General features: G+C 41.3%; 4 protein-coding genes across 14 annotated transcripts; 2 read left to right on the top strand and 2 right to left on the bottom strand.

Annotated features, from left to right (window-relative positions):
* The first annotated feature begins 5,814 nt into the window (after window positions 1-5,814).
* Window positions 5,815-13,878, top strand: LOC115776244 (uncharacterized). 8 transcript variants are annotated; one of them, XR_004019430.1, is made up of 8 exons: window positions 5,826-6,046; window positions 7,160-7,209; window positions 7,601-10,073; window positions 10,197-10,311; window positions 10,898-11,160; window positions 11,444-11,661; window positions 12,427-12,585; window positions 13,083-13,878. XR_004019430.1 is itself a non-coding variant. In XM_030723852.1 (6 exons), exons 3-6 carry the CDS (start codon window positions 8,582-8,584, stop codon window positions 10,667-10,669), a joined length of 423 nt encoding a protein of 140 aa, XP_030579712.1. In that variant the 5' UTR covers window positions 5,815-6,046; window positions 7,160-7,209; window positions 7,601-8,581; the 3' UTR covers window positions 10,670-10,694. The 8 variants fall into 8 exon arrangements, 1 of the variants encoding a protein (XP_030579712.1); XR_004019429.1 differs by having other exon boundaries at window positions 10,874-11,160; window positions 13,083-13,876; XR_004019433.1 differs by having other exon boundaries at window positions 5,873-6,046; window positions 9,887-10,073; window positions 10,874-11,160; window positions 13,083-13,872.
* Window positions 13,879-23,140: 9,262 nt separating this feature from the next.
* On the bottom strand, window positions 23,141-67,143 carry LOC115776227 (calcium-dependent secretion activator 1-like). The gene is made up of 3 exons (XM_030723835.1): window positions 67,064-67,143; window positions 42,644-43,039; window positions 23,141-23,179 (listed from the first exon to the last, which is right to left on the bottom strand). The coding sequence occupies exons 2-3, from the start codon at window positions 42,992-42,994 to the stop codon at window positions 23,141-23,143; spliced, it is 390 nt and encodes a 129-aa protein (XP_030579695.1). The 5' UTR covers window positions 42,995-43,039; window positions 67,064-67,143.
* On the top strand, window positions 56,800-59,415 carry LOC115776246 (uncharacterized). 3 transcript variants are annotated; one of them, XM_030723856.1, is made up of 6 exons: window positions 56,800-56,908; window positions 57,498-57,626; window positions 57,845-57,913; window positions 58,072-58,219; window positions 58,311-58,515; window positions 58,957-59,415. In XM_030723856.1, the coding sequence occupies exons 2-6, from the start codon at window positions 57,610-57,612 to the stop codon at window positions 59,256-59,258; spliced, it is 741 nt and encodes a 246-aa protein (XP_030579716.1). In that variant the 5' UTR covers window positions 56,800-56,908; window positions 57,498-57,609; the 3' UTR covers window positions 59,259-59,415. The 3 variants fall into 3 exon arrangements, with proteins under 3 accessions (XP_030579716.1, XP_030579717.1, XP_030579715.1); XM_030723857.1 differs by having other exon boundaries at window positions 56,802-56,908; window positions 57,550-57,626; XM_030723855.1 differs by lacking the exons at window positions 56,800-56,908; window positions 57,498-57,626 and having other exon boundaries at window positions 57,776-57,913.
* On the bottom strand, window positions 59,604-61,746 carry LOC115776245 (uncharacterized). 2 transcript variants are annotated; one of them, XM_030723853.1, is made up of 6 exons: window positions 61,517-61,746; window positions 60,956-61,236; window positions 60,669-60,859; window positions 60,493-60,586; window positions 60,131-60,327; window positions 59,604-60,019 (listed from the first exon to the last, which is right to left on the bottom strand). In XM_030723853.1, exons 1-6 carry the CDS (start codon window positions 61,610-61,612, stop codon window positions 59,838-59,840), a joined length of 1,041 nt encoding a protein of 346 aa, XP_030579713.1. In that variant the 5' UTR covers window positions 61,613-61,746; the 3' UTR covers window positions 59,604-59,837. The 2 variants fall into 2 exon arrangements, with proteins under 2 accessions (XP_030579713.1, XP_030579714.1); XM_030723854.1 differs by having other exon boundaries at window positions 60,956-61,138.
* Window positions 67,144-70,924: the final 3,781 nt, after the last annotated feature.

The following is a 70,924-nucleotide window of genomic DNA, read 5'->3' as shown; positions in this document are numbered from 1 at the left end:
CCGTGACCTGGATGGATGGATGGATGGATGGATGGAATTTTTATGCTTAAATACTTTTTTGCTGATTTTTGGTTTGTTTTTTGGTGGTCTGGTAGCAGACACTGTCTCAGTTGGGATGGGGTTTTGGGGGATGGCAGGATGGCAAGAGAGAAACCACAGAGAGGGGTGTAAGACTAGAACCCTGCTTCCTGGTCTCAACCCTAGATAGTTACATTTTGTAGGGTTTAATAAATTCAGCCAGATTTCTAGAAATGAGAGCTGCTCCAGTTGGACATATTTTTATTATTCCAATGCTGATATTTAAAGTTATTATTCCTACATCTGTTTATTTGCAACTAAACTGCTTTCTAACAGTAATAAAATGCATGCTGTGTGTCTAAAAGTAGTAGGAAGATTTGAGGCCTGTTTGAATTGCTCTTATTTGTGTTCAGGGCCCCAGAAGCTCTGCTACCCCTCCCTAGTAGTCTGCTGTGGCCAAGCAGGCCCTCTCAGATCACTCTCAAAGCATAGTCATCTTTTGCTCTGGCCCAGTGTTGAACCTGTTGCTCATTCAAATTCATGCTTAGGGGTCTCAGCTCATAAAACTGCCCTTATTGGGTTCATGTATGGGACACCAGTCATCCTATTTGCCCATTTTTTGATTTATACTGGTAATAGGGATAAATCTGTCCAGTAGACCTAGCCATAGGCTACCTTGCCTGTGTAGCACAGCCGAAGATTTTGGAAATTGTAATGTCATGGTTATTGTAATGCTGTGTACTGCCACATGGTGGCACCCCTTGCTTACTGTGACTATTAAGTTACCGTTTTACTTCATGTTGTGTAGAGAGAGAGAGAGAGAGAGTGTGTGAGATCTAACCTCTGTGTGCATGCAGAATGGTGTTTCTCAGTAGCGTGTGGCTTAGCCAGTGTTTTATTTTGTTTTGGCATTTCGAATAAACCACCATTTTGTGGATTATTACCAGTCGTTGTTCTTTTAGCTATCCACCTGCACACCTCCGTGGCTGTCTTCACCTTGCCTCACGTTACAACTGGCGCCCGAATTTTATTTTTTTTCCTTGGCTATCAGATGATATTCGGATCCCGCTGAGGATTCGTCAGAGTTACGCGAGTTCTGGCTCGTCCCCTTGCGGCGGGCGTCCGAACGGTTTTCCATCTGCCGTCACAGACTCTGCTCAAGTGGGACCCGACTAAATCCTGGATACCTCAGTGAGTGCAACACGGCTCTGCTTGGATAAAGAAAGAAAGAAGGGCTTCCGGTGGCGCGTGGAGTAAGATGGCAGCCTAGAACCTTTGCTCCCGACCGAACTACCCGTAAATCCCCCCATCTGTACTCCAGGTGAAATATTTTACGGCTTATTTAAAAGAAAACAATGCCGGGGGGTGAGGAAAATGGCCCCAGTAAGGGATTAAGAAGCAAGAGGAAAGATATTGACACTGAAGATGCGGGCCGTGACGAAGAGGCCATGACGCAGCCAGAAGCAGTTTCGCTAGCCTCCATCCGCGACGCTATTAAAGACACCATGTCCAAGGCAATGTCTGAGCTGGAAAGTAAACTCTCTCGACAGCTGCAGGACTTTCAGAGCCACTTTCAAGGTGACGTTAAACAGCAACTTGGCGAAATACGAGCTGAATTTAGACAGATGATCGAGGAAACTGTGGGGAAAATGGAGGCCACATCACAGTGCCTCGACGAGGTGGAAACATTGGGGATGGAGACGGAGAAGCTCCTGACACACATGTACAAAACTCAAGAAGAACTTAAGTCAAAGGTTAGTGAGCTTGAAGGACACTCACGGCGAAATAATATCCGGATTTACGGTGTTAAGGAGGGAGCCGAGGGGTCTTCCATGATCACCTTTGTGGAAAACCTTCTAAAAAACGAGCTGACCGAGAATATGGGCATGACTGAGCTGGGCATTGAACGCGCCCACAGAGCACTGGGTCCCAGACCTGATGAGAACGCCACCCCGCAATCAATAATAGTCAGATTTCTGAAATACTCCATCAAAGAGAAGATTATCAGCGCAGCGTGGAGGAAAATAATCACAGTAGATGGGAGAAGGATTTATTTCGATCATGACTTCGCAACAGAAGTGATGAATAAAAGGAGAGAATACTTGCCAATCAAGAGGTTTCTGAAGGAAAATGGAATCAGATTCCACACGCCAATGTCTAAAATGCACGTGTTTTTGGATTCGGGGACCGTAACATACGAGAGCGCCAACCAAGCCGCTAAGGATCTACGTGCAAAGGGCCTCCCGATCCCACCAATACCAGCGGGAAAACGAGGTGGAGTGGCGCTGCCAAATTTTCCCTGGGAAAGGGCAAAGGAGAAGAGGCGCGAGGACGAAGGACAGCACCGGAAGAGAGCCAGAGATAAGCTCCGAGAGTCCGACTGATCAGCTGAGATCGCCGCTGAGGACAACTTGCCCTCACCCTTCAACAACTCCACCGTGGCTGGCATGTCTTTAACTGTGTTGTACTGATAACAGGACAGGTATGGAGAGCACTGCTCATTAAAAACTCTTGTTCCATCTACCTCTTATGGTAAAAGGTTTGTAAATTATAGAAATCTATAAAAAAATTTAAAAATTTTAAAAAAGGAGTTAAAATTGCCCATAAACACTCTATGAACATATGGAGGACAGCTGACTTGTGCTGGCCTACTTCAGCTATCAGGTTTGGTAGTCGGTCATTTTTTCTCAGATGACAGCCACCAACTGAAGCACTCAGAGGGAGCCCTGCCACCTGTTGGTTGGAATATTTCCCTACTCGAGAGGTCCAGGGTTAACCTCTATGTTGGGAGCCCACTTATTACTTTCACTTCCTTTTTGTTCAGTGTGTTCCAGTTGTTCAATAATTCCTAACTATCATTTGTTGTTTTGGGGATTTGCATTTGTAGACAGGCGATGGTTTTCTTTTTCCCTTCATGAGTTACAAGCAATATAAAGTTGTAACACTTAATGTAAACGGCCTGACAAGCCCTGTCAAGAGAGCCAAATTAATATCAAAGGCAAGAAAAGAAAATGCACAAATTATATTCTGGCAGGAAACTAATTTAAGTAATCAAGAACATGAGAAGATAAAGAAGATGGGTTTTAGACATACTTATTACTCTTCATTTAAATCAGGCCGTAAAAGGGGAGTGGCCATTATGATATCAAACTCTGTCCATTTTGAGTTTCAGACAGAAATTAGGGAAAGACAGGGCAGGTTTATCATGGTGAAAGGTAAAATAGATGGCAAAGAGGCAACCCTACTAAACGTTTATGCACCTCCAGGTAGCAAAAAGGCTTTTTTTAGGAAAATACTTGACCTGATCACATCCAACCCAGGTGGTATAATGATCTGTGCTGGTGACCTTAATGTGATCTTAGATCCCAAATTGGACACAACAAACCAGAAAAGAAGACTAACAAATATTGAGAGATGGCTGAAGAGGAGAATCCAGGACTTGGGTATATTAGATGTCTGGAGAGAGTTACATAAGCAAGATAAACAATATACATTTTACTCAAATCGACACAATGTCTATTCCAGGATAGACTACCTGCTAATGTATAAATCGGAAAGACATAGATTAAAGGAATGTGAAATAAGTCAAAGAGACTTATCAGACCATTCCACTATCCATTTAAAATTGCACCTGGAAAGTAGCCCTAAAACAACATCATGGAGACTCAATGTTAGCCTGCTAAATAATCCTGCCTTTAAGCAAAAAATTAAGGAAGAGTTGGCAACATATCTCAAGAATAATGATGACGGCTATGTAAACCCAGCGATTTTATGGGATGCAGCAAAGGCAGTTCTGAGCTCTTAGATCTCCAAAAACAACTGCTGGCTCTGGAACAGCAACACAGTAAATGTAGGAATCCACAACTTCTTGTACAGATAAAAACACTCAAACAGGAAATTGACAAAATTTATAGTGAAGAGGTGGAGAAAAAGCTTAAGTTTACAAGACAGAAATATTACGAGGCAGGCTCTAAAGCTTCAAAAATCCTAGCCTGGAGGTTGCGCAAACAGCAATCCGATGCTACAATTTTCAAAATTAAAGACCCCTCCACTAAAAACATTACAACTGAATTAGCAGAAATACAAAAAGCTTTTGGAAAATTTTATCAGACCCTATATAGCCAACAAAAACAATTTGATGCTGGTACAGCTGATGGTTTCTTGAGCCCCCTAGACCTGCCTTCCCTAGGTAAACTGCACAACGAAAAATTAACACAAGCAATCACAGCCGAAGAAATAGACAAGGTTATCTCTGCTTTGAAACCAAGCAAATCCCCGGGTCCTGACGGATTCCTGGGGGAATGGTATAAGTCAATGAGAGAAGATTTAATTCCATTAATGGTAAGGAGCTTTAACTTTATCCTTAAAGAGAGGGTTCTCCCCCCTTCATGGAGCGAGGCCACCATTTCAGTTATCCCTAAACAGGGGAAAGACCTGACAGAATGTGGTTCATATAGACCTATCAGTGTTCTGAATCAGGACTACAAAATTTTTGCAGCTATTTTAGCCAAAAGGATGGAGGAAGTGCTGCCCTTCCTGATAGATGAAGACCAGACAGGTTTTATCCGTGGAAGGCAGACTTAGGACAATATAAGGAGGACTCTCCATATAATAGAACACATAAAAAAGGAAAGACTAAAAGCTATTCTACTAAGTATGGATGCGAAGAAAGCGTTTGACCCCATGAGTTGGGAGTTCCTCTATAAAGTCATGGAAAAATTTGGCTTCCACGAGAACTACATTCAGTGTATCAAAACACTATATACAGGCCCTACAGCCCGAATTAAAGTGAATGGGAGCCTCTCTGAGCCTATATCTTTATTACGTGGATGTCGTCAAGGCTGTCCAGCCAGCCCAGGGCTCTTCAGTCTATTTATTGAGCCACTTGCTCAAGCCATTAGGCAAGATCCAGATTTACAAGGTATATTAATAAAGGGATCAGAATACAAGATATGCCTTCATGCAGACGATGTTCTAGTCAGCCTCATGAACCCAGAGACTGGGATCCCCAGGCTAATGAACTTGGTAAAACTGTACGGCAACTTATCAGGTTATACTTTGAATATTGGAAAAACACAAGTATTAGCCTTTAACTTTAACCCTGCATCTGATTTTGAAGCAAATTATACATTTAATTGGCACTCTAACTCTTAAATATTTAGGGGTAAGATTAACAAAGGAGGTATCTGAACTTTATGCTGAAAATTATCTGCCCATTAATAGACGCATAAAAGCAGACCTAGATAGATTGACCCCTCTGTCATTACACTTAGGTGATAGAACAATGGTGATAAAAACAAATATCTTACCCAGACTGCTCTACCTGTTTCTATCATTACCCATTCAGATTCCCGATTGCCAATTTAGAGAATGGGACAGGGCCATCTCTCGCTTTATTTGGAATGGTAAAGCCCCCAGAATAAGATTCAAAACTTTACAACTACCCAAATCGAGCGGGGGAATGGGCTTGCCATGTCTCAAAGACTACTACATAGCAGCACAGATAAGACCAGCCATGCTCTGGTGTAACAACGACTATACGGCAAAATGGAAAGCTATAGAGCTGTCACAGTCAAACAAGCCATTACAGAGCTTATTAGGCAGCCCAGTGACTGCCAAACATAATATCCAGAATCACTTGATCAAACTCACAATAAATACCTGGTTAGACATCGTGAAACAGCTTAACCTCCAAAATGAAATTTGTGTATTGAGGTGGCCAGCACATGATCCTGACTTTGAGCCAGCTCGAATGGACAGAAGTTTCATCCAGTGGGAGAAGCAACCCAGATAGCAAAACACTTCGGGGCGGATCCGCCTTCAAGTCAGCCGATCCGCCCCACCCTTCTTGCTCTCCGGACTGGGCCCGCCCCACCTACTGACAGCGGATTATCAAAACGCGGCTCCGCCACGGCTCCACGGCGGAGCCCTTCAGCGAACTCGCGCCTTTCCCCACCCCCCTCTTTTTTTCTTTTTCAAAAGTCAACGACTGCTGTCATAAGGAGCGCAGGAGCAGAGCTTCTCTAAGGTAAGAACTGTAAGCTGTTCTGTTAAATATTCTTCATTCATGGCTTTACCTGTACAGTAAAGTTATCCTGGTAGGAGATAATTAAGGTTTTATTTATTTTTTATTCAGAAATGTGAGATTGTGGCAGCGGAGTTAGCTTATAGCACATTAGCTACTGGCCTATTAGCTAACACAGCGGGAAGCTGTGAGGTTAAAAGAAAAAAAAAAGCTCCTCCGGGATTTATTTCGGTGGGGAAGGCGATGTGATTTGGTTAACTGTCCAGGTAGCTGATGTTACAGCAGACTGAGCACATGAAGGATTTTATTGAGCCTCTCCAGGACTGACTGCAGGTAAAGTTAAGCTAACACAGCCTATTGTTCTCCAAATTTAATCTGAGAGCATCCATCAGGTTAAAGTGGGTCTCACGATTTCAGGTGTTGCTGTAAAGTATTTAATAAGCTTTAGAAATGGATTTAGTTATGTCTCTGCTAAGACTTTTTGATTCAAATTTAATTCTTTTTTTCTTATCCTTGAAAATGCTTCCATTTTAAAATTGTCCTTTCAAGGATTGAAAAGTGCTTGATTTTTGGGCACAGTGCTTGAAATTGCTTAAAACTGTAACTGCCTTAAAAAATATCTGAATAGTTAACTTATGAGATGGAAACGAACCTGCACGTCTGCATATGAGCATCTCCCCAGAAGACAGTCTGTGAGAGAGTGAGCGGACCTTTAGGAGGTCACATTTTTTTAACCGGCCAGAGTGGGGCTTTAATTATTGTTGGCTGGTTGGCTAGAAAACCGCAAATTCCAGTAATGGATAAGACCAGTATGGAATTATAATTAAGTCAGAAGAAAACAATCCTTGCAAATTCCCCAAGCGTAGGTATTAACTTCTCGCGAGTAAATTCAACAACTCCTGTGCGTTGAAAGTGTATGAACCCTATTTATTGTCTTTGCTTGACCTTAAACTTTTCCACAATGCATATTTGGACTCTGACTTACTGAAAGTCCCTATTGATACAATTAAAATACTTTAAATTACCAAAGTTTAATATCCAACATGCCACAAAAAGAAAGATTTTCTGTAGTTTCATCATTATAATCATTAATTTTATTTATGTCTTCTGTTACAGATCAATTCAGCCTGCCTTCCCCCCTCCACCTTGTCTGCTACCTCACTGAAGTAAGCCAAAATTCAATCTTAGAGTTCATTTAGACACTTTTTCTAAAACTGCAAATAATTTCTGCCAGAAATATTATGTGTGTGTTACAAGGGGAGGGAAACCTGAGCTTGTAATATGCTATCAGAAATCTTGCACACGCACATCTGTACTTAAAAAGCAACTGTAATGGACGTTAAGCTTTGACTGTTATAATATATTCTTCATTTAAAAAAAATAGCTGTTATTGCCAGTATAAGTGGCTATAACAGCTTCTTCTCTGTTATAATGTGTAAGTTCTGTCATTTCAATGTTTTGTCCTGTGGTCTAGGTTGAGGCTTGTTTGCCTGCTTTAAAATCCTGTCTGGTCTCAGAATAATAACAAAAATGTGTTTCTAAAATTTTTATTTTTAGATAAAATGAATAGAAAGACTCTACCTGTCTCCAACTCCACCTTAAGAAGGAGGGCCCGTGTAGACGTAGAAAACCGACTTAAACAAATGCGGGATGACGCCACAAATTTAATTGACTTTCAGATGACAACAGAGAGGAACCTTGACCATGGACACATCAGTGAAGAGCATTTTCATGAAAGTCACACTGGAACTGATAATCCACACTGTCTAGACACTGAAACCGGTGCTGGTTTTAGTGAGCAAGATGGCATGGAGATAGATCTAGGCCTGTCTGAGGATTTTGAGGATGCTGCTTGTGATGTTCAGACTCAGACATCTGAGTCTGATCATTTTGATGATGAACTCCAAGACTCGGTTTCACTCTCTGACAGTTTATCCCACTGGGCCATACAATTTCGTATTTCCTTGGTCGCTTTGACAGCATTATTGGCCATACTTCGCATTTACCATTCTGATATTCCAAAGGATGCTAGGACACTCCTCAGAACTGAGACAGAATACTCAATTCTTGAAAGGGCTGGAGGACAGTACCACTATTTTGGCATTCTGGCTTCTCTTAGAAATACATTGTTAAAGTTCAAACACACGTTAGCAGACAGTTTCACTTTGAAGTTACAAATCAACATAGATGGACTTCCTTTGTTCAAGAGTTCTTGTCTGCAGTTGTGGCCCATCCTTGGTCTACTATTAAGTGTTCCCATGAAGGAACCTGTAGTTATAGGTTTGTTCTGTGGACCAAAGAAACCAAGTTCAGCAAAAGACTTCCTTGAAGACTTTGTTACAGAGTTACAATAGCTTGAAAATGGTTTTGATTTAGAAGGTAAACAGTTAAATCTCAAGCTGCATACAGTCATCTGTGACACACCAGCCAGGTCCTTTATTAAAAACACAAAGAACCACAATGCCTACCATGGATGTGACAAATGTGTGCAGCCTGGAAACTATATTAACAGACGCATGACATACCCATGTGCAGACTATGCCCTACGGACAGATGAATCATTCACAAACATGGCCGATGAGAGTCGTCATCATGAAGGACCACATCCATTTATTGGCAGTAGTGTGGGTATGGTTTCACAGTTCCCTCTAGATTACATGCATTTAGTTTGTTTAGGAGTTGTTAGAAGAATGCTACACATCTGGCTCAGGGGTCCTCTGAATTTTCGATTGCCTGCGAGCATAGTGGAAAGAATGTCAGCAAAACTGTTAGAAATGCGTTCCTTTATTCCTGTAGAGTTTGCACGGAAGCCCAGATCTCTGAGGGAATTGGATCGTTGGAAGGCCACAGAATTTAGACAGTTTCTCCTGTACACAGGACCTGTAATGCTAGGCACATTTCTGGATCAAAATATGTACTATAATTTCATGCTACTCTTCTCTGGTGTTGCTATTTTAGTTAGTCCTAGACTGTCCTGCCACACACAGTATGCCCGTACTTTGCTGAAATGTTTTGTTAGTCACTTTGGTGAAATATATGGAAAAGATCAAATTGTTTATAATGTACATGGTTTGGTCCATCTAGCAGGTGATGTGCAACTACATGGTTGTCTGGACTCATTTTCTGCATTTCCTTATGAAAATTATCTGCATAAGCTTAAAAAGCTCATCAGGAAACCAGAGTTCCCCCTTGCCCAAATAATCCGTCGATTGTCTGAAATTAGAATTATGGAAGCTCCTTTAAGTTGTATGTCTTTTAAAAAGCCACATTATGTTGGACCAATTATAGGTGGACTGTCAGTGAAAGCACAGTATGGTGAAATGACCTGTGATAAGTGGACTGTTAAAGTTTCAACTGGGGATAATGTTTTTGTTATTGGAAATGATATTTGTTGTATACATAACATTGTAGAGTGCAGTGATGGAGTCTATGTGGTATACAAGGAATTCTCAGATAAATCTTTGTTCTTTGATTATCCATTTAACTCTGACTATCTGAATATTTATAAAATTTCACAAACATCAGATTCATTCAAGTGTGTTAAAGTGTCAGAGCTTGTTGTAAAATGTACTGTTTTGCCTCATAGAGATGGTTTTGTGGCCATACCAATGTTCCATGCCTTTTAGGGACACATCAGATTTTTCTCTGTACCTGTCTATTGTCCTTGCTGGCAGTATAACTTAATAGCTATTAAGGCTGTTTTTTTCTAACAGGCATTTAAAATGTCGAGGATGATACCATTTTGTTATATTATTTTCTAAGCAAAGCAATTGTGGTAGTGTTGCTGGTTGCAGCTCTTTTTTTTGTTATTTGTTGTTGTTTGATTTCTTTTTCCACTTCAAGATGTTCCATTTGGTCGAGTTCCAGAGCAACAAAGCAGTAGCAGTAGTACCAGAAAACTGGTGCTGTGATGTTGCTACCTACTGGCCCAACTATAGAAATGATGAAAGAGTGGATAAGGCAGTAAAAAATGTAGAGGAACCAGGACCAGACTGGAAGACATACAATATCAGAATTATCAAATCATGTGGTATGCAATTTCTAATACACCTCTGCCTATTTTAATTAAATACTGAAATATATTTCCTATTATATTTTATGTGTTTAAAGACAACTGTGTTATCTGTTGTAAACTCAAGTTTGTAATTTGTAGATCAGTACTTTGAGGCACGACAGCTTCTGAAGAAATCGCTTACATGCAGCACATCAGACCTTCAGTCAGAAGAGGAAGAGGAGGAAATACGACCAAAAAGGAAGCCAAAGGCAATGTTAGTATATACATTTTTTTTTTCTTTCTAGATTTGCTTTTTTTGGTCATCATTATTCAAAACACAGGCAGCACAGTAGTGTGGTGGTTAGCACTAACATAACAGAATAACATCTAGAAGGCCTGGGTTTGATTCCCCCTTGGCCCGGGCCTCTCTCTCTCTCTCTCTCCCTCTCTCTGTGTGGAGTTTGCATGTTCTCTCTGTGTCTGTGTGGGTTTCCTCCCACAGTCCAAAGGCATGCACTTACTGGGGTTAGGTTCATTAGTCACTCTAAATTGCCCATAGGTGTGAATGGCTGTCTGTCTCTCTGTGTTGGCCCTATGACAGGCTGGTGACCTGTACAGGGTGTACCCTGTGACAGGTCACCCTATGACAGCTGGGATAGGCTCCAGCCCCCCCCATGACCCTGAACAGGATAAGCAGAAGAGAATGGATGGTATTCAAATCACAGAATTCGAAAGCAATTAGAGTAGTGTACAGCTTGAGTAAAGTAAAAAAATACATGTTTTAATAATGACAAATGAAGTATTAAGTATTTTTATTTTTCTATTCTGCTTGACAGTCATTTCTTTGGGGACTCTGACAGTGACACAGAAGAAGTTTACCTGAAAAGGAAAGCCAGAGCTGCAGTAAGACGCCCACTACAACCACCTGCTCCAGTTATCCAACCACCACCTTTCACTGGAGCTAGCATCCACACAATTGCTTCTTCTACAAAAACTCCATCACCACCACTGCTTGCCCAGATGGAAAATAGACCAAGAGATGAGCCAACTCCTTCTTCAAGCCATGTCTACAGGCCTACTTGGAAAGGGGGACGGTATGGCTCAGACACAATTACCTGCTCTGGTAAGCAATCTCTTAAACAGCTAGTATTCACCTTTCAGTGACTGATAATTACATCACAAATTCAGTTATTCTCAGTGTAACATGTGAAAATAAACTCGTCGAATGCAACAATGCATTTCTTCCTGAATGTACACGGATTTTTCCAAAAGTGTATACAGTAAAGCTTGAATAATCGGTATATTGTATTCTTTGTAAATATGAATACTACACTATAGCCATTTGCCATGTAATCCAGTTATTGGAAAAGATTACAGCAAATTTGTCTCATTTCTTCTTCCAACAGCTGCAGAAGTTCAAATATTGAGCTTACTGGAGTACATTAAACACCAACAAGACCAATTAACCACCAAAGTAAACTATCTGACCAACAAGCTGAACTCAACTGTCCAAGAAAGAGAAATACCTGACCCTGTACAGTTTCCACTACAATCAATGGAGGAAGTGGAGAATTTTGAGAAATGGCTCAAAGATCCTGCTAACTCTCACCTGAAGTAGAGTGTGGTGAGTTTTCATCTGATTACCATTCTACTTGACATTCAACACAAAGAAATCCCACTTTTGTCAATGTCATGGTTTTGTATAATACAAATGATGCTGTTTATAATGAAAAGCTGAATGTTAAATATTACGAACAGCCAGATCCAGGTTTTTACAGTCCGGATAAGATGTGGTTATTTGCCAATACCCGTGTTCAATTGATAATCTGTATCTCTCACTGAAAGACTGGAAATGCTTCTTTGTGAATAAGGAAATGTTCCACTTAACTCAAATGGCATTCCTAACTTTTTAAAATGAAATGTGAGAAATACGTGTAAATAAATTTACAAAGTATGTTTGCATTTATGTGTGTTGGCTGTGCAGCTGAAGTGAATTTATATTTAATCACACTGACAACAATCAGTTATGTTTAATAAAAGTATTAAACTGTTTTATGTGCACTGGTAAAATTAATTAAAGCACCTGTCATAAAAGTGAGGAAGACCATCCAGCAGCACAAAGTGCTTTTATGCAGACTCTGTACTTTCATATTACCATTTTGACCAGGGATAAGTAGTAAGAATTGCAAAATGAATAGCCCTTTCAGGAAAAATGTAAAATGATTATTTTTTAATTTTTCTATATACCCACATTTGAGCTGGCACACAGGACCTTTTTGATAACTCAAATACAAATGAAGCTGTCTTTTGTTGTTGTGTTTAATTGCCTGCAACTTATTTTTTGTGAAATGTGTTTAAACTTTTCCCATTATTTCCTCTCCATTTTTAGATTTCTTCACTGGCAGCCATCGGGGGGCTGATGCAAGAAGTATCACATGGAACATTCTTTCCCGCATGTTCCACAGTGACATTGGACAGAAGATAAATTGGACAGGGGCCAATGGAAAGGGAGGTTTCTCCCAGATGGCATCAAAAACAGTACTCTTGGGTAAGTAATTGTAATAGATTTTGCAAATGATTTGATTGTCATGGTTTAATGAAGCACAAATCTTTTAACTCTGAGAGTCGTATTGTATCATTTCATTGATAATGCCAGTTATGGGCTTTGGAGGACAGTTTTCAGGTGTACCTTTATTCCACTCACTGATCACAGCACTCTTTCAAATGAAAAACTCCCCTTTGAGATCTGTGATGTTCCTCTGTGGTACATAGTTGGATACCCGGACATGACTGCATTGATTGGCAATAACTGATGCTGTTAAATATTAAAGATGAGTTGTAAATTTTTGGAGTTTTTTCCCCACTATGTCCAAAGCTTACAATCAACATGCTACACTTGCTGGCCACTTTATTAGGTACATGATGCCAGCACTAGGTTGAGCCCCCTTTTGCCTTCTGAACTGCCTTAATTCTTCATGGTATAGATTCAACAAGCTGCTGGAAAGATTTCAAAGCTTTCATATAACATATACCTTGTGTGTATAGATGCAGTAAGAAAGACCCACGTGTCCCGTGCTGCCACAGAAGAGGAGATTCGGAAACATGCCATACGATGGTTCAATCTGGCAGCAGACAGAGGAAGAAGGCGGCGTCCTCCTGTTACCATCCCGAATCAATGCTGAGGACTTCAGTTTGTTATTGTTACTGTTATTGTTCCAAAAATGGTTATCTTTCAGTTATTTGTCTGTTAATGTTTTAATGAAGTACAGTAATGAATCAATGCATCACCTGCTTAATTAATTTGTGATAGTATTTCCTTTCTTTGCCATTTTACTTTTTCCTTTACTGCATTTTGTTAAAGAATAAAGAAGTGTTAAAGGATTTATAGTAAATAAACAGTATTCTTGATACATTTATGATCCCATTATTTTTGTAATACTCATATGCTCATCTTGTTATTCAAATGGAAAATTAGGCTTTAGATAAGGATGCCGTAATTGTTAAAGATTTTTCATTTTCCCTAAAATCAGTCTTTATGTCCAAATAGATATTTTAGCTTTAACTGTAGCTAGCATGGCTACAGCAATTTTTAATAAGGGATCCTGAAAATATTCTGGCCAAAATAAGCTGTTATATGAACGGATTCAAAACGGATCCGTGTCGGATCAGTTTTTCCACAGACGGCTCCGTAAAGGATCCGTTTTGGATAACCTGAAACGTGGACGGGTCCGATTTGTATCCGGTCCTGATCTGTTCCTCAACCGTGATCCTGATCCGTTACTGATCCGTCCCGCTGTGCAAGTGGACTCCGATACGGACCGGTTTTGCGGGTCCGTTACGGAGTCAGTGGCACATCCGGGGCGGATCGGGGGCGGAGTCATTTTGCTATCTGGGAAGGGATCACTACGATATGCCTCCTAATTGATAATCTTGAGCTTATTGATTTTAAAACCATGTGTGAAAAATATACTCTAAATTGTCAGGATTTCTATAGATACCTCCAGCTTCGTCATTACTACACTAAAAATATCAAAGGCTCTCTTAAAGGGAATATCTCAACCCTCACACAAATGTTTATTAAGGCTTATAAATCAAAACTGAACAAGAAAATAATTGGAGGACTTTACCGGAACATTACTGAGTTACGAGGCCACTCAACAAGTTATATTAAGGAGAAATGGGAGAAAGTATTGGACATTATAATCACACATGAGGATTGGGCCATTATAATTGACACACAAAACACTACAACAAACTCACAAGTGTGGAGAGACTTCTCCTGGAAAAATACTGTCAGATATTTTATAACCCCAATACAAAAATCTAAACAGACTGGCATTCCACCTGTATGTTGGCGGGAATGTGGCTACTGCCCGGCTGGCCACTCACACCTCTTCTGGAGTTGCCCTGTTCTTAAATATTTCTGGGAAGGCATTCACAGCTCAGTTAAGGAAATCCTGGGCTATAATATTGAATTCACCTGCCTGTCCTTCTGCCTGGGAAGCATAGATCCGTCATTATCAAAAAGTGATAGATACCTACTAAAAATCTTTATGACGGCAAGCAAAAAAGCCATAACAAAGCGGTGGCTTAGTAGGGACCCACCCACCTTTAGCCAATGGATTTCAATTGTTAATAACATTCGATGCATGGAACGTCTCCCCTTTCTTTCTCTTTTTTTTTTTTTTTTTTTTTTTTTTCTTTCCCATTTCCTTTTCGCTCTCCTAACCCTTGCTGAATGGACATTGATATTTTCTTGTACCTCTGATCTTTTGTTTAAAACCCCAAAACACTCTGTTCTGTTTGCATTCATGTAAGATTCCCCATATTATATAAAACTCTGAACGAAAAAATAAAGTACAAAAAAAAAAAAAGAAAGAAAGAAAGAAAGAAAAGCTAAATCCACGATGCAAATGACCACCGTGGATCTGTTATTTAGACATAATATTGGATCCGTTTTCTACTAATAACTTCTGCCGTGGAAAGTCTGGAACTGAACATTTATGCCGACTTTCCCTTTTCTTCTCCTTTTTCCCTGTGCTGAGACTGAACTAATTACAACCTATGTGAGTAGTGACTTAACCAACTACAGTTGTTAGTGCAGCTCATATACTCAGTATAAATATAAACTATACTGACCACCTTTTACATTAAGCACTAGTTGTAGCTGACATGCTTTTTGTAAGATATACTTTATGAGTTTGATCACTCCAGTCTCATTTTAGTCACAGTGACATTTTGAAGTATTCTTTTCAAATTTAGTCTTGACTAGCACTTTGACGGTTTTTTCTCTGTGTCAGTCTAATGTAGTCTGACTGACTATTTTTACTACTGTATAAGGACTATACTGTGTACTGGGGGTGACTTAAAGATTTGGAAAACACAATGGCGCATTACCCAGATGACTTTGACTCAAATACTGAGCTTACCTCATCACCAATGTTCAGGATAGTTGAGGATGCACCTGCAGACCTTAGTCAACAGGTGGTGGAGTTGAGAACAGAAGTGGCTTAGTGACTGTGTACGTGACTCATTGACTATACAGCAGAGTTTACTCAAACAGCGGGACCACCTCTTGACAGGGAACCCTTTCCCTCCTGCAGTCCAACAGTCCCCCGTGTTCCCAATGGCCACGTCAACACCTCATGTTGCTGCAAAGGACAGAACTGAACCTGCCATTGCTACCAACAATACTAATCCATTCCTATCCACCAACCCATTTCTACCTACAAACCCTTTCCTTCCATCTAACACGCTTGAACACAACAACACTTCGAGAGTGATCGCAGCAGCTTTACATCACACTAAGCTTGAGCCTCCTGTGTATAATGGAGACAACGATGTACGACCTGAGGACTGGTTGCATGCAGTTGGCACATATAAATCCTCTTTGAACCTGACTGATGGACAATTACTAAACGAACTGTCTCACTTCCTCGCAAAAGAGCCTGGAAAATGGTTCAAACCCCTGAGATCCCACATCACATCGTGGGCTCAGTTCTGTCAGCTGTTCGCGACAGTTTTTCTGCCCTCCGATAATCAAGAACGCATTTTGAGAGGACTTCTGGATCATGTTCAGGCTGAAGACGAACCACTCCCAACTTTTATGGCCCACATGTTGACTGAGTTTGGCAAACTGAAAAGCCCTCCACCTGAAAAAGACCAAATTGACCTGATTAGCAAACACACTCTTGAAAAATACAGAGTTGCACTGTATGGTGCTAACATCACTTCTGTAATGGACCTTTTGCTACGAGCTCATGAGCTCCACTCAGTGCTCGGCCCAAGTGGACTACAGCCTCCCCGACGTCACCGAGAACCCCATAAGCCTGAACCCTTCTGCTTCAAATGCTCTCAGCCAGGGGTCGCTGCATGCACCTGCCCAGTCTGTAACAGACAACCTTATTTGACAAAAAGAACTGCAGATAACGCAGGCCCTAACTTGGTCCAAACCTTGCCGCCATTAGGCCCCACTGATTCAAACTGACAAAAGGCTGAATTTGGCAGTGCCACGGCCCAGTCACAACACAGACAGTCGGGAAACTACAGAGGGTGAAGGATGTTTTGCAGAGGCCAACCTTCCCCCAGTTTGTAACGGAGCCTCACTCACCCCTTTTGCCGCAAGGTGGGCATATTCTTGGACACTTAGAAGACAATTTTTCAACAGTCCACTGGAATACCCCCCTAGAAACTAAAGTGAACTTTAATGCCACATCACTGGAGGCCACTCTCGACACAGGTGCTTCCCTCTCAGCTGTCAGAGCAGACCTCATTCAAGTCAAATATTCCTATCCAAAAAACACAAGTAAGCGGAATGGCCCACCGGTTAACCTTGCAGATAACGCCACCTGCATCCCCGAAGGTGTCATTTGGCTCAATATTGGATTCATGACCAAAAACTTTTACCAACGTTTTGCAATAATACCAAAATTGACTTCCCTTTTCATTCTGGGCATGGATTTTATGACAAGAGCTTCGGTGTCCATTGATATTCCCACAAGAACAGTCTACATGGACGACATACCCTGCCCTTTTGCGGAGGAGGATGAGGACCTTCAGAACAATTACTCGCACCCAGCAGACATGTCATTGGATGTACTTTACTCAGACATCACAGCTAAAGTGTCTGAAGCAAACCTCTCCGAGGACCACAAAGACGCTTTACTCAGGCTACTCACCAAGTTTAGCTCCATGTTCGATGGTCACCTTGGTCGAACTGCTCTCACTGAACATTTCATAGAGACTGGCGATGCAAAACCAGTTAATCTCCCACCCTATCGCATGTCGCCTGCTAAGAAACAAATAATTGAAGAAGAGGTGCAACAAATATTAAATGATGGCATCATAGAGCCCTCCACAAGCCCTTGGGCTGCCCTGTAGTCATTGTCAATAGAGCAGCCACTGACCCAAGGTTTTGTGTAGACTTCCATGGCCTCAACCAGGTGACTCGAAAAGACTCTTATCCCCTGCCTCGTTTTGATGAGTCATTAGACTTTCTGGCAAGAGGGAAATTTGTGTCAACTTTGGACCCAGCATGGGGCTACTGGCAAGTCGCTGTAGCGGAGGACTCTAAACCTAAGTCTGCATTCATCTCTCACTGCGGTCTCTTCCAGTTTTGGGTGCTGCCTTTTGGACTTTGCAACGCACCCCCAACTTTTCAGAGGCTCATGAACTCAGTGCTTGCTGGCCTCATTTACAAGACATGTGCAGTCTACAGTAATCCGTCACTTATCACGGGTGTTACATTCCAGGACCACCTGCGATAAGTGGAAATCCACAAAGTAGGGACGCTATATTTATTTTAATACTTATACAACAAATATATACATTACTGTAGAACACGTACTACGCATGTGAAGAATGAGTACTGCAAATATCCACGAAACAGCGAAAATACCGCAATAAATATTTTACACTAATATTGATTGAAAACCCACGAAACAGCGAGTCCGCGAAAAGCGAACCGCGAAGTAGCAAGGGATTACTGTATTTGGATGACATTGTCATTGTCTCATCTACCTTTGAACAGCACTTAGCAGATCTTAAAGAAGTGCTGGTCAGACTGCAAGCTGCTGGCTTGTCCCTGAAGCTCAAAAAATGCCAGTTCTGCCTCAATGAATTCACCTTCCTTGGATACCGGTGTTAGGGATTATTTTTTACTCAGTGAATAAAGGACAAATGTTTAAAGATACACTCCAGTAAATGAATCAATAAACAGTGGATCAACAACATAATAAACAATTAAATAATACATTAGACAGAGAGCAACTGATCAGAAAGTAGTAGACTAAGTTCTCTGTTCCAGTACATCTTATCTTGAGGACCGGCCACAAGGAAGCATAATTAAAACATCAGGAAGATGATGTGCTTATGACTCCACAGCTGAGGAATTGTGAGTCATGACAACCAGCTTGTGATGAAGGTCAACTCATAGCGCCCAGAGATTGTTTATGTTTAAGATAAGAGGAGACTGTCAGTATAAAAATGTTTTGGTTAGACAAGAACACGGGCTCAGAGAGCGAGAGAGCACACACAGGCCTGTCTCTTCTGAGTCCCCGCATGCATGTGTGTATTTTTCCTGATTCTTTAATATATTAAATGTTTTACTTTTTTAATTAAAGTGTTTCAGGTGTCTTCCTTCACAAAAAACCTGTTTACCTGACACCGGATTACATCATCAGGCGTTAAACCTGATCCAAAGTCAAAGCAGTTAGGGAGTTTAGTACTCCCACCTCAGTGAAAAATGTCCGTCAGTTCCTTGGCCTGACTGGTTATTATCGACGCTTCATTAGGGATTATGCCCGCCATGCCGAACCTCTTCATTACCTTACAAGAAAGGACAATGCTTTCCACTGGGACGACAACTGCCAAAGAGCCATGGACACTTTAAAAGACCATGTCACATCGGCTCCGGTCCTGTCATTCCCAGACTTCGAGCACCCCTTTTCCATTCACACAGATGCATGTGAGATTGGTCTGGGTGCAGCTTTAATGAAAAAGGATGACAAGGGTTGTGAGTATGTTATGGCCTTTGCTAGTCGCTTCCTTCACAAAACTGAACTCCCCTACTGCACTTCAGAAAAGGAGTGTCTTGCTGTAATATGGACCCTAGAACACTTTCGTCCATGTGTTGAAGGTGTTCATGTCACCATCTTCACTGACCACAATAGCCTTAAATGGCTCATGTCTCGTCAAAACCCTACTGGCTGGTTTGCCCGCTGGTCACTTCGTCTACAGGACTTCAATTTCACGGTAGTGCACAAACCTGGCATGCACAACAAGGTGCCGGATGCACTGTCCCAAAATCCCTTACCCCTGCCCGATGACAAGCCGACGGATCTATTGCCTGCGCATGCTATCATCGGCAGTTTGGACATTCGTGCCCTGCTCCCCATCATGCTGACTGATCGTTCACAACTGAGACAGTTGCAGTTGGATGATCATGTCACAGGTCCTCTCCTAAGAGACATTGAAGCGGACTCTCAGTCCACCTTGTCGCTGTATGTTGTGTATGACTCTCTCTTGTATTACAGGAATTCTAAGTCCACATGTGCTTTACACCCTTTGAAAGAGTTGAAACTGTTTGTTCCTACTTCAATGAAAGGTGCCTTGTTAGACTATTATGACGACCACCCCACAGCAGGTCACCTGGGTGTTTCTAAGACCTTAGCTAGATTGCATTTCAGGTTTCTCTGGCCCAAAATGGCTGCTGAGGTGAAACGTTATGTAACTTCATGCCCAGTCTGCCAGTTCATTAAGCCGAGTCAGAAGAAGCCTGCAGGTTTTATGGTAACTATTGTGCCTCAAAAGCCCTGGAGTACGTGGGTGTTGATTTTGTTGGGCCACTTCCTCGTACCCCTACTGGTTTCTACTAGTGTTTGTTGACTACTTCACTAACTGGGTCGAAATAACTGCAGTCAAGGAGGCCACATCTCAAGTGGCAGCTGGTAAATTTGTTACCAATGTTTTTGCTAGACACGTACCCCGACTTACCTGATTTCCGACAGGGGGATTCCTTTTGTGAGTGAGCTGTTTGAACATGTCGTTTCTGCCCTAGGCTCTGTGCACAGGCTCACTACAGTGTATCACCCCCAGACAAACGCCACTGAGCGTGTCAACCGAACTTTGAAGACTGCAATTCGCGCATACGTGGGGGACAAACATACTTCTTGGGACAAATTTATCCCTCAGTTTTGTTTTGCTCTCCGTACTGCTCCCCATGACAGTACTGGTTTGAGTCCGGCCATGATGCTTTATGGTCGCGAATTGGACACCCCCCTTGACCTCATCGCGCAGCCTTCTGGGACAGGCGTTGATGAACCGGGTGTACCGTACCCTGAGACTCTTAGGGCCTCCCTAAGAGAAGCTCATGATCATGCTTGAGAAGCGCTTGACTATAGTCATGACAGACAAAAACGCTATTATGACCTCAGACGACGAAACGCCACGTTTCGTGTTGGCGATCTCATTAGGATTAAGACCCACCCTAAGTCTGACTCAATCTAATTTTACCGCCAAGCTCGCATCCGTGTTTGAGGGACCATCTGAGAGGCTTGGTGATATTTACTATAGGTTCACTTGGGTGGACTCAGGCATGAATGCTGGAGTCTTTCATGTTGTGAATATGCAACGTCTCACACTTGGGACTCCCTCACTTTGAATGGAGATTCTGCATCCTCTCCCACTGAGGGGGGTGCTGCGGATGTCTCAGATATCGACTTTGTCGCCGACCCTCCCTCCAGTACGGCCGACATGGTTGGCGGTGATCTGTCACCCCGATCCAAGGCAGATTCATTTCCTGTTGGTCGTTACAACCTCAGGCCCAGGCGTGACCCTAGGATCAAATCTGGCTGGGATGTTAACAGATGGACCAATGCTTTTCACACTACCAGGCTTGACCTGTAATGGGCTGTCTTGCTTTTGGATTAATTCAGACAGCGTTAGAACTAGGGATGGCAGGATACCACTTTTTTATGTCCGATACCGATATTTTACATTTGGATATCGGCCGATATCGATATATATCCGATATTTAAAATTGATCCAGGCATTTAAAAACATAAAAAAAAAGAAGTCAACAGTCTGTCACACAACAAAATCAAAGTCCTTTAGTTGTCCCACATACAAGACTAAGGACCAGGGCGGGCGGAGCTTTTTAGGCAGTGGCACCAAAGCTCTGGAACTGTTTACCACTCCAGCTCCATTTAGCTGACTCTGTGGCGTCATTTAAAAAATAGTTGAAAACTTTTCTGTTTAACCAGGCTTTCTGGTTTCTGACTTTATTTTTTATTCTTTTTCTTTTAATATGGTAATGTTATTATGTTTTTAACATAGTGTTTTCTGGGGGTGGGGGGGGGGGGGTGATATTGTGTTTTAATTATTGTACAGCGCTTTTCTGTCTGTGAAAAACGCTATATAAATAAACTTTACTTACAACAATAACTATCACCTGAATCCTGTTGCTTCTGTGTGAGAAGGTGATGCTTATGGCATGTTGCAAATTTCATTAGGGCTGCAACTATCGATTATTTTAGCAATTGTGTATTCTATTTTATTGATTACCCAAGTAACTGGATAAGAAATACTTTTTTCATATTAACAGTTCTTCAGCATATTTTAACTTCCGTACTGCAGTTTTTCCCTGTGTGAAACAATCAGGGTGGATGGAGCAGCTACAAAGTTCTCTTTTCTTCACTTATTGATCAGGTGGTTGATGAAGGACCTCCAACTGTTTCCCAGTAAACGTTTAATGGTGGTTACGGGGGCGAAAAAGCTTCTTTTGGAAGCTTCTTTCCATCTGAGCTCGCCTCCGGCACCGGCTCTGCCTCTCTGCACTTGTGCAGACAGACTGCACGTAGAACAGCTGACTGCTGCTGTTGTATTATCAGTGTTTATGTTGAAAAACTGGGGTCTGCAAGAGCGCAATGTTGTAATGCTTTGTATTCACAATGTTTTAGAGGAACTGACTGACAGTCTGACAGCTGCAGCTGCACTCATTAGAAATCCGTGACATCATTGCTGTATCCGTCCTTACAGCCTGTTGACGTGTGAACGACTGTAAAAGCTTCATGTTACGTCCAAAAATAACGGACTAATGTCTCACTGGGATTTCAGTGCTTGTAGAAACATAAAGATGAATTCACTTCTCTGATCGCTTTGCAGTGACTTTATCAATGAAGAAATGAATCAGTGTCAGACAGGTGGTTCAGATGCAGCAGGAGGGAAGGAGTCATAGAGATACTCAGAGTGTGTTGGATAAAACCTTCCAGCGAACAGGTTGGGTTCACAGAGTCTGTTACCCCAGTAACTGACTCAGAGTTGGAGTTAGCTCTGTTTCTAGAACAGTTTCTGCCATTTTAGGCTTAACAAATCCACAGTCTTTAGCTAAACCTGCTTTCTGAAATAGGCCCCAGGCCAACTGGAAATACAAATAAATCCAAAAACCAACAATAAACTAGGAATCTAAACAAATAAACAATGCAGACGAAACTTAAACAGAACTACAAAAAACAAAGAAAACACTAGGCAAAAGACCCAGGACAATGACAGGGTGCCTTTTTTCACATCATGTCTTGGTCTGGATGTAACAAGGCACTTTGTTTCTAGTGGTCTGTCATAATAATACATAACGTGTTCCCATTTCTACAAAAAATCTCAAAGATAATAGTTTGACTGGCATAAAATAGTATTTTTGCAGGTGACTCCCAAAGCACTATCACGAAACGCTTGGTGTGCAGTGTACAGAAGAGACAGAAAAAAAAAAAAGTACAGATGTAGTGGCAGGCCTAAAACCTACAGCACATGAACAGTAAGTCACTTCCTTAAGAAATAAGGAAAAAAGATCCAGCAGAGATGTGGCAAAGAACTTAAAAGAATCATCTGGCCCTCAGTTGATCCCTATATATTGCCATAGCCTCATCAGAAATGGTCTCAATGGAAGGGGGTCCTATTAAGAAGCATAAACTTCTTAAGGAAGGGAAAATGGGAGAAAAGCCTGAGGTGTGCATTTAAATCATCAATGTAATACATAAAGAGGTCAAGACATGGGTACAACAGTGAGTATTTACATCCATGTGTAAAACACAATGGTTTGTGGCTGCATTTCAGCCAATGGTGTTGGGGATCTTGTCAGAGCAGGTGGACTTATGAACACAGAGAAGGTAAGGAAAGCAAATATTTACTTTCAAGCTTTTTAGAATTGTTTCCATTTATATTTGCACACATTTCAATACATCTCTGCACTTATTTCCCATTTTCCTAGCAAACAACCAATATATTACTGCACAACTGTTGGTTCTAACAGAATGTTGTTTGATAATGCAATATTTAGGCGTATGATGGCAATGCACGATTTGTGGCCAAAAATACAACTTCAGAAGCTCTTCTGTGTCTACTGTTGTGTAAATTAGATTTCTAATATTCTCCCATGTTTATGCTGTTTACTATCTCAGCTTTTAAAAGTGAGATACTGTGAATGTATTGTTTTTGTTCAATCCCACAATAGCTCAAGACAGGTTATTTCTGCCTCCTAAACAGCTTCCCCTGCATCAAATGTTTGAAGACCAAAATATGGCAATTTGTAAAATCTTCATAGGGCAGGTTTGAACAAAAAATAATTACAGCCATGCTTTATCTTGTTTCAGCCCACAGCATCTCAAGCACTGTGCAATGCCACCCACTACCCAGCTGACTTGCAAATGTGTCTGAGAAGGCATTTGAGCTCCAGAGTTTGATCTAACCAAATGTCAAATTTGTGTCTGTTCTGGCATGCTTGTATTTTAAAATGGCTTGTGATAAAGTGTCTTAAGTGTCCTTCCTCTGCACTAATCAGAATCAGAATCAGAATCAGAAGGTTTTTATTGCCATATGGGTGAACAGGTTCACAGCATTAGGAAATTGCTGCGGTACTTCGTGCTTACAGAAAAAAACAAATAAGTATAAAAACTATAAGACAATATACAAGTATACAAATTGCAAATATACAGAGATATTAGAGCTATAACTATAACACAATATTACAAAATTACAAAATATACAGTGCAGAGACTAATTAAAAGATAAAAGAATGTAGACTATATTCCACTAATATGTACATCAGTGCAGTCAGACAGGTGCATAGACATAGGGTCATCAGCGTTTGTGGAGGGTGGTGGTAACAGTCTTAGGGTTATTGTTCATGAGTCCAACAGCAGAGGGGAAGAAACTGTTCTTATGGCGGGAGGTTCTGGTCCGTATGGACCGTAGCCTCCTGCCTGAGGGGAGAGGGTCAAAAAGTCTGTGCCCAGGGTGAGAGTGGTCGGCTGTGATCCGACCTGCACGCCCCAGTGTCCTGGAGGTGTACAGGTCCTGGAGAGATGGGAGGTTACAGCCAATCACCTTCTCAGCAGAGTGCACAACGCGCTGTAGTCTCTGTTTGTCCCTAGTGGTGGCTCCAGCGTACCACACAGTGATGGAGGAGGTGAGGATGGACTCAATGATGGCAGTATAGAACTGCACCATGGTCCTTGCTGGCAAGTTGAATTTCTTCAACTGCCGCAGGAAGTACATCCTCTGCTGGGCCTTTTTGACGACAGAGGTGATGGTGGGCTCCCACTTGAGGTCCTGGGTGATGGTAGTTCCCAGGAAGCGAAAAGAGTCCACTGTGGTGATGGGGGTGTCAGTCAGGATGATGGAGGGTAGAGGGGCTGTGTGCTTCCTAAAGTCCACTATAATCTCCACTGTCTTCTGGGCGTTCAGTACCAGGTTGTTGTGGCTGCACCAGGACACCAGACGTTTGACCTCCATCCTGTAGGCCGACTCGTCCCCGTCTGAGATGAGTCCGATGAGAGTCATGTCATCTGCAAACTTAATAAGCTTGACAGACTGGTGGTCAGAGGTGCAGCAGTTGGTATACAGGGAGAAGAGCAGAGGAGAGAGGACACAGCCCTGAGGAGTGCCAGTGCTGATGGTCCGGGAGTCCGAGACATTCTTCCCCAGCCTCCCCTAATGACAAATGTCTGCTAAAATCACAGTTTCCTCTTTTGTTATCACGAAAAAACCAAAAATTGTAGATATGCAATATTTGTATCTTTTCTACCCCATGTAATACATTTTAGTTCCTTGTGAGTGTATGGCAGCTAAACCATTAATTCTAATGGAAACAAATCACAGTGAAATGGCAATGCGGCATTGTGTTTTGGTCACATAATGAGAAGGGCTGGGTGGAGGTAATGAGAAATGAAATAGCTTTTATGATTGAGCACTCAATCATCATTACTGAAATTGAAATATTATTTTACTGAAAACATCAGCATCAGTGTGGCAACAACAGCTTTGAACACCCTTCATCTGCTTTAATAAGTTCAGACTTTGAAGCCACCCATGTGGAAGCACAGACAGAAAAATTACTCTTAAATTATCATTGTTATTGGCTGTGTGTGTTTCTATGGGATGTGATTAAACAGTATACTTCAAAAAGAGTATGCAATTCTCAACATTCAAGGCAGTTTGAATTCAATATGGATCCCTCAATGTTTTACAGACATGCCATGAGATCACAGACAAAAGTGTTCTGCTCATGTCACTGTCCAGTGATGTTCTGCCATGGAAACCAGTGATATGTAACCATGGTAACCAAAGAAATGTTAGAGAGGCTTGTTGCTGATGGAAGTATTTCTTCTTCTTTTTTAATGACGTGAAAGGGTGTATTGAAAAACAAACCATGATTTTTTTTTTTCCCCCTTAAAGGTACAGTCAGTTTGTGGAAGCTGCCATGTTGTCCCACCATATTGAATACAGTGGCTGAGATGGACAATGTAGTTCCGCCTAATTTGAGTTTTACGTATGTGGCTAGAGACCAGTGATATATGTAGTACACCAAAGGTAGAGCAGGAGAACACTCATAGACATTCACGTGATGTGGAGGCAAATTTTAATTCATATTTGCATCTTCAGACTTAAAATATAAAAGATTGTGCCTATATGTTAAGGGGTCCTCTTCACCAAAGAAGTAAAAACGCAAAGGAAAGGGACAGCTCGACTAGCATCTGGATAAAACATCATCCTCTTCCTCCTGTCCTCAAGCCTCATCTCCTGAACTATAGTCAAGACTCTAATGCATGAAATAATGCATAAACATGCTTATTTATTCCTGATTTTTTCAGATTACTTATTGTCAGCAGATTACATGTGATCACATCTCTGGACAGCTGTCAGTGAGCTGGCTAAACTACAACAGCTGGTTAAAAACTAACATCATGCCAGCCAATGTTAGGACTGAGTATCCTATACTTTCTCTCTGATAAGCAGTTTGATTATATTCTCACATTCTATGAGAGTTTATTTGCTAAGTGAGTAATAAAGTTTCACTAATACCACGAACAGCAACAAATACAGACAAAAATAGCAGCCCTTACTGAGAGGAAAGTTCATAATATCCTCAACAGCCCACCTCTGTATCTCTGTCAGCCTCCTCTAGAGTAAATGATATGGGCAGCTGAAACAAATAGTGGACTGACAGACAACAGTGGCTTGCAAAAGTATTCATACCCCTTGAACTTTTCCATATTTTGTCACATTACAATTACAAACAAATATATTTCATTGGAATTTAATGTGAAAGACCAACACAAAGTGGTATAAAATTGTGAAGTGGAAAGAAAATTATACATGATTCAAAACATTTTTTTTAAATAAAAAACTGAAAAGTGCAGTGTGCAAAAGTATTCAGCCCCCTTTTCTCTGAGTGCAACCAGTTGCATTCAGAAGTTGCCTGATGACTGCCAATGACTAAAAAGAGTCCACCTGTGTGTAATCTAATCTCGGTACAAATACAGCTGCTCCGTGACGGCCTCAGAGGTTGGTTGAGGGAATATTGGGGAGTAAACAGCATCATGAAGTCCAAAGAACACACCAGACAGGTCAGGAATAAGGTTGTGGAGAAATTTAAAGCAGGCTTAGACTATAAAAAGATTTCCCAAGCTTTGAACGTCTCACGGAGCACTGTTCAATCCATTTTCCAGAAATGGAAAGAGTACGGCACAACTGTAAACCTACCAAGACAAGGCCGTCCACCTAAACTTACAGACCGAACAAGGAGAGCACTGATCAGAGATGCAGCCAAGAGGCCCATGGTGACTCTGGACGAAATGCAGAGATCCACAGTTCAGGTAGGGGAATCTGTCCACAGGACAACTTTCAGTCGTGCACTGCACAAATGTGGCAAGAAGAAAGCCATTGTTAAAAGAAAACCATAAAAAGTCCCATTTGCAGTTTGCCAGAAGCCATGTTGGGGACACAGCAAACATGTGGAACAAGGTGCTTTGGTCAGATTAGACCAAAATTGAACTTTTTGGTCAAAATGCAAAATGCTATGTGTGGCGGAGAATTAACACTGCACATCATTCTGAACACACCATCCCCACTGTCAAATATGGTGGTGGCAGCATCATGCTCTGGGGCTGCTTCTCTTCAGCAGGGACAGTGAAGTTGGTCAGAGTTGATGGGAAGATGGATGGAGGCAAATACAGGGCAATCTTGGAAAAAAACCTGTTGGAGTCTGCAAAAGACTTGAGACTGGGGCGGAGGTTCACCTTCCAGCAGGACGACCCTAAACATAAAGCCAGGGCTACAATGGAATGGTTTAAAACCAAACATATTCATCTATTAGAATGGCCCAGTCAAAGTCCAGACCTAAACTCAATTGAGAATTTGTGGCAAGACCTGAAAACTTCTGTTCACAAACGCTCTCCATCTAATCTGGCTGAGCTTGAGCTGTTTTGCAAAGAAGAATGGGCAAAAATTTCAGTCACTAGATGTGCAAAGCTGATGGAGACATACCCTAAAAGACTTGCAGCTGTAATTGCAGCAAATGGTGGTTCCACAAACTCAGGGGGGCTGAATGCTTTTGCACACTGCACCTTTTTACCACTTTGTGTTGGTCTTTCACATTAAATTCCAGTGAAATATATTTGTTTGTGGTTGTAATGTGACAATATGGAAAAGTTCAAGGGGTATGAATATTTTTGCAAGCCACTGTTTATGAATGGCAGCCAGAGTAGTTTGTCTTATAGTGGCCACTGTAGTTAGACGTATGCATTTCAATTGGGAGGGGTAGGAAAACAGAATTCAATTGATTGCAATCTACTGACATCTAGTAGTGAGATTTTACACACTATAACGTTAAACCTTACAATGTAATCATATTCCTTATGCTAACCAAATGATGCTTATGCATAAGTTCAATAAGCAATATTTGTATTCACTCTTCTGTCTGCTTTCCTGGGTATTTGGCTGCTAGTTTATTGTTCACATCACTTTTGCTTTCCTATGTTGTCAAATTCTAACATCAACCTGTATCCACGTGTTTTCTCTCATCATCCATGATGAGATTTTCTTTTCCTGTTTTAAAGGAGCTCAAGTCTTAAAGTATTGGTAAGTCATCATAGTGCTGGTGGTGGTATCAAAGGTTCCATATTTTATAACATTTCTGCTCCTATTATGAAGTGTCTCATTCTCTGAGCTTCATCAGCCTCCAATCTTTCTGTCAGCGCTCCATTCACTGTCCTGGTCTCCAGCGGCCCTAGAACCTTCTCGCATGCTCACTTCTCTCTCTTTCTCCTGGTCCACAACAGGATTCCTGTCTGATCACAGGGTCACACTCATCCCTCTCTGGGCCTATGCTAGCCTTTCAGCCTGAACAGGCTGTCGCTCTCCTGGCCTACAACGGCCTTCCAGCCTGAATACATGATTTCCCTCTCTTGCCTTTCTCCTGCCATTGGACAACTTCTCTTACTCTTTTGTGTGTGTGTGTATATACATGCTTTAATATCCAAGTCGCCATATAGCTTGTGGTGGCATCAAGTCTTTCCTTCTCATTCATTCCTGCTTGTGCCTTTATTCTTCTTTCTCTCTTTTCTCCTTCTTGTCCTGCATTAAATCTTAGCCTTATCACAGGCTCTGCTCTCTCTTAGCCTTCATTTGTACTAAGTTTTCTTCTGAATTTTGTCTACTCTACTTTATTGCAGGCTCTCTGCTCTCTCCTGGCCAACCTCAGCCTATCTCAAGCTCTGCACTCTCTCCTGGCCAAATCAGCCTTGAGCACTTATGCACGCTCTCTCTCCTATACATTTTCAGCACTCAGCTTTATCACAGGCTCTGCTCTTTCTCCTACCTTCATTGGCTGTGAACCTTTATGCAGGCTCTCTCTGCTGTCCTTTGTCCACTCCCAGCCTTGTCACAGGCTCTCTTTGCTTTGTCCATCTCCAGTTAGCGGACAGCCTTATCGCAGTGCCCTCTGCTCCTACATGGCTTTCAACAGCCTTAATACAGGCTCTCTTTGACTTATTGCAGGCTCATTCTTGGTTCTGTTTGCTCTTTCTTCTCACTATCAGGATCCTTTCCCAGCTTCCATCATAAATCTCACTTAGTGTGCTGTTTTTATTGTCTTTTTTCAATGCTTGGTTATGCTTAACTTCTGCTCATGTGATTTCTTTTTTTTTTTTTTTTTTTTTAAGAGTTAAGAATTAGAGCTTTAGAGTTTAATTTCCCTGCCATGGTGGGATTGCGCTTACTCTCTTTTGTGCTCTTAGTCTTATAGACACTCACGGCCTCTAGCCTCATTCCAGGCTCTCTCCCCCATCTTCAGGCATCCATCAGCCATTCAGCCTCATCACAGGCTCCTTGCTTCCTTGCTAGTGGCTTCCAATCCAGTCTTTAAGTGATGACATAGAATTCCATTTCTGGGTCCAAACTCTCCTGTGTTCAATACGCAGCAATGCTGTGTCCCTCGTTGTTTTGACCGATCCGAATGTAATAGTGAACAGTGACTGGGCTGCCATTGCTGTCCATTTATGGGCATCTGGACCCAGAAGTGACGTCAGACTTAAAGACCGGATGGCCCTGGAGCCTCAATGCATACTCTCTAGTCACCTTCATGTCTTGCACCATTTCTTTGCCTGTTCAAATTCTCTGCTCTCTCTCTTTTATCTCTTTTTATGTGTGTTTATGAAGGCCTCAATGACCCAACCCTGAGTTGCTTTCAGTGTAATTCATCAGAGTGTGAATGTGTGTGAATGTTAGATAGAAAGCACTTAGATGCAGAAAAAAAGTGCTTGTGTGTGAATGGGTGAATGTAAACATGTTATATAAAGCATTTTGAGTGCTGAAGTAAGAAAGTGCTATATAATAACCAGTCCATTTACCATATAATGAAGGCACTTACTCTTCTCCTGACCTCTGCTGTTTTCTCAGGCTCTGTGTTCTCTTAGCCTCAACAGCCCTGAGCCTTCTTTTACCTTCTCTCCTTTCTCTTGTCCTTGATCCTCTGTGGGCGCTTGAGGTTTAATATAGGTTTCCTTTCTTCTCTCTCTGTCATGGTCTGCCACCAGCTAGTCTCACTGTCACTCTGGGCCAGGAGGTTTGAGGGATCTCTACCCTTCTGGGCAGAGCCTGGATTTTTCCACTCGTCAGCTGAGCACCTGTACCCCATCAAGCCTCATCTGCAGTATTTCAGCACCAGCTCAACCATCCAGTCTCTGCTATATTATTTACCTCCTTGGAGTGGTAGCCAAGCTGACTTTGCATTCCATTCTGTACGACCTGTACTAGTGTGCTCTTAGATTCTTTTCTTCAGCTTGCTTCACAAAGTGGACTACCTTCTCACTTTCCCTCATCACCCACTTTCTTTCGTCCAACTCAAGGCTCAACAACTAGCAAATCAGGACCTCAGAACTCCCTCCAGATCTCCCAGTCAAAGAACCCAAGTAAGACCTCCTTCTCATCCCATTCACCTTCCCCTTCCCCTAAAAGCAGACTGTTATCATCATTGAGAACAATCCAGAGACTAACCACCCTCTCCTTCTTTCTAGATTATCCCACCCAGACCTTCAAAGCTCAATTAACCCTGTACCCCTGACTAAACTCCTAAATTCCGTGTAAGAAAATAAAGATTATAATAAATTACAATAAATTTCCCTCTGTGGTTTTTTGATTGGATCCTGCATGTGAGCTCATTGCCTCAGGTTCAGCCAGGTCATGGCACTCTCCTGTCCTTTGCCAGCTTCAGCCTATTACAGGCTCTGCACTCTCTCCTGGCCAAGTCAGTCTTGAGCCTTTAGACAGGCTCCCTGCTATCCCCTGTCAACACTCAGCATTGTTGCAGGCTTTGCGCTCTCTCCTATTGGCTCAAGGCCAATAAAGGTATTGGCTTCTCTCCCATCATTTGTCAACATGCAACCTTAATGCAGGCTCTGCGCTCTCTCCTACCTTAGTTGGCCTTGAGCCCTATGAGCCCTCTTGTCAACACAGTCTTATTCCAGGCTCCATTATATCTCCTACCTTTGCCAGCCTTGACTCTTATTGCAGGCTCTCTACTTTCACTTTGCTTTCAATGGTCATGGAGCGTCAATGCAGACTTTGCTTATTCTAGTTTGTACATCATTCCTACATCAACTCTCTGCCTGAACGTAGACTTTCTGCTCTCTCTCATGACCTCCGACAGGCCAGGAGGGATAGCCCTTGTCAACTCTTGGACTTTTCCAGTCTCTTCTTTTGCAGGCTTTTTTCTTTTCTTTCCTCTCTCCTAACACTGTTAGCCTTAATACAGGCAATCTCGCCCATCCTGTGTCAACTCTCAACCTTATCACAGGCCCTCTGCTCTCTCTCCGGGCTTGCATCAGCCTTGAGCCTTCATCACAGGCTCTCCTTCTCTCTTAACTTTAGTCAACCCTGATGCCTTATCTCAGATTCTCTGCACCTACTGGCCTTTGAAGGCCCTTGAGTCTTAATACAGGCCCAATCTTTACTCTGCTTTGCTCTCTTTGCTATCTGGACCCTTCACTCAGTTTTTCTCATTCACCACAATGCATTTCTATTCATGTTATAACTTATCGTGTGCCTTGGAAATGCCACCGCTAACATTCATGTGTTTTATATGTATACAGCCAAACTTCCTACCATGGTAAGATTGCTTTGCTTTCTCTTTTCTTTGGGGGTCCTGCCCTAATTCCTATAATCACTGGGATTCCATTATGCTTTGAAGGGTCATCAGAGTCTAATCACCAAACAGCTTAATTCTTGAATTCTGTGTATCAATAAATCATGTTCAACTCTTCCTAATGATTTCTCCTTATTGAAATGAAGCTTATGTGTAATTTTAATAAGGAAAATCTGTATTCACTCTGTCTACTCTCCTGGGTATTTTTCTGATCAGATCACTTCTACCTTCCCATGATGTCAAAATCAAAGCTGACATCATTGCTCTAGTCCAGAGGCATCTAAACGTTTTTTCAAGGAGGACCAGATTTGATAATGTAAAAGTGCCCAAGGGCCACCAGTCCACATGACATTTTAAAAGATAAAAGATGCATATAAATATTATTTAATATTTTCATTCATGCAGCAAAAAAAAAAAAAAAAACATGAATCAAATGTAAGCATTCAGTGGAACACATGTAATTAGTTTCAAACTGAAATTTATAAGATACCACCAGGGCAGGAGTAGACCTGTATAAAATGTCACATAGGTGGGAGTCACTTAGTCTGGTTCTCAAGTGGTTTAAGTTCAGAACAGAGAGAGTCTGCACACACAAACATGTGGAGTCAAGCAAGCTGAACATTTTCTTTGCATATGTTCAGATCTTGACCTTATCCAGCTGTCAGTGTTGTGCCAAAAATTGATAATTTGCCAAAACATGATTTCTGATGTTTTTGTGTTTTTGATGTATAATGTTTTTGGTTATATTGGTAAATAGACTGTAGTCAACAGGATTTATGAAGGGCTTAAGTACAAAATAAAGAAATAACCTGTTTCTTTATATAGTATCTTTATGACTCTGTTATTGTATCTACATTATAATCAATCCAGTCTTTTTTGGCCCCTTCAACTATCTTTGTAGAACTGTGATGTTTGTTGCAACTTCTGCTCTCGGCCAGATCTCTCTGAAAAAGAGAGATTTTTTACCCTGATAAATAAAGAATATATAAAAGTCACTTTGCCAAAAAGTGACTGCAGCTTCTACCTGTGACAGGTATGTTCTTTCTCGTTCAAAATGAATTTGTATCATTCATGAGAGTTACAGTGGAGGAAATAAGCATTTGATCCACTGCTGATTTTGCAGGTTTTCCAACCTACAAAGAATGGAGAGGGAGGTCTGTAATTTTTAATCGTAGGTACACTTAAACTGTGAGAGGAAGAATTAAAAAAAAAATCAAGAAAATCATTGTATGATTTTTAAATAATGAATTTGCATTTTATTGCATGAAATAAGTTTTTGATACAATAGAAAAACAGAACTTAACGTGGTACAGAAACCTTTGCATGCTATCACAGAGGTCAGGCATTTCCTCCAGTTCTTGACCAAGATTGTCATAGTCCTGGGCCGTGTGCCCAACGTTTTGTGTTTTTGCTTTATTTTCACTGAGTTACGTTCCAAGTATGTTTTTCTTCTCAGTTCCTGTCTTGTTCTTTGTTACATTTTGATTTCCTAGTTCCTTTTGTCCCTGTCTCCCCTGTGTCTGTGTTCTTGCGTCCGTTTTGTCTTTTTGTCATGTCCCTGACCTCCCGTGTTTTCGTATTGAGTGTTATTCCCAGTGTTGTGTCTAGTGTGCGTCTCTGCCCCGTGTCTGTGTTTCTCTGTCTATTTCCCCATGCCTTGGTCCCTGTTTAGTTTCCTCTGTATGCCAGTCCCCTGTGTTAAGTCCGTATGTACCTTGTTATGTGTTTGCTGTTTTATTTTGACAGTCTCATGTTCCCTATACTTTGTTTAGTTTTGCTTCCCCTGTGTTCTTAGTTTCACTTGGTCCACCTGTCATGCCCTACTGTTTCCTCTTGCCCTAATTACCTGATGTGTATTTAAGCCCTCAGTTTTCTTGTGTTCATTGTTGCGTTGTCATCAGTATTTAACCTACAGTGTTTCACCTTGTCACTTACTTTCTCTTATACCTGGCACCCGTCCTATCCCAGTCAGTGCTTGTATTTTTCTTTGTCACAAGTTTAATAAATTATGCTCTAATGCCTGTCAAGTCAAGTCAAGTTTATTTATATAGCACATTTAACACAGCAACAGTTGACCAAAGTGCTGTACATAAATTTAGAATTTAGAATCAATTTAGGACCAAATCATTGTACATAAATTTAGAAACAAGAATCAATTAAGAACTGAATTATTGTTGTTACATTTCAAACATATAACAAGCGTTTCAGAACACACATCCAAAGACAGAGACAAGCAAGAGTAAGGGTTCCGTGGCCCTGCTGCCATCGAAGGTGCTAGCGTTTAGACCACCCATCCAAAGACAAAGACAGACAATCGACAAACATAGGAGATCAGTGTTCTGTGGCTTTGCTGCCGTCACAGGCTCAAGGCCACGGAACACTTCCACGGAACAGTCCTGCATATTGAGTCCAATCCCACCTGTTAGGCAGCACCTTATGACAAAGATTGCACACACTGCAGCAGGGATTTGGCCCACTCCTCCATACAGATCTTCTCCAGATCTTTCAGGTTTGGGGGCTGTTGCTGGGTAACATTGAGTTTCAGCTCCCTCCAAAGATTTTCTATTGGGTTCAGGTCTGGAGACTGGCTAGGCCACTCCAGGACCCTGAAATGCTTCTTAGGGAGCCACATCTTAGTTGCCCTGACTGTGTGTTTTGGGTCATTGCCATGCTGGAAGTCCCAGCCACAACCCATCTTAAATGCTCTTACTGAGGGAAGTATATTGTTGGTCAAAATCTTGCAATACATGAGCCCATCCATCCTCCCTTCAATACTGCGCAGTCGTCCTGTCCCTTTTGCAGAAAAGCACTCCGAAAGTATGATGTTTCCACCCCCATGCTTCATGGTGTGTTCTTGGTGTTGTACTCATCCATCTTCTCCCTCCAAACACGGCGAGTGGAGTTGATACCAAAAAGCTCTATTTTGGTCTCATTTGACTACATGACCTTCTGCATCCTCTGGATCATGCAGATGGTCATTGGCAAACTTGAAACGGGCCTGTACATTTGCTGTCGTGAGCAGGGAGACCTTGCATGCCCTGCAGGATTTTAACCCCTTAACTGGCAGCAAATAAAATCACCTGAAACAACTACATAACACCCTCTGGTTATTATTGGCTCTGAACAACCCATTTCATAGCCTATTAATCGGCTGCGTCTGGTCCGCGGGCCGAATGAAGTGCATTTATATGGCAGGCTAGACCCGCCCATTTTGACTGACACCTCATTCGGCCAATAATGTTAAGAAATGGGTTTCCCAGAGCCAATAATACTCAGAGGGCGTCACGTAGCTTTGTCAGGTGATTTGGTGCAGCCAGTTACATGATTGGCCGAATGACGTGTCAATAAAAATGGGAGGGTCTAGCCTGCCATATAAAAGAGACTACAAACGGCCCGTCACCGGGCCCTTGCCAGTTAAGGGGTTAATCTATGACGGCATAGTGTGTTACTAACAGTCATCTTTGAGACTGTGGTCCCAGCTCTCTTCAGATTGTTGACCAGGTGCCCCCGTGTAGTGCTGGACTGATTCCTGACCTTTCTCAGAATCATCCTTACCCCACGAGGTGAGACCTTGCATGGAGCCCCAGACCAAGAAAGATTGATAGTCATCTTGTGTTTCTTCCACTTTCTAATAATTGCACCAACAGTTGTTGCCTGCTCACCCAGGTCCTTGCCTATTGTCCTTTAGCCCATCCCAGCCTTGTGCAGGTCTACAATTTTGTACCTAATGTCCTTAAACAGCTCTTTGTTCTTGGGCATTGTGGAGAGGTTGAAGTGTGATTGGGTGTGTGGACAGGTGTCTTTCATACAGGTAACAAGGTCAAACAGGTATAATTAATACAGAATAGGAGGGCTTCCTAAAGAAAAACTAACAGGTCTGTGAGAGCCAGAATTCTTGCTGGTTGGTAGGTGATCAAATAATTATTTCATGCAATAAAATGCAAATTGATTATTTAAAAATCATTCAATGTGATTTTCTGGATTTTTTTTTTTTTTTTTTTTTTTTAGATTCTTTCTCTCACAGTTGAAGTATACCTACGATGCAAATTACAAACCTCTCCATTCTTTGTAGGAAAACTTGAAAAATTGGCAGTAAATCAAATATTTATTTTCCCCGCTTTATGTTTCACAGATTATAGACCAAAAAGTCATTTATAACAGTTTAAAACTAGCAACTCATTTTTGGCAAAAACTGAAAATCACATTTTGGCACAACACTGATAAAAAGGCATGAGGGAGAAAGATACTGGAGTCGGCTGCGACATTCACTGACATACTGAAGCTCAGTAAGCTCCAGCTGTAGGTGAGGTGGAGTGTCATCAGAGTCAAATACCAACATATCCTTTTCAATAACAGCAAAATACCAGTCATTGAACTCACCAGTGAGAGATATGATGACTGCTGCATACTGCCTCATTTGCACACCTGTAATGCCAATCATGACCCCCCACAGAGAAGAGAAGTGTTTGTGACAAGTGTCTCTGGAAAAGTTGCAGCTTTATTTCAGAGCCCTTGCAGATAGTTGGCTCACTACTGCATCTTTACTTTGAAGGATAATGAAAAAAAGGCAATGTTCATTGACCCGTCTCCTATTTGTCTGTTAACATGTGATGATCAGTTCTGCATGCCACAGTGTTCTGAGCCAGGCAAACGTTAGCAAACTCTGCCTTCTTCCTGGGAAAAATGCATGCTGCTATTTTTGTACCACAGTCTTTAATAAATTCGCCTTCTCTAAAAAAAGTTTGCTGTGTTTATCAATTAACATAGCCACTTCATAGCTTGCTTTGACAATATTTCATTTGACACCTATGATCCCTACTAGTGATGGGTTGGTCTCGAACGATTGGGCTCTAAGAGCTCTTTGAAGTGAACAATGGGAGCCGGCTCCTGATAGCAAGCCATTTCTTTATTCTTTTCATTTGCTTTTTTTTTTTTTTTGCGGAAGCTGCACGTGATTGGTTAAGATGTGTGGCAGAATCTGTGTGTCTACACGGAGCAACAGGGCGGGGGCAGAGACACACCACAGAGTGAGTCCACACAGATCAAACAGAAGGAGCATCTCCTGCAAAGTTTGCTCAGAGACCAGAAAGAGCAAGAGGAAGTCGCACTTTACATAGAGGCTACATGTAGGAATGGTGAGGAAAAGTAATTCATTTTTACACATTTTTTTAACTACAATCTGAGGTGCCATTTGGGAGCCGAAAGAGCCGGCTCTTCTTTGGGAGCCAAGCAAAAAGAGCCGGCTCTCTGAGAAAAGCTGAACTTCCCATCACTAATCGCTATCCTGTGGGCTGTGATTGGTGAATCATTCAATCTTCTTCTTTTTGAGGTTATAAAGCAGTTGGCAGACATCTGTTACATGACACTGCCTCCATGAGCTCAAAAGAGAAACTGTATGCTTAGTTGTATTGTGTCAGCAGGCTAAACATAACACATTATTAGACAAAATGCGCGGGCCATATAAAACCCAAGCTTGTATTTGGCCCGCAGGCCAGACTTTGGACACTCTTGGATAAGAGCATGCCATAGGTTTTAAAAGTACTCTGCTGCAGTGGTTTGATTCATGTTAATGGGGAGTCTTCTTCACACACTGAGGTTAATTATGGATCTCAACAGGGTTCTGTGCTGGGATCAATTCTATATTCACTGTATATGCTTCCTTTAGGCAATATTATTAGAAAGTATTGCATACATTTTCATCATTATGCAGATGGCACACATCAATTAGTTAAACTGCAGGAATGTCTTAAAGACATACAGGCCTGGATGACCTCTAATTTCCTGCTTGTAAATTCAGATAAAACTGAAGTTCTTGTACTCGGCCCCACAAATCTTAGAAACATGGTGTCACACCAGATACTTACTCTGGATGGCATTACTTTGGCCTCCAGTAAAACTGTGATAAATCTTGGGAGTCATTTCTGACCAGGATATGTCCTTCAATGCACATATTAAACGGGGCATATTTCTCCCATATTGGCTTCTCTTCATTGGCTCCCTGTTAAATCTAGAATAGAATTTAAAATCCTTCTCCTCACCTACAAGGTCTTGAATAATCAGGCCCATCTTATCTTAAAGGCCTTATAGTACCGTATCACCCCAATACAGCACTTCGCTCTCAGACTGCAAGCTTACTCGTGGTTCCTAGGATGGGAGGTAGAGCCTTCAGCTTTCAGGCCCCTCTACTCTGGAACCAGCTCCCGGTTTGGATTCAAGAGAGAGAGAGAGAGACCGTCTAAGATCAAGATTAAAACTTTCCTTTTTGATCAAGCTTATAGTTAGGGCTGGATCAACTGAACCGTGAAACCTCCCTTGCAATAGGGCTTGGCTGCTGGGGGGGTTCCCATGATGCAATAAGTATTTCTTTTTATTCTCCTCTTTTCGCTCTGTTTATACACCACTGTGCATTTAATCATTAGTTTTTTTTTTAATCTCTGGCTTTCTTCCACAGCATGTCTTTTGTTCTGTCTCCCTTCCCTCACCCCCAATCCCCAACCACTTGCGGCAGATGACTGTCCCTCCGTGAGCCTGGCTCTGCTGGAGGTTTCTTCCTGTTAAAAGGACATTTTTCCTTCCCACTGTCGCCAAGTGCTTGCCCATCGGGGGTTGTTTAGACTGTTCGGTTTTCCCTATCACCACTATATATTGTAGTCTTTACCTTACCCAAAGTGTCTTGAGGTGACTGTTCTGATTTGACACTATATAAACTGAATTGAATTGAATGAAATAGTATTTCTGCACCAACAAGGTGATTTCCAAAGAGCTATTTCCCAGAAATGTTGCATATTTCTGCATGGTTGGCACGATTGAAGAAACTGGGCAAGTAAAAGACAAAAGAAGTGGCAGGTCAAAAAAATTATCTACAGCAGATAAACAGTACCGGAAACTGATGTCCTTAAACAGGAAAAAATCCAGCCAAGGCCCTGACAGATGCTTCTGGTCCTTAAGTTGATTCATCTACTGTTTGACAAAGCCTCAGCAGAAATGGTCTCAGTGGAAAGGTGGCTGTCAAGAAGTCATTCTTAACAAAGGGAAACGGGGAGTACATTTTGTGGTATGCCAAATTACACAAAAAACTCGACTAAAAATGTTATGATGAATTCAAATTTAAAATTTTTGGTTCAAATCATCAGTACATACAGAGGAGATCAGGGAGGAGGTATAACAGCCACTGTCTAGAGCCATCTGTAAAATGCAGTGCACTGTAATGGACAGTGGTGTCAAAATCAATTTAATGAATGCAGAAAAGGACCATCCGGTTTTGATCCACCATGCATTACCATCTGGAAAACGTCAACAGCAACAGCTTCCTTTTTTCATCATGAAAATGATTTCAAACACAGTGCCAATGCAATAAAAAAACATACCTGGATAAAAAAAAACACACAATGGATCACTATCATGAGCCCACACCTCAGCATTGTTGAGGCACTGTGGGATCATCTTGATACACAACAGAACGTAGGACAGCCAATATGCAAAGAAGAGTTTAAAAATGTTCTTCAAGAATCTCAGTTGATTAATCTACTTAAAAAACTCACCTAAAAGATTTCAAGTTGTGTTGGAGAATAAAGGTGTTTCACTGTACCTATTTTTCTATCTTCCTAACAAAAGGGAAAAAATGAGGGGTTACGCAAGACATTTTGACAATACTGTATATCATATATTGTTGTTCATCTGAGGTTCTATTTAAATAATTTTAGAACATTGATGTGTGAGGAAACCGGTGTACCCGGACGAAACCCACGCAAGCACAGGGAGAACATGCAAACCCCACACAGAGAGAGGGAGAGGCCTGGGCCAGGGTGGAATCAAACCCAGGCCTTCCAGATGGTATTCTAACTGTGAGGCAGCCATGCTAACCACTGCGCCACCGTGCTATTTTGGCCCATATGCATTGACCCATTATTTTTTTTTTTCTGGCAACTAGACCCTGCAGCACATATTGTTCAAGAATGTCCTTATTTTGGCACTTGAAACAGTCACAACAGTTTCTTGCAGTAAAGTTTGTACTTCAGCCATAGTAGCTTGAAGGTTGGCATCTCAACCCCTTTTCCTGGCATTTGAGAGAAATCTCTGTTGGTCTACTTGACCATGCTTTGATTATTAGGAAAACCTGTATTTTTTTTTTTCAATTCTTTATCAGACAATGAACAATATTGAATGGCAAAACTTTGTATATCTCTTTGTATATTTTTATCTTTTGACAGCTCATTTGCTTTCCTTGTGGCTCAGTAGCCAGCAAAGTCAGTGTAGCACTGGGTAAAATGTGCAGTGGTCTTGAGAGCTATAAAACTCACAATTTATACAAAGGAAATAATTACAATATAAATGGCACAGGTGTGTAAATGTATGCTTAATAACTAATTAAACCTACTTGTCAACTTGTGGATAATGTTATAAGCCCATGCATTAAAGGCTATGCAAACTTTTAAGTAAAACTTTTGATCAAGGCCATTTATGTGATTTCAGTTAATATTATTAAGTAACAATAACTGGAATAACAAATCTTTGTATGGTGTGTAAACTGTGAGGCATCATCTAGTCAGTTCTGCAGCATTTAGCTGAATCTGATAAGAAACTACAGTCCTGTCAGAATTTATCCTGCTACATCAATCAGCAGTCACATCATCAGTAAACACTAGTGACCTTGTTCCATTATTTGCCATATATGCTAAGACCACGACATTGCCTCCACCATGTTTGGCATTTGATGCTGTAACCTTCAGATCACAACCCCTTTAGTTGTCTTCTGAGGTCTTCTAGGCCTTTTGCTGCTGCTGAACTGGCCAGCCCTTGTTGATTTGGCACCTCAAAGTTTTTGCTATCTTCCAGATGCAAGTTCATTAGTGGCAGTGGCACTGTGGGTAGGCATTTGCCTTGCAGTCAGAGGATTGCTGGTTCAAGCCCCTGTCCCTGAGCTTCATTGTGTCCTTGGGCAAGACACTTAAACCACATTGCCTAATGGTGGTTTAAGGCTGCATGACCGCAGATGCTCGTCTCTGGATGAGTGATCTGGAACACTCATTTCATTGTGTGCCTTGTGTGCACAATGAAATGAGTTGAATCTAATCTAAAAACATTTAAAATGCATGTTCAACACTTGGACTCAATTTCAGATCTTTTATCGGCTTAATTTGACATGGAATAACAAGGGAATTGGCCTTAACTGGCCATGAAACTGCTTATCAGTCAATTATCCAATTAATTTTAAGACTGAAAATGAGGGCCTATATATAAAACTGCTTGTAATTCATAAACTGTTAAGGCAATACTTTTGTTAAATGCCCTTATTAAATTAAGGCTAACAGTCTGCACTTTAATTATATTTTGATTGTGTGATGTAAATCTTTTGTGGTGGTGTACAGAGGCCCAAATTCAATAATTGTGTCAGGGTTCAAATACTTATATAAATATCTAATATGCCTTAACCGCTACAGTCTATAATATATCCTATTATGATAGCCATAATAACTTTCTAAATGGAGGACATGATTGACCAGCAGACATTGATCTTTGCCATGGGCTTGTTTGCTCATTTTTCAACATACATGATTTTATTTTCACAAGACATTATCACATTGTGTTATGACAAACTGTTTAACTGTGAATTTCTCAACTTTGGAATGATTAATGGCTAACTTATCTTATATTATCTTATCTGGGTCTAGAAATGTGTGATTTCATGCTATTATTTAAAAAGTAACTGCATATCCACTCTCCATCCTGCCTTCCGGTGTTTAGAACACTTTTGTTTCCTATGTATGGGGACAGCATGTTACTCAAACAGCATCATTCTGTCCCTAAAACCCTGTAGTACCATCACAGAACACAAGGGGTATGTCTACCCCATTCTTTTATGTACTACCCATATAGCTTGATCACAAATAAATTGATATTCCTTCATAAATAATAAGAGGCAGATTTTAAAAAAATGGCAGGCAGGAGATGTTACGGTGTATATTTTTTTTAGTTGGAATAGTTTGTTCATATAAGAATGTTGTTAAAGATGAATACTGATGCTGCTGTGACCAGAGGAAATACGCAAAAGCAACTACAATGGGTGGGAACAACATCAGTGATCTCTCTCTGATCCTCTCTTTTTGTCTCTCATAATCCTTTTTTGCTTACCATGAATATCTTTCTTGAGTTTGGATTTAAGACAGTTCATTAAACAAAAAAACAAACAAACAAAAACAGTTTTACTACTTTGTAATCCAATTTATCTTTGCAATCTTCATTCAAAGACCAGGGTAAAGGAATAAAATAAGATTTGATTTGATTTGAATTGATTTGATTTTCAATCAAAAGGAGATATATGGTTAGTTCCATGTTTCTGGTAAAACAGTATGATAACGCTGACTCTTAACTGTACTTCCTCGGTCACAGTCCATAAACTACCTTTAAGACCGGATGTGTTGTGCAATAAATGTAGGCCTAACATGTTAAGTGGATTCACGTAATACTATAATGTTGATTTCTGCTTTTTTAAATATTTTCCCAGCCTCGATAGAATCAACAGTTGGTATCATTTAGCTAGTAGATGTATGCTTCAAGTGAAACATAGATTTAAATCACAGCTTTGAAGTTGGATCTGGGTCAATAATGCTCTTTTCCGTAATAATAATCTTACCTTCTGCTGCCTCCTGGCCATATCAGTCGGTTGTTTCGCATTAAATGGATATGCAATGCAGCGCATCACAAAAACATACAGCTGGAGTCTCTTTTTCCTTTCCTCCTCCTCTCTTTGCATCTTTTCCAGGTCCTCACTCTCCTTGTCGCTGCCAACTGACGGGCTAGGGCTGGAGGGTCGACCACGGCCTCTCCCGCGAACCCGTGGCTTCAGCTCTCCGTTGGCATGGCCGTCGGCGGCTCGGCCCGGTGACAATCGGGATCCTCCGAAGCCCTTCGGGGCGGCCACCTCTTTGTGCTCGCCCTGCAATATCTCGTCCCCTTCGTCCTCGCTGGAAGACGGGTCCAACATGTTGCTGGGGCTTGGATGAAGAATAAACCTGTTGCGAAGGTAAAACTGCAAGAGTAGAAAATACGAAAGCCGCGGTGAATATGCGAAATCTGACCGATTGGCGCCTCAGATCGTTGCTTCTCTCAAAAAAAAACAACAAAAAAATAAAACTGCTGCCACAGTTTCAAGCTCATCAAAAAAAAAAAATAATAAAGTGGTGTAAGTACAAAGTAGCTGTGTGATTTCGAAGCCTTTCAACTCCGTGAGTCAATGGCAATGATTGGGATGGGGACAAATCTAAAAGGAAAGGGTTCGCAAAACGAAAGAACAGGAGGAAACCCTGATGCGCTGGTGCTCTGCTGCTTGAAGGAGAAAGAGGCAGGGCTCGGAGCTGACCACGGTGCTGAAACATGATAGCAACTGCTCTGAGATCAGTTTAATCAGGCTACAAGCACAACCGACAACAGCCACCTGATTATCAAGCAGAGTGAAAAGCGGACAGATTTAAACAGCACCAGACCGGAATCAAAATGGTTTGGCTTTCACAATAAAATCTTTATTAATTGTTTAAAATAAATATTTAATCCAATGTACAGGGGTGGTGAGCGTTGTTAATATGATCAGTAAGGGATTGATATTGGATTAGGTTAGGGAAGTTCAAACTACGGCCCGTGGGCCAAAATGTGGCCCGAGGTTGGATTTTATATGGCCTGCTCAGCTTGTCCATACATATTATTTTTGACCTGCCGGCACAAGCAATGAATACAACTCAGCATGCAATTCCTCTTTGTAACTCATGTAAAAGCTGTCTGCAAACTGCTTCCCATGCTGTGTAATGCCGTGCGCCTTGGGTGGGTGTAACAGGTGACATACAGTGTTGCCAATTTAAAGACTTTTCAGAACCTCTAGCAACTTTTTTTTCCCCCCAAAAAAGCAAATAGTGAGAAATTTAGCGACTTTTTCCGGTGATTTCGGCAACTCAGACTCTTTGAGATATCTCAGAATCCATACAGCACTCCCATCTTACTTCTGAACTTCACTTCGGCACTGAGGTGACACCCCACCACCACCCAGACCTCACCACAAACAAAGCTGCAACTTTTCCAGAGACACTTGGCACAAATGGAGGTCTGCACCACATGCTTCCTAGCTCTGGTAGATCATGGTTGTAAGTTTGGGTATGCAACGAAGAGGTATACAGCAGTTTCACTGATGAATTCAACCACCATTTTGGGGATTTTGCAGCTATTGAATGACGCTCCACTTCACCTGCAGCTGGAGATAACTGAGCTTCAGGGTGACTGCCAACACTAACATCTTTCTCTCTCACCTTTTTACTGGTGTTGTGCCAAAAAGTGGTTTTTGATATTTGCCAAAATAAATAAATAAATGGTTTGCTGTGTTTAAATAGCTGTAAATGACTTTTTAGCCTATAATCTCTCAAACATATCTTTCATGAATCATATCAATTCATTTTGAGTGAGAAACAACACTCCTGCCACAAGGGAGAAGCTACAATCATGTTGTTGCAAAGGGATTGCCCTGTGTACCTTTGTTCCCTTCACATTAGTGTCACATTAGTTACCTCCTGCTCTGTTATCAGAATTACACAGCAGTATTTTACAGTTTCTGTATGTTATGAATTTCAGCTGGAAATTCAGAGCTTTAAATTAAGAGCTTGTTTTACATTTGGTTCCTTTATGTTTGTTTGCTGCATGGAAATGAAAATATTAATGCTGCAATAGGACTAGGCTGCTGGGGTGTCCGATGATCTTTTTATTCACCTCTTTTTACTCTGTGTATATGCCCCTCTACATTTTATCATTAGTTATTATTAATCTCTGGCTCAGTTCCACAGCATGTATTTTGTCCTGTCTCTCTCCCCTCACCCCAACCAGTCAGGGCAGATGACTGCCCCTCCCTTAGCCTGGTTCTGCTAGAGGTTTCTTGCTCATAGGAGGTCATTTTGATTTTCTTTGTAATTATTGTATGGTCTTAACCTTACAAGAAAACTCAAAAGAAAGACAAGCACAATCTGGGAAGATGAAAACTGGGTGCAGGATCAAAAAACAACTTTGAGTAAAATGTATGGCAACCAGACTCCTGATATCATGATTGTGAATATTCAGAAATTCAGGTTTTAAGTTGTCTGGTGCTTTTACCAATATAAACCAGCCCACTTGAGTAAATTAATAACATTATTGGTGTTGCATGTGATCACATCCCTAATATTAAATATGAAGTTGCACTGAAATCAATTTCCACAACTATAATTACCAGAAGGTATAGACTGCAAAAATGTAGTGGCTTAAATGGAGGAAGACAATGTGTTCTCTCAAAACACAATACTGGGAGGTGTAAGTGAGACACTTAAATGCTGGACCAGAGTTGATGACATAGAAATATTTTTTAATGATAGAGCCAAAGTCTTTATCCAAAGGTGAATACTGAATTATGTAGTTGATCCTAGAATCAACATATCTAGACCTTGTGTTACGAAGGCATTTGATTTGAGACACTTTTTCAAAATGGCCATGTGCTTGCACAACCTTGTCATACTTACAGTGTCTTTTGTAAAAAAGTTTTTCCAAATCATCTGCTTGTGCTGATGATCAGTATCAGAGCTACAAATGCAGCAGATTGCACTGAACTGAGAAACAGGCAAACTCTTCTTAAGTGTCAAAGGGTGAAATGACTGTCCATGGAGGATAGAGTTTCAATCTGTGCTTTTACGATACAAATTAGAACCCAATCCATTGCCATTTCTTAAGAATATCTAGGAAATTCATTTTCAGTTCATCATATTCAATACTGAATCTCAGGTAGTAACAAGGTAGGTATGGATTATGAGATTTATTACAGATGACATATTCAAAAAAACTCCCACATATAGAGAAGCAAACGCAGGGGCCATTTTTGCTCCCATACTTGTACTCAAAATCTGTAGATTAAACTCAGATCCAAACATGAAATAATTAGAGGTAATAATTTCAATGAGATTTATAATACAGTCATTACTGGGAATTATCTGAGCAACTATTAACTCTTAAGCCACCTTGAAAGGGTACATTGATGTAAAGCGATTCAATATCCACAGTAACCAAAAAACAATGGTCATCTGGTAATTTAAGAGTCTGAATCATTTTAAGGAACTCCATAGAAACCGTGGAAAAGTGACATTTCCGAAAAGTGACGCATTTACACAGAGACATTTCAGAAACGGTCCCTGTTTATATGGAAACTCTGAAAACGCTGCAGCTCCTATTGCCAGGCCACAAGTTGGCAGTGTGGTTATAGGAGCTGCAACCATAGTGCGCATGTGCGAGTGCCCCCGTTTCCAAAAAAGTATTGTTTTCATCTGTTTCCACGGAGATGGAGCATTTCAGACATGCTCCACTCTGAGCCCGTTTCCAAAAAGTATCGTTTTCACTCCAGTCTCATGTAAATTGGAGGCTGAAATGCATCAAAACGGTGCCATTTTGATTTTCTACTTTCTACTGTCATGAAGGTATGTTCATGTTTGGTGATCTCACCCTTTTCTAAGAGGAAATCCAATTTACCCTTAAAATCTTGTGCAGGGTTTTTTATATATATATATATATATATATATATATATATATATATATATATATATATATATATATATATATATATATATATATATATATATATATATATAAGGTGGTGGCATTGAATTGTTTCTGAATTTTGCCTTCATATGCAGAGCACTTCTATCATATGTAAAGCAGCTCTTCTTTAGTCTAATTGTTTCCCACCTTATACTCCCAGCAATGTCCCTCTCAATCAGTCTACAATAACTGTCTATAGAAGCATTTCCTTTTTTTGAGGAGGAATCAAAATGCTTTTAACTCTAAAAGGAGTGAGTGTGGAAATAGTAGTGTCCAGTGCCTCTGTTCATAATGACTCATTCAGTGTCAGATACCTTTCAGGTGTAGCAGTATTGGAATTAGAAAATGATTTATCGTGACTATTGAAAAATCAATCTCAAAGTACAAAAAAAATGTGTAAATCTACAATGTTATCAAAGTCCTGGCCATATACAGTTGTGTTCAAAATAATAGCAGTCCAACATGAGTAACCAGATCAATCAATCTTTTTGGTAGAAATCATATTACTACATGGCAAACATTTTATCAGTAAGCATAGCAGAGTCATAGAAAACCAACAGACCAAACATTCATGATATACATAGTCCTGAGTCTGTGTAACTGGATAATTAATTGAAAGGGGTGTGTTCAAAATAATAGCAGTGTAGAGTCCAATCAGTGAGGACATTCATCTGGTGAAAAAACATGTGTCAGTCAGGTGGCCCTTATTTAAGGATGAAGCCAACACATGTTGTTCATGCATTTCTCACTGAAAACCTGAGACAAATTTGCCATTCCAGACATTGTTCAAAAGAAAAGCGTTCTTTAAAATGTTGATTGAAAAAGCAAAAACATATAAAGAAGTGAAGAAAATGATAGGCTGCTCGGCTGAAATTGATCTCCAGTGCTCTAAAATGGAAAGCAAAGCCAGAGAGAAATTGATGAAAATGGAAGACTACCATTCAAATGTATCGAAGAATAGCCAGGATGGCAAAGACTCAGCCAATGATCAGCTCCAGGGTGATCAGAGACAGTCTGATGTTACCTGTGAGTACTGTGACAATTAGAAGACACCTTTGTGAAGCTAATCTGTCGGCGCGAAGCCCCCATAAAGTCCCGCTGTGGTAAAAAAAAAAGGCATGTGCTAAGAGGTTACAATTTCCAAAGAACAAATTGACTGACCTGTAGAGAAATCTAAAAACATTCTGTGGACTGATGAAATTAAGATTGTTCCATTTTTTGGTCCAAGGGCCCCAGACAGTTTGTCAGATGATCCCCAAGCACTGAATTCAAGCCACAGTATGCTCTGAAGACAGTGAAGCATGGTGGTGCAAGCAGCATGATAGTTTCTTTTACTATGGTGTCAGGCCTATTTATTCCAAACCAGGGATCATTGGGGTGGCTGTAGCTCAGTAGGTAGAGCAGGTCTCCTACTGATCGGAAGGTCAGCGGTTTGATTTCTGGCTACTCCAGGCTACATGCCAATGTATCCTTGGGCAAGATACTTAACCCCAAGTTGCTCTCCGACCGTCCTGTCGGAGTATGAATGTGTGTGAATGTTAGTTAATTAAAAGCACTTAGCTTAGTAGAAACATGGAAGTGCTTGTATGAATGTGAGTGCATGTGTAAATGTAAAGATGTTGTGTAAGTGCTTTGAGTGCTCTGACTGAGTAGAAAAGCGCTATATAAGAGCTAGTCCATTTACCGTCATGGATCAGTTTGCATATATCAAAATCCTTGAAGAGGTCATGTTGCCTTATGCTGAAGAGGAAATGCCCTTGAATTGGGTGTTTCAACAAGACAATGACTCCAACCACACGAGTAAAGGCTCTTTCACACCGGACGCTTAAATTCCGTGTGAATGTTTCGTGTGTTAAAAATGTTTTTCGGACTCTCCTGTTCTTAATGCAGCCGTTCATACCGACCGCGTCATTTCACAGGACGAATTTGCGGCATTTATTTTTTCGGATCAAGTTCAATTTTTCTGACTTTCGCAAGCGAACAAACAGGACTGAGCGCTGCATTTAGCAGCATGCGAGGTCATAGCTCAAAACACGAACCGATGTACTGAATATACAGTGATGTGGGAACAATAAAATCATAATATTTTACCTCAGACACACAGCTACATGCTGCTCCGGGTCAGTCGGCTCTCTGATATTATCCTCTGCCTCCTCACATGTGATCCCAACTCTGCCAACAAGAGCTTAAACTGTCCCACTGACATCCAGAAATTTGAGTGAAAGCATCCGTGATGCAGCTTCAGCTCCGTGATCAAACCATGAAACTCTCCCTGCTGCTGCTTTCTTATGAGTTGGATGAACCCATAAACTCTGTTTCTTCCTTCTCTTGTTTAGAAACATCAGGACCATTACATCATCACTTGATGTCGACTGCATTTTTTTTTTCCACCGTGCGTTATTATAGGGAGGATTTAGTCGCAAAAACGCAACGCGTCCGGTGTGTATGTAGGTTACACGACAGGTTCGCATCCGAAAGATTCGGAATTTCGTGTCGTTTTTACGCAACGCATCCGGTGTGAAAGGGCCTTAAGTGAGCAGCATTTTGGTTCTAGACCAACAAAATTAAAGTTATGGACTGATCAGCCCAATCCCCGGACCTTAATCCGATAGAAAACTTGTGGGGTGACATCAAAAATGCTGTTACTGAGGCAAAACCAAGCAATGCAGATGAATTGTGGAAAGTTGTCAAATCATCCTGGGCTGGAATACCTGTTCACAAGTGCCAGAAGTTGGTTGACTCCATGCAACACAGTTTTGGAGCAGTTCTCAAAAACAGTGGTTATACAACTAAATATTAGTTTAGTGATTCACAGGAATGTTAATTCCTAAAGATCTTTCTGTTCATAAAGTGAATATTTGAATTTATAAAGAAAAATGCAAACACTGCTATTTTTTTTAACCCAATGCCTGGAAATAAAACAATTTAAGGATTCTGAGCTTTACTTGTGCTTTTAAATGCACTGCTATTATTTTGAACACAACTATATAGTAGGTAAAAAAGATAAAGCCTTACTCAGCAGAGTTAAACAGACATCAGAAAATGATTTACTTGAAAGACTGATTACATTCTGTACCTGTATTTCTTTTTTATTGCTGGATAATTGAGGTTCAATCTGTTTTCCATTGGCCAAAAAAGAAGAGCCACTACTATGAGAATGGTGACTTGGATCCGAGTCATACTCAATATCACTAGCAGACAGATGTTTATTGTCAAGTTCAGTACAGTATGTGAGGGAGAGTTCTTCATCGAAGATGTTACCATGATGATAGTTTGCAGTGTCCCTCTCAAATTTTTTTCTTTTTCAAAGCAATAATATCCTTAACAAATTGATTTTTACAATGTTCACATTCATCTAACAGATGTTTCTGTTTACCTGCATCTCCCTCTCCAGTTGATTGATGTAATCTCCTCGCAGATGCTGACAAGATTAGAAGACATCTTGTATTGTTAAGGCCAAAAAAGTCAAATGAGCGCTTGTTAAGGATTTCACTCCACTGATCACAAAAACTTTTATTGCCCAAGGGTAGGGCCTTTATTGGTCCTGAGACCTGGTGGAATTCTATTAGCCCGCATGCACTCACTAAGTGTGACAGCATGCAGGAACAGGTGTGGTCTCTCTCTAGTAATTTATCCAGACTTTCAGTTGAGAACACTGAAGAATCTCCCATAGTGCTACCAAAAAGAGACTCTTTCAAAATGATGCATGAGCAATCTTTTTTAAAAAATTTGAAGTTCACAGCCGCATTCGGCTCCATGATAGCTGTGAAATGAGCTGATTTCACAGCTTGTGGCAATGGAAAAGGAGGAGTCCTTAGGGGAGTGCCATGTCAAAAAACTGTAAACAAACAAAAAAGAAAGACTGAGAAGATGAAAACTGGGTGCAGCACTGAAAAACAACAATAGAAAAACTAAACATAAGACTGGACACCAGAAATGGCTCCTGAACAGCTTTAATGTAGTTCATCACATGTGACATTTCAGGCATTACTGCCCTTCTTCAGGGATAAAGAGCATTACAAGACACATCGTATATATACATCTAGTCATGATCATGTGATCACAAATGCCAATATATAACAAATATATATATATTTTTTTAAAATACAAACTTTTTTGAATCCCGGTGCAAACATTACTTTGCTTATATTTTTGTCCTTGCATTAATTTACAAATGCCATTTTAGGGATACAGCAGTCAGCTGTCTGTAGTGGCCAGCAGCACACTAGAGGTGAAGAAGAGAGTAAAGTGGGTGATTTGTGACAGATGGAAAGCAGCAAGAGTGAAAAGGAAGGTTTCCCAGATGGTAGGGAGACCAACTATGATATAAGGTTTGGATACAGCGGTATTGACAAAAATAGCAGAGGCTGAGGTGATGAGGTTAAGATCTTTATTGGGGGTGACTAGGATGGACAGGATTACAAATGAGTACATCAAAGGGATAGCTCAGGTTTGGAGACAAACATTAGTAAGACACTAGGGATATGGTGATGTGGATGAAGAAGAAGAAAAAATACTTTATTTGAAAAGATACTCCTTTATTAAACAGCCATATATATATATATATATAAATATATATATATATATATATATATATATAATATATATATATAGATATATATAGATATAGCGAGAAAGAGAGAGAGAGAGAGAGAGAGAGAGAGAAAGAGATAGAGAATAGAGAAGAGAGAGCGAGAGAGAGAGAAGAGAGAGAGAGAGCGAGAGAGAGAGAGAGAGAGATGAAGAGAGAAGAGAGAGAGAGAGAGAGGAGAGAGAGAGAGAGAGAGAGAGATGATAGAGAAGAGAGAGAGAGAGAGAGAGAGCAGAGAGAGAGAGAGAAAGACCAGAGAGAGAGAGAGAAGAGAGAGAAGAGAGAGAAAGAGAAGAGAACGAGATAGAGAGAAGAAGAGAAGAGAGAGAGAGAAAGAGAGAGAGAGAGGAGAGAGAAGAGAGAGAGAGAGAGAAAGAGAGAGAGAGGATCTGAGCAAGAGAGAGAGAGAGAGAGAGAGAGAAAGAGAGAGAGAGAGAGAGAGAAAGAAGAGAGAGAGAGAGAGAGAGAGAGAGAGAAAGAGACAGAGAGACAAGACAAGAGAGAGAGGAGAGAGAGACAAGATAGAGAGAGAGAGGAGATTCTCTCTTACTCCACCTCTCTTTCCTCTCGCTTCTCCCCCTCTATCTCTATCCCCCTATAATCCTCTCACACATCTCAATCTCTATCTCCCATCTCTAATATATATATATATATCCCCCCTATATCTATCTCTACTCGATATCTCCACCCTCTATATAATATATATCTCTATATCTACAATATCTATATCCAATATCTATCATATATATATATATATACATAATTATGTGCATCCCTGAAGGATTGAATGCAGATTTTCCAAATGAAGGAACACACAATTAATACCCGAAAACTCGCTGTTAAAGCAACATTAGAAAAGGTGGGAATCCTGGGTGTGAGCTCAAATGAATAAAGTTGAAGAACCCAGGCTGCCATTGTACTGCATGCTATTTAATGAAAACACACTGTCCAAGATTATGAACTGTGTTGGGATGAATTAATTGACAAGAAGCCATTTCTTATAATTAATCAGGACATTTATATTGGCCTGCAAGGAGCAGCATCATCAGTCACCCTCCCTAAGGAACTAATACTGGTGTCAAGTGCAAAGCTCTGTGCTACATGTCATTCTTGGTTGCTCGAGGACTCTCATGAACTGTGAACTATTAAAAAAAGAAAGGCTCAGAGAATTCCAGAATGGAGGCTGGCAAAGAATAAATTAATTTTCAAAAAATAAACAGTTCATCAGAATTCCAATGAAAAGCAGTGATGAAAGCATTGTGACTATTGGTAAATGAAAGGCCCCTAAACCAAACAGCAAAGCATGTTGTTATAGTCCACAAGTAAAACTGATGTACAGTGTAAAATCTGCTCAACCCGTGAAAGTTAAACTGAAACCTGGAATTAAACAATATCCACTCAAGTCACAATACACTGAAGGACTCAGACCTATAACTGATGGGTTGGTAAAGGTTTAATTAAGTATTAATCAAAACTACCATGTAATACACCTATCCCTCCCAAACCAAAGCTAAATTCTAAAGATCACCATTTGGTACATGATCTCAGAGCTATTAATGTTGTTGTGGATTCTGAAAAACATGTTCCTGATCCTCACCTGTTGCTTTTTAACCCCTTAACTGGCAGCAAAAAAATCACCTGACAAAAACTACATAACGCCTTCTGGTCATTATTGGCTCTGAACAACCCATTTCATAGCCTATTAATCGGCTGCGTCTGGTCCGCGGGCCGAATGAAGTGCATTTATATGGCAGGCTAGACCCGCCCATTTTGACTGACACCTCATTCGGCCAATCATGTTAAGAAATGGGTTTCCCAGAGCCAATAATACTCAGAGGGCGTCACGTAGCTTTGTCAGGTGATTTGGTGCAGCCAGTTACATGATTGGCCGAATGACGTGTCAATAAAAATGGGAGGGTCTAGCCTGCCATATAAAAGGGACTACAAACGGCCCGTCACCGGGCCCTTGCCAGTTAAGGGGTTAACATCTCACCAGATATCCAGTGGTACCCAATAACTGATTTGTGTTTTGTTTTTTTCAGTATTCCTTTGCAACCTGATTCTCTGTATCCCTTTGTTTTAACTTTACTTTACTTTACTTTATTACATTTAGCAGACGCCTTTATCCAAAGCGACTTACAATGATGACACAATAATACAAAAAGCCAAAACAAAAATGAAACATTAAAAGAGTTAAACATTAAAAAAACAATGGCTCATTAAAAATGTATGTCTATACACATCATAAGTAATTGTCTTAGTTAGTGCAGGTATTCTCCAAAAAGCTCAGTTTTTAGGAGTTTTTTAAAAACGGCGAGGGACTCAGCTGCTCTGGTGGAGGTAGGCAGCTTGTTCTACCATCTGGGAACTATGGAGCAGAACAGTCTGGATGCTGGGTAAAGCAAGGCGACATTCAGTGGAGGAGTGCAAAGGCCGAGATGGAACATAGGCCTTTAGGAGCAAGTGCAAGTAGTAGGGCGCCTGTTCTGTCATTACCTTATAGGCAATCGTGCAGGCTTTATATTTGATGCGAGCAGAAACCAGAAGCCAATGAAGCTCAGTGAGCGGTGGGGTGACATGTGCCCGTTTTGGAAGATTGAAGACCAGACGTGCTGCTGCATTCTGGATCATCTGTAATGGCTTAATAGCACAGGCTGGAAGGCCCGTTAGCACTGCATTACAATAATCAAGGCGCGAGATGACCACGGCCTGCACCAAGAGCTGAGCAGCATGTTGCGTTAGAAATGGTCTAATTTGTCTGATGTTATATAGCGCAAAGCGAAAGGATCGAGAAACAGAGGCCACTTGATGTGTAAATGATAACTGGTCATTAAACATGACTCCCAGATTCCTGGCAACCTTCGCCAGAGAAAGTGAGAGAGAATCGATTGTTAAGGTGAAATTGTGTTGGACCGACTGTTTTGCAAGAAACACCAGTAGTTCAGTCTTAGAAAAATTAAGTTGAAGATGGTGTGACTTCATCCATGAGAGACAATGAGATATCCGTGCTGAGATCGTAGAGTCATCAGGAGGGAATGATAGGTAGAGCTGAGTATCATCGGCAAAGCAATGGTAGGAGAACCCATGAGAGGAAATAACTGGGCCCAAAGAGGGGGTATAGATGGAAAAGAGGAGTACCAGTACTGAGCCTTGGGGCACTCCAGTGGACAGTAGACATGATGAAGACAACTGTCCTAGCCATGACACTTTGAAAGAGCATTCAGCAAGGTAAGATCTGAACCATGATAGTGGTGTATCTGAGATACCCATATTGGAGAGTGTAGTTAGGAGTCGGTCATGATTGACTGTATCAAAGGCTGCTGACAAGTCCAGCAGAATGAGTGCTGAGGACTGTCCAGCAGCTCTGGCAGTTTTTAAGGCTTTGGTCAAAGACAGCAGCGCCGTCTCAGTGGAGTGTCCCTTTTTAAAACCGGATTGGTTTTGGTCAAGGTAGTTATTCTGGGAGAGAAAGCCTAAGATCTGGTGATACACTGCCCTTTCTATGCATTTAGAAAGGAAAGGTAGTAGCGAGACCGGTCGATAGTTGTCGACCAGGGCAGGGTCGAGAGAAGGTTTTTTAAGTAGAGGTGTCACCTGGGCCTGTTTGAAAGTAAGCGGAAATTCACCGGTGGATAGGGAAGTATTAATTGCATGAGTGATGACTGGAATAATTGTAGGTGCAATGGTTTGTAGAAGGTCAGTGCGAATCGGATCCAGAGGACATGTAGTAGGACGGCTATGTGTTAGGAGGGCCAGTGCTTCTTTCCCAGAGAGAGGAGTAAATGAAGTGAATGTACTTTCCTTGAATGATGAAGACGGAGGAGCAGAGACAATGGGTAGATCTGTGAACTGACTGCTGATGGCCGCCACTTTCCCAGAAAAGAAAGAGGCAAATTTTTCAGCTGTAAGACACGTAGGCAGAGGAAAAGGTGGAGGATTCAACAGCGATCTGAATGATGTGAATAATCTTCGAGAATCTGTCGGCGAGCTGAATTTCTCCTTGTAAAAGAAACTGTCCAAACAGGAGCTTAGTGTGGAGCAGAGTGTATCTGTGGCAGTGTTCATGCTGAGAGAGGAGAATGAGCCTAATGAAGGCATAGTAGTGGCAACCGGTGATGAGTACTGATCTACAGAGAGGTTTCTGAGATTGTGACGGAAAGTGACCATAGCTGGAACAGCAATAGGTTTTCTAGAAATGCGGATACTGAACTGAATAAAAAAGTGATCTGAGAGATGAAGCGGAGTGACCTTTAGTGATTCTGTATCACAACGACGTGTGAATATTAAGTCCAGGTTTTTACCGGCTTTATGAGTTGGAGGACTGGGGACTAGCTCTAAATCAAAAGAGTGCATAAGAGATTTAAAGTCAGTAGAGCCAGGGCTGTCAAGGTGAATGTTCATGTCACCTAGAATGAGCATGGGACACTCATTCTGATGATTGCTGATGCGGGGCCTGATGGTAGCTGGTACGGGGCCTGGTGGTAGCTGCTGCGGGGCCTGGTGGTAGCTACTGCGGGGCCTGGTGGTAGCTGCTGCGGGGCCCGGTGGCTTCCGCTGCGGGGCCCGGTGGTAGCTGCTGCGGGGCTCGGTGGTAGCTGCTGCGGGGCCTGGTGGAAATGAAGGCATAGTAGTAGCTGCTGCGGGGCCTGGTGGTAGCTGCTGCGAGGCCTGGTGGTTTCTGCTGCGGGGCCTGTAGTCTCGTCCCAAGGGAGCGCTACCCGCTGCACAGAATGCCGCTCCTCTCTCGGGAGTGTGAGGAGAGGAGCGGCAGCTGTGAGAGTCCACATGATTCTCTGCTAGCATGGTGAGAAACCATAATCTACCCACCTGTGGTCTGCTGACAACATCCAGCAGTGTGGATGTTTCCCCACTCTTCAGGTCCAGCTGCTGCAGGCTGAGGCACTGGTTGTGAGGACCAAAGATGGCACCCCACAGGTAGATCAGCGGGGTGCCGCTGATTATCAAAAATCAGTACGGGTACATTCAGCTTCTACAGGGACTCACCCAAGGCCCCAAAATTTTTCATTAGAATTTGGTACAAGATTTGCAGCAGTGTGCAGATAACCTCCTAACGAAGAATAATGTGAAAGAGATTCCATTGCTGTTCTATCATCCCTGCAAAAAAGGGGGACACAAGGGTCCGTGTATTTTGCGGCCAACAGATTTTCGTTTAGGAATCAGAAAACGAAAAATGGGAAACGCCTCGTTTCCCGATTTTAGTTTCAAAGTTTAAAAACGGAAAACGGAAAACGAACCGTTTCCTGATTTTCATTTCAAAATGGGAAAATAAAAAAATGGAAAACGAGCCGTTTCCCGATTTTTGTTTCCTGATTAAAAATTTAAAAATGGATTTTAAAAATCCGGCGTGGAAATCGGATTTCTCATTTTTCTTCATTTTTGTATCTTGACCCGGAAATGATCGAACTCTCGCGGCACACGCAGACATTGGCGGTACGTTTGATTTGATTAGGAGCCATGATTCACATATACATCTAAGAAGACATGTCGTTGCACGAATATGCAGATTTTATTGCAGTAAGCAGAATAAATGGCAAGTGTTGTAGCGAAATCGCATCAATGTTATGCACCCACTTCGGAACAAGACAGGGTTTTTCTGAGAGGAATGTGCGGAGATGGTGTGCTGAGCAGGGGCTGCTCACACAATTCTGTTCAGACAGCCAGCTTGAAGTTGAAGTCGCTGAAGGTATTGCTGAGGTAAGTTTTTCATTGTTATAATTATTTTTATGATGAATGCTTTTTGTGAAATATGCAATGGCTACATTAATATAGCTAAAAAGCTGACTACAAGCTAATGGGAAGCCAGACATCAGTCGTATGCTACAATTTACAGATTCAATTAAATGGCTAATACACTGTTAGCCCTGCGAGAGACTGGCGACCTGTCCAGGCTGTAACCCACCTCTCACCCCTCTGGCAGCTGGGATAGGCTCCAGCTGCCAGAGGGGTGAGGGTGAGAGTCTCCCACATTGAACTGGATACGTGGATAAAAATGCATGGAAGGACTATACACATAATTTATCCAAATAATATATTTCACTTGTCACATTATTAACATGATAAGTATTAACAGTCTTACTTCTCCAAACATTCCACTGGAAATGTAAAGTTATTTTTAACAGTATTCTTCCCTATTTAGTGCCTCTATGGATAAACTGTCAGCTTCTGTGCTTAAACTTTTTTTTTAAGTCACTATGTTGGGGTTTGCAAACATAACAAGCTTCCCATTTTTTTTTCTCCAAGCATGTAGTGACCTGTGAAGTCTGTCTCCCTCCCCCACTTCTAGACTGGATCATCTTTTGGTCGAAAAATGATGACTGGATATCTTTCTGCAAAAGGCATTAAAGCTTCTGAAGGCAGAGTGGGCAAAGTGTTGAGAAGCATTCATCAACCCTATCATGCAGCAAGACAGCAGGTAATGTTAAATACCAGTTTTCCAGTAGAGCACTGGTGTTGAGAATCTAAATCTTGCAAATATATTGAGTATTTATAGTTTGTTTGATTTTAGGGTGCCCGAAATCTCAACCCCATACCCTACAATGCAGAATACATGGGTTATAAGCTTCACTTAGATCAAAATGAAAAACTTGTTATGTTTGGAGTGACCCATGTCATGGCTATTGATGGTTTCAGCAAGAAGATTGTCAGTCATTCCACCATGCCGGTAAAAAACAACATCATCATTTACGAGGATGTGTACAGGTAAAATAACCTGACTACTGCTACTAGTATTCATTTATTCCTCAGTCTATTATTGCTCCGTCCAGTTTTAACTAAATACTTTTTTTTATCGTTACTTTAGGAGTGGCTGGGATGCTTGTTAGGTTTAAAGGGTTTATGTTTGTGTGTTTTATCTTCAGACCTGCTCTGCTTTCTTGTGGACTGTGGGATCAGGTCAGAGTTGACTGTGGGAAGGAGTTTTACCTGGCACTGTTCATCCAGGAAAGGCTGGCACAATACAGATACAATTGTCAGAGGCAGCCCTACATTCAGACACCTTCTACAAGGGTAACAATGTGGTGGTAAAATATTTTCTTTTTTTTGTAAACTCATTTCAGATGAGAATAAGTCGAGTCATGCTGTTTTAAAATATGCACAGAACCATGTGATTGAGAGAATGTGGTCAGAGGTAAATGCCCGAGTCAACTATCCTCTGAAGACTGCTTTGGTACAACTGGTGGACATGGAGGAACTGGACATGGAGGACAGCACATCCAAGTACTGTGTGTCAAACTTGACATGCCAGATGGCCAGGATTGGTATCACTAATGTTGTAGAGGCATGGAATGCACACAGAATCCCAGGTATGATTCATTCCTTTTTACTGGCTCTGTTACAAGAATATTTTGTTCACAAAGCAATTTAAATTTAGTTTACCACTCTGTAGTAAATTTTGATATGAACTGCATTTACAAATGTGTAGCTTATTTGCATATCTGTATATTCACTACTGACTGAAATTTTCAATAGATGGGGCAGCTTCAATTTATAAAATACCTCATCGATTTGTCCTGAGTTATTTGGGTATTTTGCTATTTTGTGTAGATTTCCTTTTATTGTTGTATTTATATCTAGATCTGTTCAATGAACACATAATCACCCCTTTGAAGCAACACTAAAGTAATAAGATAAGCTCATATTTCTAAATGCTGTGAATTTGTTGCAGTTATGTTCACTTTACTATACCAAGTAAATTTTAACTCATTCATTTGTAAACCCTTAAAACACACTTGTGTGTCATGCAGGAAAAGGAATACCAAATGAACTGGCTAAAGGGGGGTGTCCTGCAAAAATTCCTGAGGAACTTCTGCCTAATGGTGCCGCTGCAGCTGACCTGTATCAGCAGGAGGTGGGATCAGCCTTGAAGAGAGATTCCATTTTTGGACTGGAGCCTTTCTCCTCTGAAGAAGCCAAACAGTGGACTGAAACAGAGTTTGGTTCTCATTTTGACTTGTTTTCACTTTACCAAAACGTGGTTCATCATAACTATGGACCCTTTAAAGATGCTGTTAGGTTTCTTATTGACATCACCAGATGTTGTGTGTGATCCATTAGTGGTATTCAATGAAGAAACGAGTAAACTTCTCCAAAAAAAATTTATTACAGAGAAAACTACAAGCTGTTTCAATTTATAACAGTTCAAATAATTTGTATTTACAATCTTGTTTCTGATTGTTGGCAATAAAGGAGAACTTGCAATTCTCTAATTCTTTTTTAAAATTCTAATTTTGTGTAACACCCAAGCATGTATATCATTTAAACAATGTAACATTTAATAATTACATAATGAAAACCGCAGTTACCGACTACTGTTCCACTCCCAAACCATGTTATAAACATCAAACTGGGCTTGAAACCTAAGGACAACCAAGTAAAAAAGACAACGTGATTACAGAGAAAACCACCCATCAAACAGGATGAGGAAACGTGTTACTGATAAGCTGCAGAGGCTGCAGGTTAGTATATATGCCAACACTACCCAAGCTGATTTTATAAAAGGTTCCTCTGTAGGAAAACCTGGTCAATTAAGCTGGTGTGATGTTGGCTTGAAATACAAACTCTGCACCCTCTTTAGCTTTGTAGTGACAAATGCCCATTTATATTCAATGTTAGATGAATTACACATCTATATCTCTTTGAGGAGAGAGAGAACAGCATGGAGACCCTTAACTTGGTGTACCCTACGATCAAATTCTTCAGCTCTGCATTTCAGACAGTGATCTGCAGTTAACAGCCACTGCTCCACACATGTTCGGCATCCAACTAGAGACTCGCAGCACGTGGAAAACATGGGTTCCTCCATTAGAGCTACAAGGTTTTAAAAAAAGAAATTGATGCAGAAAAATATGTGCCAGTTACTTTAAATATAAAATAAGAAAATTAAACACATTTATATTTGCTGTAATATGTAATGCATACCTTTGCAAACGAGGCAGGCAAAGGCATCCTTTACAGAATGCAGGTGGGCATCAGTCACTGCTTTGCGTGTGTGCTTTGCAAGCTCAGACAGCTGGTTTATTGCTGAGGTGATATCTTGGAGGCTCTCAGCAGCTTGCTTTAGTTGGTCAATTTTGCCAATGACCTCTTGTATGCTCATACTGTCGTCGGCCCTTCGACTTAAATGTAGAACGACAAAATAGTGAAATCGCCAAATGCATGAATATTTTTCTTATATCGGCCTATGAGGCCTTCAGTTTTTCTTTTAAAAAATATTTGTCAGGTAAAATGACTTATACTGTTTGCCCTTGTGTAGAGAATGAGTTTGACTTTACATACATTACCTTGCTTTAGCTGTTCTTCCATTCTGGAACTCCACAAAGTCATCCTCAAAGATTGCATAGATTTTTCTGGAGTTCTGTTTCCAGTAATGGGAACCTTAGGAGAAGACAATGTATTTCTATATTTATTAATTTTAATGGTAAAATGTAAAAAGCAAGTTTTTGATCACTTAGCTTACTTCTTGTGCCCTCCGAGTCTACTATTTCATTTCCTTGGCTGTCTGTCAGGGTAATCACCTCATCACAGCCCAAGGCATCCTTCACCTTCTGTGTTATTCCTTCCACATTTGCTTCAGCTTCCAAAAAGCGAATGATGACTGTTTTGGAAGTACTGAGCTTGTCATTTACTATTTTGGCAATATGGATAGCCCTGTGGAGGAATTAGATCATTAAAAAAATAAGATGAAAAAATATGGCTGTAGAGAGATTTTACTAGTAAAGACAAGTTGAATATTTAACAGCTAACCTTTGGAAAGATCTTGCTGGGAACAGGTTGCTTGCTCGTGGCATTCCAGCTGAAGGCCGTGGTGTGTCAGTCAGAGCAGAAGGTGAGGGTCGGTGCATGAAGGCAAATGGAATACCAGTAGTGGGTAGGGATCTGCTTGCAGGAAGTGGACTATGAACTGGATCTCCATGGACCTCATAATGACTGTGATGTGAAAGATTTAGGATGGAAAAATGTCCTGCTGGCTCTGGAAATATTGCAGTGTTTGCATCATCTGTAATGTACAGACTACTGCAATTAACCTGTTTAATTTGGCAAAATAAAAAAAAAATTATAAAGTGCTAATTATTCACAGATTTTATGTTATTTAGAACAAACATCTGCACAAAATAATATTGGAAACATTCAATTCTAAATCATATTTCAATGTACTTTAAGTGTTTAGACATACCACAAAGTTACTTTTAGCTAACATTAGCATTTACTCGATCACATGCCATTAAGCTAACCAAGGCTCCGTAAAGCCAAAATAAATATTCTTATATATAAATCTATCAGTTATAAGTTGAACAGTTACGGCACCTGAAAAATCCTGCATATCTTGTCCACAGACATGTCATCTTCCTTAAGTGTAACACGTCTGCTTTCTCGAAAAAGGACATAACTGCCCGTTGCCATCCCGCAGACATCCAAAATACACTTGACAACGATGGAAACTGCAGCACGCCCTCTACTGTCATGAAACTGTCAAATGTATGGGGACAACTTCCGGGTGAGAATTGGGGAAAAAAATAAAAACTCAGAAATCCGATTTCCACGCCGGTTTTTTAAAATCCATTTTTAAATTTTTAATCAGGAAACAAAAATCGGGAAACGGCTCGTTTTCCATTTTTTTATTTTCCCATTTTGAAATGAAAATCGGGAAACGGTTCGTTTTCCGTTTTCCGTTTTTAAACTTTGAAACTAAAATCGGGAAACGAGGCGTTTCCCGTTTTTCGTTTTCTGATTCCTATTCGAAAATCCGTTGGCCGCAAAATACACGGACCCACAAGGTGAGTAAAGACAGATGACAATTTTAAATTATTAATATACAGTGGAGTATTTGGGTAGACAAATACCAGTGGGAAAAATATTTATGTATATTATTGGCACCGTCTCAAACGAAGTGGTGATTAAAGCCCTTAAATTGCACATGGTTGAGCAAATGTTTTCCTTTCTGGGCATGGCAGGATACAGCCAACCTTGGATTTGTAATGATGCAGCAGGACAAAATAACCTAGAGTCCTCAGCCAGAAAAGGATGGAGTGCCCTCTCCAGCTCAGGGACGAGTTCCTGCCCCAAGTGGAGGAGTTCAAGTATCTTGGGGTCTTGTTCATGAGTGATGGGAGAAGGGCGCGGGAGATCGACAGATGGATCGGGGCTGCTTCTGCAGTGATGCGAACGCTGCACCTGTCTGTGGTGGTGATGAGGGAGCTTAGTGTAAAAGCGAAGCTCACGATTTACCAGTTGACCTACGTTCCTACCCTCACCTATGGTCACGAGATTTGGGTAGTGACCCAATGACTTTCCTTCGAAGGGTGGCTGGCCTCTCCCTTAAAGATAAGGTGAGGAGGGGAAGGCTCAGAGTAGAGCCGCTGCTCCGCCACATTGGAAAGAGCCAGTTGAGGTGGCTCGGGCATCTGATTAGAATGCCTCCTGGCCACCTCTTGGGTGACGTGTTCCGGGCATGTCCCACCAGTAGGAGGCCTCATGGTAGACCCAGGATATGCTGGGGAGATTACATGTCTCGACTGGCCTGGTAACGCCTTGGGGGCACTACAGACGAGCTGGAGGAGGCGGCCGGGGAGAGGGAAGCCTGGGCTTAGGCTCCTGCACCCGCAACCCGGCCCCCGATAGGCGGAAGTGAATTGATGGATGGATGGACAAAATAACTACGTCTAAGTTATAGTGGACAGAAGAGGCTGAAGCAGCATCTGAAGCACTGAAGGAGGAGATGCAACCTGTCCTGGCACTGGGTAATCCTGGCTATTCAAAATGCTTCCATTTCTATGTTGCTGACAGGAGTGGCTACGAAGTAGTATTAGGCCACATTAAGAAAAAAAATTCAATTGTGCATTTTGAAAATGAAGTCAAAATTTTGAAAAAAAAGTCAAAATGCTATTGTGAGGAAGAAAAAGTCCAAATGTGGAGATTAAAGTTGTCATTTGAAGTCAAACAACTGCCATGCTGTCTGTTATACCCTCTCTAAACTGTCTTGTGTAAATGAGAGTGAAACTATACTGATTTTAGTAACAAGGAAATTATTTCTCTTTTGGCACATAAACACAATGTAGTGTGTTATGTATAATGATGTTAAAAAGATGGTGCAGAAAGCTGCATCTGGTCAAAAGGAAAAAACACACAAACTGGCAATGGACAAATGCAAGAATATCAATGGTTACACTTTCATGCATTACAGAGGGGATTTGTTGAATCGCAGGACACAAAAAGGCAGCTGATCAAGTTTTTTTACAAACTTGTCCAAATAAGGAATTTTGTTGAGCAGGAACATCAACTGGTGGCCCGCGGGCCACATTCAGCCTGCCAAAACTTTTCATCCATGCCCTCAAATAGTACTGCCACAGGTACTATATGCAAATTAATCATGTCGCATCATAACCCATTAAATACCCATCTCTGACTACTCTGAATTATCAAAAGCCTCTAAACACCACTACCCTTAAATGCCTCCATGTCCCTAGAACCAATCAGAATGCAAGATCAGACCATGTGACTTCAAGTATTTTCAGCACTGCACTGAGAAGCCGGCTTTTGTTGGTGGTGATCAGATTGTAAACACAGCTGAAGGTGAGTCTAACCATGTTTTGTGTAGAAAAAATGTTTGTCAATCAAACTTGTCTAACTAAAGAAGTAAAAGTCGTAATGAGATTTCCCACAGTGAACTCGCAGAAGAATCGTTACTGGGTGCCGCGTGTACTCGCCAGCTTGCGTGGGGCTTCCGTCTCCTTTTCTGTGAGGGTTTTTCACACAGTCTGCTCATGGGAGGACTAGACGGGTAGGTGGTTCGGCGTGTACCCAGATGAGGTCACAGACCTCCTGTAGGGGTCTGTCCCTCGGCTATCACGAATCCCGCAGCCTAGTATCTACTGTTCTGTTATTGTTAAAATAAATGTGGTACCATTGTTGTGCCCTTAAACAAGGGGAATAGTGACAGATAAATGAAGAGGTCAACACGCCGCTCTTGCCTTCACTCGTCTGCATTGAGTAACTTACAAATGTGAACAGAAGCTGTAGCACAAGCTAACACAGTAACAAAGCTTGTCGGAAACTTATCAAAATAGACATTCAAAATTCAACACGTTCTCTCAAAAAAAAAAAAACAATAAGTAAACAATCAACTATGACGCGTTACTGAGTTTAGGGAGTTTTGTGTGCAGTGATTACCTTAAACAGGGGGAATAGTAACAGATAAATGAAGAGGTCGACACGCTGCTCTTGCCTTCACTTGTCAATATTGAGTGAGGGAATGCAACGCGCGATTTTCCCTACTAAAATCTTAAGGCATTACCAGTAGATTAGTGCACAATCAATTCAGGCAAAACACTTACTCCTCAGCTCTGCATTTCTACTACATATTCTACACAGCAACACAGTCAAAACAATAATAAAATGTTGTGAAGTAAAAGGAACAAAATTATAAAACTAAGCGGAATCAAATTTCTTGTCCACTACACCATTTTGTGCCATTGCAGCTGTATTGTGTGAATCAATGTCAATCATAGTCTGATGTTTGGGCCTTTTGACTTCATTCACACTGGGCAGAGGACGGACTGAAGAGTTTGCTGGTTTTTCCTCAAATCAAAATATTATTTATTAAAAAGTAGGTAAATTACTATATTTACATTTTTGAAAAATAATAAAATAAAAATAAATAAAGGCACCCCACATCATCTGTGAAATGAATACTAAAATTTACTATAAGATCCCCCAAAGAAGTGTCCAGGGTTTTGCATCAGAACTCTTCATGTTTCTATATTAATTTATTTTAAAAATCAACAACAAACACGGCTTCTGAAAAGTAGGTTGTGCATAGATGAACTTGTTGCTGCTGTCATGTAACATTTTATTGTTTCTGTGTTCATTATATCTATAACGAGCACAACTGTACACAACTGCGGTGTCTCCATAAAAACCATCAACGTAACAGAGAAGAACACGTAAGTGGAAGACTTGCACGTCACATAATTAAAAACAGTATAAATTTAAAAGGAAAATTGATAAAATGATAATATATTACTTAGGATAGAATATTAATTTTATTTTACTTTACAAGAGCAACTAGCCCTCGCAGTGTGTGCCTAGAAAAATTCTGGCCCTTGGACAAATGTAGTTGATGACCCCTGTTGTAGAGGGTAGAGAGCAGCCTTTGCAGTTGTTTGACTTGAAATTACAACTTTAATCTCAAAAATATTTAGACTCAAACTGAAAAGAGCTAAGAAATAATTCATCACTGAAAATTTTAACTTTACTATCAAAAAGCACAATTAAAACTCATGCTGTATTGCTCAACTTAATCCAGACATGTTTGGTACAGCTCATAGAAATTAAAAGCCTGACAGTAGATGGTAAATTGGCCACAGTATGTTTCACAGTCTCTCAGGGATAGTATGTTTGTATCAGGGACTAGGCTAATAATAAGAGGGTTAAAAGAGAGTATTAGACACAGTGAAGAACTGGAGACAAAAATACTGCTAGCTTAACTGTATTGAACAATACCGGAAATAGTGAAAGAGTGAAATATAAATTCAGTGCAATAATGGCAGTAATAAATCACAAAGCAAATATCACCATTCACTCGAAATGGCTGAAAGAAAATGTCCATTTTAAATTACATTATAAAATTTCACTTGAAGTAAAATTGGTCCTTCAATGTCCTCTTTAGTCAGGAAGGGTGAAGTCAGGGTAGACCTGGTCAAAGTGCTAGTTTAGTGGTCTGTGTAGAGTGGAGGTCCTACCACACTGAGATATTTTGACTGATAAAAGTTGAGAAGAAGTTAGTTATCTTTTCTGCATACACTATAATTCAAAGAGATACTATCTATCCATATCTATCCATTTACTTGGTTTGTAACTTCAGGTGTGTAGACCGCAGGGTACAAAACCTCCAACAAGGTGTTTGTTTGTTTGTTTGTTTGTTTGTTTGTTTTTATAGAGGATTTCACCTGCTTTAGAAAATACCCTTTCACGGGGCACAGCTGGGTGTTGTGGAAAGTTTAGTGCATTTAATAAAGTCTGCTGCTGAAACTGTATTTTGAAACTGTATTTCTTGCAAGAAGGAATTCAGTCAATACAAAGCATGCAGTGATGCAATGAGGAAATTCAGAGAAACAAAGGACATCATCCTTACTTATACAAAATCTAAGAGTATCACATTACATTGTTCAGCCCCTTCCAGTCATCCTATACAGGTCTCACAAAGTTCAGAAAGATATATGCAGCAGTTTGGATAAACAAGTCTCACTAGTGTTGGAGACAGAGGACAGAGGTTCCAAGACAGAAACCAGGACTTCCTCTGTCAGGGAGATCCCACATGCCTGCATCTCTACTACATGCAAGGTTAAGAAGTCAAACACCATAAAGCGTGAGAAAGAATAAACCCGAACCCTTGAACATAACAAAATAATCCTCCACATTCCCCCCACTTGATTCTACAGAATCACATAGACAAGAAGATCAGTATACAGAAGACATTCATGAAAACGTTTCAACCATATTATCCCCAAAAGTTTAAAACATGGCACTGTCATTCAGAAGCACTCTAAGGGACATGATCAAATAAACCAGACAAAAGACAAACCATAGTATGAGAGACACTCCCATCTATAGGATGCTGAATAAGACCTTAGCCACATGGGATTATACAGCAGCCACATAACCTCTTAACATGCAACTATGATAATCAATGCCAAAACCTCATCCAAACACAGATTCTAATCATCTTCATATGCCAGTATTTATCATCGTTTGCAGCTAGCTCATCCAAGAGACTCATCTAAGAGACTTCTAAGGCTCTGGTTACAGATCCATCAGAAGCAGTGTTATTAGGGATAAAGGTACAGCAAGACTCACCAAACATGACACAGATACCTCCACGATTTGCAAGAAGCATATCCAAACGTATGTGGTTTTAATCAGGCCACCAGGAAAGTGGCAGAAGGCTGCTCAGCTAAGCCTATCAGTGCATCATGTGTGTAATTAATTAATCCAATCAACAGAAGACCGACTCAAACCCTGCAGCAATCTGATTGTGAACTGACACATTCTATCGCCTCCGCAGATCCAAAAGACATCCATACCAGGATAAAGTCTGTGCTATAATAGTAGATGCTAAAAAGGCCACAAGCATTTCATCAGTCATCTAGTCAAGATGAAGTGTAAAAGAATCTGTAAAGCTATTTCTAACTGTAAATGACAATGAGAGATCAGATAGGACAGTAACAGTGGTGTTACAATAACACTTGATACATAGTGCAACCTTCACATGTGGACTTGACCTTGAGACCTTATAACAGATTATCAAAGCTCAAGATCATAGCAGGAGTGGGGGGAGGTGCAACCACTACCTAAAGTGAAGGTAGGATTCTTACATAAAACCACTCTATTAGATCAGTAGTTGCACTATTTTAACCACACTGGACCCCTTTATGAGTGCAATTTTAACACAGTATGAGTCAAGTTGGAAGTGACATCACCCCATGCAGATATGCAGTCAGTCCTCAGATTACCTTTATCAGGAAGTTCTGTACAAAACCTGAGGAGAATGTGAAATCCACACAATGCAAGAGAAATAATCAACAAGCAAGCTGTATCATTAACTAGCTGAAACCAGGCATTATCCTTTAGCCACATCTGGGCAATGCAGTCTCCAATAATAGTGTCAAAAGAACAAGTCAGTCTTCTACCAACCCTTTGGAAAGTGAGGATTAAGAAGACCAGTCAAACCCCAGCAGACATAAAAATGACAACAATAACAAAATCCATCAAAGCAAAACACAGTGATCCAATGTTAAGTAAGCTCGTTGTTGAGGACGACATTAGCACTCTCTCATTGATCCAGCATCGGTCACACCACTGCTACAGTAGGTGGATGTGGCTTGTGTAAATGTATTCTCAGGAAGGTTTATAAGTGGTATGTCAGTGTGTGAGCAGTGTTAGCGTACACTCAACACACTGTGTAGCAAAAGGCAAATATGTGGTCAAATATGTTGGTTATTTGATTTGTTCTAAATTGGAAAATTATTTTCTTCCCACCATTTTTTGTGAATAACATTCTTGCTGTACAGTTTTTTATGGGGTCCTCTTATGGATAGTGTGCAATGCAACACAAGAACAACTAGAATTTCATCATAATCCTTACTGGAGAAATTACAGTTTTTTCAAATTTTAATGTGACATTGCAATAGTTGTACATTACTTTAAAATCAGCATTACAAAGGTGCTTGTAAGGCCATAAGAACCTGATTTAAAACAGAACTGTGTCTAGTAGTGAGAACCTTTATGTTAGATTCCAAGATATTAAGAAAAGATGCAAAATAAGATCGAAATCGATGGCAACGATGCACTTTATAATGAGCTCTTCTTATTTAATCGGAACAGCAAAGTAACACAACAAAGAACAAGTGCCCCAATGAAAGAACCGCTGCATGTTATGGATTGGCATGGAGACACTGGTCAGGGCTCCTGGTCTTTTCTTGGCATTTTCTTATTGGTGTCTTGGAACCTCAGATTTTAACTGCAAAATAGGCTTTTCCTTCTTTCGTCAAACATTTGTTAGCCATCTGTGCTCATCAGTGTTCTGTGTACTAGAAAAGCCTTTTGATAAAACTAGCATTTTATCCAATAGCATAAGCATCTACCCAGTGACTGTCACTATCATGTTTCCCCCATTGGTGGCAGAGGTCAGTTAGGTTATCTACAACAAAAGGAAAGTAATTCAATATTTGTCTGACTAAATAATAATCTAAATAATAATCCTCCAAACATGTCCAAGCTACAATGATACAATGATTCCTCCAAGATGGCGCCGGTGAGGTCAGCAGCCGTCGTACCTGCTCCTACGCTTTGTTTGTATATATTAGGTTTAGCTTTAATTCTGGACTTTATAATTCCGCCTGCTCTGTGTCATATCACGTATGACAGACAGACTCTTTTTAATATCAGAATACAGCACTCTGGCTGTATTCTGACACCTTTTTCTCCCGACCCGACTTGGCCCCAGGAGATCCTGCGTTTCCAGTGGGCCAGCTCAAACAAAGGAGGGCGCGGAGCACCCAGGTCACGGACAAGGCCCCGAGGGAAAAGAGCCGGCGTAAGAGAGAGGCTGAGGCGCAGAGCGCACCAAACGCCACTGCCGAGCATCCTGTTGGATAATGTCCAGTCACTGGATAACAAGCTGGACGAACTCAGGGCCAGGATACAGTTTCAGAGGAACATAAGGGACTGCAACATCATCTGTCTCACGGAGACATGGCTGACCCCCCTCATACCGGACCACGCCGTACAGCCGTCGGAGTTCTTCAGTGTTCATCGCACGGACAGAACGAGTGAGTCTGGAAAATCAAGAGGAGGAGGTGTGTGCCTAATGATTAATAACAACTGGTGTGACAGTAGGAATGTTGTCCTTCTGAAACAATCATGTTCACCTAACCTGGAGCTCCTAACCCTGAAATGCCGTCCCCACTACCTGCCCCGCGAGTTCACTTCGGTCATCTTCAGCGCCGTCTACATTCCACCTCAGGCGGACACAAACACTGCACTATCCGAGCTACATGAGGCTATTTCCACCTATCAGGCTAACCAGCGTGATGCGGCTCTCATCGTAGCCGGGGACTTTAACAGTGCAAACTTGAAAAAGGTGATACCGGAATTGATTCAACACATCGACTGCCCCACCAGAGGAGAGAGGACCCTAGACCACTGCTACTCTGCATTCAAAGATGGCTACAAAGCAAAGCCTCTTCCGCCTTTTGGGAAGTCTGACCACACCTCTGTACTTCTCATGCCGAAATACAAACAACGGCTCAGGCAGGAACCCCCTGCTGTGAGAGAAGTGACACGGTGGTCTGATCGAACAGAGGCCGCTCTGCAGGGTGCGTTGGATTCAACCGACTGGGACATGTTTCGCAGCAGCGCGGGCGGAGACATCGAGGAGTTTACGGAAACTGTTGTGGGATTTATTGGGAAAGTTGTTGATGACACTTCACTTAGGAGGACCATCAGGACTTTTCCCAACCAGAAGCCGTGGGTGGATAAATCTGTCCGCGACGCCCTGAGGTCCCGCACCGTTGCCTACAACTCCGGCCTCGCCTCTGGGAACATGGAGGACTACAAGGTTGCATCATACAACGTCCGCAGAGCGGTGAAAGACGCAAAACATCGCTACGGCCGCAGACTGGAACAGCAACTACAACAGTCTGACTCCAGGGGACTGTGGCAGGGACTACGCACCATCACGGACTACAAAGCACCACACACACACCCGGTGAGTGCCGACGCTTCTCTGGCTGATGAACTCAACAACTTCTTTGCGCGCTTTGAGTCGGGAAGCCGACAGCCTGCTGCGCTCCTGGCCGGAGGGGCGGAGACACTCACTGTGACGGAGCGCGACGTGAGGAGGGCGTTTAGACGTGTAAACACCAGGAAAGCGGCCGGACCAGACGATATTAGTGGACGTGTCCTTAAGACCTGCGCTGACCAGCTGGCACCTGTGTTTACACTGATATTCAACCTCTCACTGAAACTGTGTGTGATTCCCACCTGCTTTAAAAAGTCCATCATAGTCCCTGTCCCAAAGAAACCACACCCCAGCAGCCCCAATGACTTCAGGCCCATAGCACTCACCTCTGTGGTGATGAAGTGTTTTGAGAGACTCATCAAGACATTCATCACTTCCTCACTGCCCACCACCCTCGACCCACTACAGTTTGCATA

The sequence above is a fragment of the Archocentrus centrarchus genome, unplaced genomic scaffold (assembly GCF_007364275.1).
Source record: "Archocentrus centrarchus isolate MPI-CPG fArcCen1 unplaced genomic scaffold, fArcCen1 scaffold_29_ctg1, whole genome shotgun sequence".
Taxonomy (NCBI): Eukaryota; Metazoa; Chordata; class Actinopteri; order Cichliformes; family Cichlidae; genus Archocentrus; species Archocentrus centrarchus.
Note: the sequence above shows the minus strand (reverse complement) of the source record. Positions and strands in the feature narration are given on the sequence as shown.

What these genes read in the sequence shown, in the direction of transcription:
- LOC115776244 (XM_030723852.1), top strand. Translation starts at nt 8,582, where the DNA reads ATGCCCTACGGACAGATGAATCATTCACAAACATGGCCGATGAGAGTC. An exon ending in CAGAATTATCAAATCATGTG is followed by an intron (nt 10,074 to 10,196) that starts GTATGCAATTTC and finishes TGTAATTTGTAG; the next exon opens with ATCAGTACTTTGAGGCACGA. An exon ending in AAAAGGAAGCCAAAGGCAAT is followed by an intron (nt 10,312 to 10,638) that starts GTTAGTATATAC and finishes GCCCTATGACAG; the next exon opens with GCTGGTGACCTGTACAGGGT.
- LOC115776227 (XM_030723835.1), bottom strand. Translation starts at nt 42,994, where the DNA reads ATGTTGGACCCGTCTTCCAGCGAGGACGAAGGGGACGAGATATTGCAG. An exon ending in TGGCCAGGAGGCAGCAGAAG is followed by an intron (nt 23,180 to 42,643) that starts GTAAGATTATTA and finishes TGTGTTCATAAG; the next exon opens with TCCACCTGCTCTGACAAGAT.
- LOC115776246 (XM_030723855.1), top strand. Translation starts at nt 57,804, where the DNA reads ATGTTTGGAGTGACCCATGTCATGGCTATTGATGGTTTCAGCAAGAAG. An exon ending in ATTTACGAGGATGTGTACAG is followed by an intron (nt 57,914 to 58,071) that starts GTAAAATAACCT and finishes TTTTATCTTCAG; the next exon opens with ACCTGCTCTGCTTTCTTGTG. An exon ending in GAATGCACACAGAATCCCAG is followed by an intron (nt 58,516 to 58,956) that starts GTATGATTCATT and finishes TGTGTCATGCAG; the next exon opens with GAAAAGGAATACCAAATGAA.
- LOC115776245 (XM_030723853.1), bottom strand. Translation starts at nt 61,612, where the DNA reads ATGGCAACGGGCAGTTATGTCCTTTTTCGAGAAAGCAGACGTGTTACA. An exon ending in CCAGCAAGATCTTTCCAAAG is followed by an intron (nt 60,860 to 60,955) that starts GTTAGCTGTTAA and finishes ATTCCTCCACAG; the next exon opens with GGCTATCCATATTGCCAAAA. An exon ending in GGAAGAACAGCTAAAGCAAG is followed by an intron (nt 60,328 to 60,492) that starts GTAATGTATGTA and finishes TCTACATTTAAG; the next exon opens with TCGAAGGGCCGACGACAGTA.